Source organism: Caloenas nicobarica, chromosome Z, assembly GCF_036013445.1.
Source record: "Caloenas nicobarica isolate bCalNic1 chromosome Z, bCalNic1.hap1, whole genome shotgun sequence".
Lineage (NCBI taxonomy): Eukaryota > Metazoa > Chordata > Aves > Columbiformes > Columbidae > Caloenas > Caloenas nicobarica.
The window spans coordinates 28,195,503-28,256,450 of NC_088284.1; the positions used below are offsets into that span (position 1 = coordinate 28,195,503).

Here is a 60,948-nt window from a genome sequence, read left to right on the forward strand (position 1 = left end):
ACTGTTTTGCCCAGGTTTGCCATCACACCCATTTGCTATTGGCTATTTGAATTATTCTCAATTATCCTCTTGAATATGGGTGTATTCTGATATTTTTCTTCTTTTGGTAGGAAAAGCACGAGGTTTTTTTAGGCAGCTTTAGATACCCAAAGTTCCCAAAAAATAATGAAACTGAAAATTACTGTACCTAACAAATACTGTTTAGATATCCTTCTTCTTTCAATTACTTTCAGAAAGGACTTCACAAACATGTATCATCTTCCTTCTTTTTAAACACAGACTTGAGCATCTCCTTTTGGTTATTTAATTATCTTGGTATAATTGAATGTGAGCTAGGCACCCAAATAGAAACTCATGAAGAGAGACTGACTTAGCCTAATTTTATATGTTTATACTTCGTAAAGTTGTCAACTCCTTTTACAGACAATAGAATGCCACTCTCACTTTTCAAACATGGTTCATATAGAAACAGGAGATAAATACTCTCCTGGAAGAATAACTATTCTATAATCCGGCTTTCTAGAGAAACAAAACAAAACACAACACAACGGAACTGGCATTTAACACAGGAAGAGATGTTGATAAACAAATATCATACAGCAGATACTTGAAAACTGAGCGAAAAACTTGCAAAAATTCTAATCCCGTTTTACAGGCTTTGTTTTCCTGAAAAGCTTATCACCTCACACTACTGCTTCAAGTCTAATGAACATATGAAAATAGTAATGTCAATACATTATAGCTAGTATAAAGTACACCAGCTGTTCCAAACTAATAAAATTAATTCAAGTGCACTTGAATACCTACAAAATGATATCTATGATAAATCAGTTTGTGGATTTAAAATCTAAGAAGTAGGAGCTTACTTAAAGCCAAAACAGATCAAAAGTTCTGAGGCAGTAGAGACTTAAAAAATTGTGATCAAGAAATATAGCTAGTCATTTGAGTTAGAATAGTCTCTGTGAAAGAATGACACTGTAAAGCATCTTTTTAGAAAAGAGGAGGAAAAGGCTCTGGCATATCACACCAATAACTTAAAAAGCACAGTATATTAACATACTTCTTTTTTCACTTTAGTTCTTGTTTCCACTTCGTAAAATGAGATGAGATCATATCACCCAGATTATTGCCTAAGCTTCCTCTGATATGAAGTGAAGCAACAATCTGAAAACAGTTTCAGAAAATAACATCAGTCATCAACCATTCTCTGTAGTCAAAGTATAAGCAATTGGTATCACAAGCCTGGTAAATTAGGTGAGTTAAATGCAGTTCATACAAAATACGAATAATAAACTTTACGTATTAGCAACAATGGAAGCTATTAGTCAAAGAACATCATAGGACTAGAGCAGGAACAGAGACATGTGAACCAAGAGGTTTCCTAGATGACTGACTATGAATTTAGGAGCTAGAGCAAGCTGTGTTTGTTCATGGAAAGCAGGCAATGCAACAATCAGTAACAAAGAGTAATATTCTGCTTAATCTGTGATTAAGCAGAGACCCAGATCCCTTCCCATGAAAGGAAGTTAAATACTCTTCTTCCCTCTTTCAGGAAATGCTGAAGCAAAGCCATCACAGATGTGTGACTAGGAACCAATAGACGGGTTATGCTCAAGGTGGGGCAAGGAGTGAGGGAAAAGAGATTGCTCTGCTGGAGGCAAAAAAACTTAGCAAAGGAAAAAACAAACAACAAAAACCTGCCACAAAGCCAAACAAAGATACTCAGAAACATGGGTAGAAGTTTCTACTCGAAGATCTTGTCCAAAAACCCTAGCAGTTCTCTGACAACTAATGGCATTACACTAGAAGTTTCAGTACTAAGGAGTTAAACAGCATTGTCCAAACTTAGCAAGAAATAGCTCCTACTTACATAGGAGCTTACAGGTGGATATTTCAGATGCTCCTCTTAGATGGCAAACATTGGTCTAAGTAGACTCTAAAAGCAGCTGAAACAACATCTTATACCTTTATAGAGTTTTCCACCTAATGTGCTTTAAAAGAATGTCAACTAGTACTCCATTGAGTGAGCCTCTTCAGAAAACAGCCACTAGGCTAAGCAAAATAATGGTTTATGGTCTTTGGGGTTCAGGGGAAACAAACCCAAAAGAGCTCAGGTTATCCAGTTTTGGCCAGGTTTTAGCACAGAAGGTTAAATTCCTGAGAAAGTTTATATAAAAACTGAGGATTCTATTGACTATAGCTTAGGGATATAAAAACTGACACTTCGTCATCTAATTACTGTTTAAAGCTCAGGAAGTCTACAAAGTTTTAAAAAGTTACAACGGGAAAAAAATTCAACATGACAGCAGATGCTTATTGGCAGACAGTGAGATTATTTGTTATTGGAAATAGATTAGCTTCTATTCCCCTCTGAAAGTTAGGAACTGATGTCAGAGATCACTTATGATGGGTTTCCAGTTTCATGCAAGACTTACTTTCCAATTAGCCTTACTCATAGATTAGTGCTGTAACCAAATTATTATATATGAGTAGTCTAGTAATAGTCAAAGTTTGACTGCTCATAAGCATACACAGAATACTAAGACACATCTAAAAGGTTAAGTCATCCTTGAAGACCTAGTACAAAAGGTAAGAAGTGGCCTCATCTACTTTTAATATTAATTTTCATATTCCCTTATTATTTTAAGAAATAAAGGCTATTGACATGAAGTCCAAGTATAACCAATATGTGAAAACAGATCATGGAAACATGTACTGTTCAAAATAACATTGCCCAAGAAATATCCCAATCTATTAAGCCAACAATCTTGTAATGTACACCTTAAGGTTTATTGATTGGTTAGAAGGTTAGCAAAGGGAAAAATACTGTCAATGTTACATTACAGGATAGTCACTGTGTTGCTTACTAAAACGTCGGACAGAGATTTGTTGAGATATCAGCTGTCTGCTGCATAGACTACTCTGACATTCAATAAGGTATGAAATGCTGCTCTTTAAATCTCTAATGGTTAACATGAAATCACTACTCTAATGTCAGAAAATGCTAATGCTCTAATAGCTCAAAAGATCTGTTAAAATCAAGTATGTTATATGCACAGTCAAGTTATAGGTACAGTGGATTTCATAATGCGAAACAAATTAAAGCATTAAAGACATGCATGCTTCAATGTTGTTTTATTATTTGAATTCCATTTCCAGAGGAAATGCAAGGCTTCATTTTTTTTCCTGATAAAACACATTCTATTGTCAAGCACCCAATTTTGTACCACAATATTTAGTAAGAGCATCCAGGAAAATATTTTGAATACCAAGTTCCTTAAAAGAATGGGTCTGCACTATAAGAAGTTCATGGAATTTCAACAGTTGACTCAGCTTTAATGCATCATATGAATCAGAAAATTAAGAATGAGTTTGAACAGTTTTCCAAAATAAATCTTGCATATCAAGAACACTAAGGTATACAACAGTAAATCCAGTGTTTTGTACCTATTCAAGCATGTACAGTAAATTAATTTGTCAAGTTGTGTGAACAAAGACAGCCCGGTTTATACAGCAGATGATCATTTTCAGTGAAAAAAAATGCTATTGATTATTTACCAACAGTACATTACACACAAATACATTTAGACCTTGAAACGACGATCAAATCAAACTACCATAAGTGTACTTTATCCCCCAGGTAGATTAATCCCCTTGAGTTTGCTGTTTGTTTCTTTTGTTTTTTCTTTTTTTCTCTTTTTTAAAATTTTTTTGTTTTATTTTTAAATAACATACATAAAAAGGAAAGAATTATTTACAAAAAAATACTGCTAGAGGCTCACATTTCTACCACATCAATACTTTCCTCTTCTTTTGACCTTTTCTATAATCTCAGCAGCATCTCCAGTAGTTTTTGAGTAACTATGTGCTGCTTAGGCTCCTTCTGCATAAAATCCATTGTTGATATATGCTGATTCAGTTCGTTGACATCTTTCAAACAACTTACATCCGAAAGCTTCTTGTTCTGTGAAATGGTTGGAAAGGCTTTTTTAAGGCCCACATCAGTATAGGTGGCTTCTGTTTAGATTTTTCTGGAAATAGCACTGCTTCAGTTTCAGGGGTAGGAAATCGTACTCTATACACTTCAGGGTAAGATTTCTGAAACTAGAAAAATACATCAATTTAAATGAAGAATTAATTCAAACTCGTAATATAAAAAAACATTAAAGTGCAACCTCCACCCATGAGATAGCAAAATTATTTCTCTAATGGACTTGCTCTACTTTTGTATATTTTATATATAAAATTAAGTTATATGGGTCTCAATTCATCACAGTACTTGTTTAAAAAAGTTAGAAATCCCCAAGAGTACCTACTATTTTAAATCTCAGTATTTGTCTAGAAGACTACATGTCTAAGACTTGATAAAGCTTTTTCAGTTAATATTTAAGACTGTGGAGGAACTTTTATTTACTTGCTTGAGCTGCTTCTTCTTGTCTTTCACAGATATTTCTTTGTTCATTGCGATTTCTTCCAATAAAGCTGCCAGTGGTTCTTGAGAGCCAGTTGCCCTTTGGTATTCAAATTCGTCTGTGCTGATTTGGTGACAAAATGATGGAGGAGGAAAAGTCCCATCACTATCAGCTCCAGTATATTTTATCTGAAGAAAGAGTGATAAAGACCAGCTATGTTTTCTGCAATAAATTTGCAAAAACTGGCTTAATCAAATTGACCACCTAAAGTCATTGAGAAGATACGGAGTAAATATCCAAAATTCTGCCTCCGATCTCCTGCACTGAGTGAGTTCTAGTAAGTCAAAAAATATGACACAAAGGAAGCCTGTTTAACTCTTGGAAGAAGTTAAAAGTTATTTTCTCAGTACAAATTTAAGGAGCAAGAAGTAAAAAGCAGCTTTGAACAAAACAAAATATGGTCTCAGGAATCCAAAAAAGAGTTACTAAAAAGCTGAACAAGTAAGGATCACTCAAAAAGAAAAACAGAACATTAATGGAAGTGCTTCTTTACCATTCACAGTTTTCCTCACTAGCACATAGTTCTCCATTCTACGGAGAAGATAGTGCTGACCAAGAGGAAAACACATTTTAGAGTTCTTGTCTCTAAACCATTCAAGATCAGTTAAGTTTCATTTAAATACACAGTTATGGTTGAATATCAGCAGTTAAAATTAATTAGCTCTTCATAAGCTGGCAGAGACAGAATAAAGTCTTTAAGAAATGTCAAACTTTGGAGCAGAAAGGATAAATTTGTTCTAGAAGCACAGAGGCATAGGAGGCTTTTTTTTTTTTTTTTACAAGATACCTACTTGAACTCTCTGGAGATGTACAACATGTTCCTCTATAGAAGATTTTAAGGTGGAAGGAACACTTAAGATATCTTGATAATTGTCCATGAGAAAAGATACTAGTTTAGCAGCAAGCAGTTCATCCAGGTCCATTTCATCCTTTGAGCAGAGAATACAACGGGAAAATGCCTGAACCATCTGAGATGAAAAAAAAAAGACATCACTATTGTATACTTTCTGTTTGGAGGTGGGGAATCAGACTGTATTTAAAAAGTGATGTTTCAGAAAATGATTTTAACAGCATAATACTTACCTTACTTCCCGCAGATCAATATTAATAAAAAAGTGTACAGTGATGTTATCCAAGTGCACTGAATATGGCTCTTGCCTTATATACATAATCTAATCCTGACTTTAGACTTAGAATGGCTGAACTCCACTTTATTATCAGGACTTCACATGGCTTTTCCAGTTAAACAGGGCACAAATATTTCAGAAATTTTTAAAATAACACAGGAATTTAATAGAAGTTAAGCACCAGAGGGAAAACTTAATACCAATATTTTGAAATCAAACTGAATTTCCAGTCCAGCTCACTTCATAAAGCCCCATGCTCAAGAATTCAGTCCGTGCACCAGCCACTTTTAACATTGGAAGTACAGCTGGTAATTAAGGTTTTCTGACATTTACCACAGACTACACTGCTGAATTAAACTTAGTATAAAATATTTAGACTGTAAAGGATTCACTTATAAAACATTACAACATAATTATTTTAATCAAAGAGTGTTTACTGTTAATTAAATTATAACCTTAGCTTTCAAGAATTTAATTATTTTAATAAAATACTATTCAGAGTTAATTTAAAACTTAATTGCTGTGGAACAAATTTAGATTATTGAGTGCTACTCCAGGATTTTTATGGAATGGCTCTACAGTAAAATTTTCTGTTACCTTTCTTGCAAAAGAGTTAAAACTTATCCAAAAGAAACACATGGTTTTAGCCAGTTGAAACTGCTGAGTTATGCTTAGTAGTTTCATAACAACATGTTGTCCCGAACATCAGTGATAACGCAACAAGTATCCCTACAGAAAGAAAGCCTTGCCTACACCTCTTGCCTTACACCATACATACCAAGGTTCTGGTCCTCACTGATTCAGAAAGAGGTGGCAAATCCTTGTTAAAGCTAATTCTTGCCATCATCCTCACCAACAGCTGTAGTTTTTTCCGATTTTCGGGTGGCAGCAGGAGACAAGATATCTGAAGAGCTTCTATGGCCTTGCTGTGCTTTTGCAGCAGACCTGGTTTATACAAGACCAAGAGATTGGGCGACATCTCTCAATTATATATTTCCGTAACATTTAACATGTCTAAATCTGTCTCCCTAAATTCCTTTCCTACTCGTTCAAGACTGCCTTAGACTTCCACTCCCCCAAAAGTTTAGGAAGATATCCCTAGAACTGGACTCACTTCCCACAGGGCATTGTGTTTAAGTACTTACAAGATTTCCTTCTGATGCATTGGGAGATATTAATAACTATGATCAACAACTATAGATATTTGTAGACATGAAAAGCTACCATAAAAATTTCAGTTCATCCTTTGGTTTTTTATAACCCTCAGCTCTAAACACAAGCAAGATGTATGCACAGATGTAGCAACCACATTAAAAAGTTAAGTCTGGGGAAACAATCAGAGAATCTAAATGAAACAGGTGCTTATGCATCAATGACAGTGTATGGGAATAGAGCGGAAGAATGGCAAGGAGGTTGGTTAAATGTAAATATGCTCAAGTGACTTGCAGCTGTCTGTAGAAAAAGCACATACATTACAATAATTGTTTTACTAACCTTGTATGCTTGATGAGTAGAACCTCTGTGTTAGATAACATAGGCCTGTGAGAAACCTTATCGTTTTGCCTGAGATTCCTGCTTTGTTGTGGGAAAGAGCAAGAGGCTGTGCCTGCTTGAAGCCTTGAAATACAGGTGAGCGCAGGCAGCCCAGTGATCTTCTACCAGGGCTGAACTGCCGCAGTGCCTGCGTCCTCGCTTGTGTTACCTCTGCATGGGAGCTTAGGTGCTACTTCGGACATCCTCCAGTAGAGAGGTAACTAAAATAAAACTTGCTCTTTGCAAATGCATTCGTGGCCTCTGGCTCTTCTTGCGACATGCCTGCCTTTGTTTACACAGACAGCTATGACACCACTGACATGTCCCTCACATACATTTGCCTAAATAGCACTAGAATCAGAACAGAAGAATATCTGTTGTCCAAGAAAAAGAAGTTAAAAAAGGAGCAACATTCAGTTTGAAGCAAGACTGTCAACTAACAAAGTATAAAAATACTAAATTCCAGAGGTAAAAATGTTATTCTGAATTCCTTTTTCACCTCAACAGTTTATTAAAAGCAATGTTGCTCCCACTTAAAGAAGCTCAGAAAAAAAGTGACAGGCTACAAAGCATGCTTGCTTTTCAACTCAGTTATTATTTTCTGAAATGTAACTATAAAATGTAGTCAAATATTTTCACATTTACTGTCTTTCAATGGGCCATCTGTAGCTACAGGATAGGCGAATGTGATATAGTGTGAACCCTTTAAAAGTATACAGTTTATAATTAAACTAGTTTCTTTAAAGCATTAGATTAGTTAATGTCTGTTCTGAATTCAAGCAACGAAGGATTTCAATTTCCTTTAGATGTCATATTGTCAAACAGTCCTTACAGCTCTAATCCTTTTTAATCTAGGCATTAGTCAATCAATTTCTAAAAGCTTACGTTAGTTTTTAAGACGTTTAGGCATTTGTAAAAAAAAAAAAAAATCTGTTAAAATCCATCTGTTATGTGTGGCAGTGCTACGCAAAGAACAGAGGCCTTTAAAAATTAAAGACAAGCAATGGAAGATTTTTAGACTAATGTGATCAAAAAGACACAAGAATAAAACTGCCTTGTGATATGAAATAAATTTAAATATTTAACTCTTCCCTCTGTAAAATAGACAGAAGAGGTCCTAAAGAAATCAGTTGTGATACTATTTGGGTATGGTAAATTAATTCTAGGACGTTAATTCAAAAGAATAATTTTTTCATTATATCCCAAACTACTTACCTAACACACTAACAAAAACATCAAAAAAATGAAATGTGAGAAGAGGTTCTTTCATCTGGCCAAAATAGTCCACTATGGTTTTGAAGACATCTCTTTCAAATCCTGAGTATGTAGGCTGCTTCAAATCTGAGCAGCTGGGCCCTACCAAAAAAAAAAAAAAAAAAAAAGAAAAAAAATAATTAAAAATTAATTTGCGGCCACCAACAAGATCGCCACCTACTTTCTACTCCAGCCAAGACAAATGCAACTTCAAGCGGAAAAAAACCAAACTTCGATTCATTCTTCAAAATATAAATGAATTGTATTGATCTATTGAATTGATTTATTTCCAGTAGGTCTAGTGAAAACACGTAGATGATGAAATATATTAATAGAATAGTTAAACCTATATATATTTCATTTAAGTAAGCTGCACTAACAGGACAGCATATACTGGGCTCATCATTTTGAACTTTGTTTAAAGCAGTGATGAGGAAAAAGTATTGACTGTGAATATACATGGGATTTGATGAAGGAGTAAAGGCACAGCCAGTTCAATTGATTTTTATGAGGGTGGTTGCCTTTTTTTTTTTTCCCTTCCTGAATTTACTTACAGTTTGCTAGACATTTCATCGCTGATAATATCCAGTGAGGTAGTTCCTCTGCATGGAGGAGAAACATAAAAATTAAAAGGAGAAAAAAACTGAGAAAAATGTTAAATGTAACATAAATGCAAAGCTGAAAATTCTTCAAGAAGTTCCTCCTGTACAGCAGATCAACTGAATGCGAAGGCAGGCTATACCTTTATGTGAGATCGAGCTTGAATTACATTCACACTTTACTACCTTGAGTACTCAATATCAACCAGATACGCCTACTGCTCTTACAACTCAAGCAGCAAAATGGATCACATCACAAATACTTAACCTGCCCTGCAAAAATCAGCCAAACTAATTCAAGCTACACCTTCAGTAGTGCATTACAGCGAAGTGTTTACTTTGCGCTGAAGATGCTCAAAAGCACTCATACATCAGTTCTGTCATTTCTTCAAGGAGGAAGTTAATATCTTGAGGTGCTCCAATAGTCTTTAAAATAAACATGTATATGCTCTGGAGAAGGTTTCACTCACAAATCAAACAAGGTTCCAATCTCATATTTCACTTCTCTACAAACCTTGTAGAAAACATTGTGGCAATAATATTGTAAGTCATATATTACAGCAGCAAAGATGCTTTACTTTCTTCCTGATGTGCAACAGTTTTAAACTTGGTACTCGTCAAACACACTGACTGAAAATTCAAAATTGAGAGATTTTAAGCATCTGCCAGTGTACAATTTGAATATTTCCCAATTTTTAATACATATTTTTCTTATGTAAACACTCCTCTTCAGGCAGCTAAGTGCTGGGCTGACAAAACCCACTTGAAGTAAATAATATCTCTGTCTTTATAAATCAAAAGTTGCTGCCCTTTCACCTCCATCTTTCAACCCCGCTAAAGTAGAAATATGTCTAAGAGAGTAAATATGGAATAAACACTGATTCTTACTATTGGGATGTCAGAGGACAACAATGGCCTACTTTATAAAGGCTTTAGTATAGATGTGGTCATGCAAGTATGAAGATGCTACATGTTAGTATAGATTAGAACAAATACTTTTTAAATACTAGTAAACTACAATATAAAGTAGTTAAGTGAAAACTTCTAAAATACTCACTTGATTTGTCTTCTAAAGTGACAATCCCTTGCTTATTTACATTGTATGCATTTTGGACTATATGCTTCGAATTCACAAGTTTTGTGTCTAACACTTCATCCAGAGAATCCAAACCCAAGACCTTTTGTAACCTGCAAAAAGACAAACACATTGTTCATACACCATCTAATCTGAAAAAAGCAAACATGTAGTCTTAGGATAGCTACGATTCTGAAGAGATGTCTCGATTTCACAGAATCATAGAATATCTTAAGGTAGAAGGGACCCCTAAGGATCGAGTCCAACTCCCTGCTCCTCACAGGACTATCCAAAACTAAACCATACGACCAAGAGTGTTATCCAGACAACCCTTGAACTCTGACAGGCTTGGTGCCATGACCACCTCCCTGGGAGGCTGTTCTAGTGACTAACCACTCTCTGATTGAAGAATATTTTCCTAGTGCCCAATCTGAACTTCCCCTGACACAGCTTCATCCCGTCTCCTCGTGTCTGCTCCTGGTCACCAGATATCAGCAACCCCCCCTCCACTGCCCCACATGAGGAAGCTGTAGGCTGTGATGAGGTCACCCCTCAGCCTTCTCTTCTCTAAGCTGAGCAAACCAACTGACTTCAGCCGCTCCTCTTAAGTCTTGCCCTCCAGACATTTCTCCATCCTGGCCCTCCTCTGAACACACTCTAATAGTTTGATGTCCATCTTATATTGAGGTGCCCAAAACTGTGTGCAGCACTCAAAGTCAATACGCATGCATCACTCAGGACAATAACCTCCCTCAGCCAGTTGGCAATGCTGTGCTTGATGGACACAGTTGGCCCTTTTGGTTGTCAGGGCACACTGTTGGCTCATGTTCAACTTGCCATCAACCCAGACTCCCAGATCTCTTTGCATGGGGCTGCTCTCCAGCCTCTCTTCCCCCAGTTTGTACATATAACCAGGATTACTCCATCCCAGGTGGAGAATCCAACACTTTTGCTTAATTTCATACACTTGGTGATTACCCAGCTCTCTGGTCTGTCGAGATCTCTCCATAAGGCCTCTTTACACACAAGGGAGTCCACACCTCCTCCTAATATAGTATCATCAGCAAACTTACTTAATGCATGCTCGATTCCTGCATCCAGATAATTTATAAAAACATTAAAGAGCACTGGCCCTAAAATTGAGCCCTAGGGAATTCCACTGGTGACTGGCCACCAGCCTGGTGTAATCCCATTTATTATAACCCTTCGAACTCGACCTGTCAGCCAATTGCTCGCTCAGCACATTATGGACTTCTCTAGCTGTGTGCTGGGCATTCTGTTCAGAAGGATACTGTGAGAAACAGTATCAAAAGCTTTGCTAAAATCCAAAACCACCACATATACTGGTTTCCCTTGGTCAACTAGATGGGTGTTCTTGTAATAAAAAAAAATTAAGCTGGTTAAGCAGGACTTTCCCCTATCCCATTGGGCCCACAGATTTATGTGCATGCAGCTGGAGCAGCAAGTCTTGAACAAGGTCAGGGTCAGCTGGCAGTTTATCATCCTCCAGTCACAGACTTCCAGGACAGGTCTCTGGGGGTCCCAGTGCCGACTATGGGTGTGGAAAACAGAGGTGAAGAAGGCGTTAAACCTCCACTTTGTCTGTGTCCCTGTTTGTGAGGTGACTGACTTCTTCAAGCAGTCGACCAATGTTATCCCCGACTCTCCTTTTGTTATTAGCAATTTTAAAAGGCCTTTTTGTTTCCTTCAGAGTGCTGGGCAGCTTGAACTCTAATCGAGTTCTGGTCACACTAGTTTTCTCCCTACAGTGGTGAACAGAATCTCTGCAGTCCTCCCATGTTGCCTGTCCTTGCTTCCAATGTCCATACGCTTTCCTTTTCCACCAAAGTTCTAGAAGATTCCTACTCAGCCTACTAGCCTTCTGCCCTGCTTGCTTGACTTCCCATGCTTTGGAATTGCCTGCCCCTGCACTCTTGAGAGATGGCTCTTAAAAAATGACTAGCATTCATGGACTCCAATACCTTCAAAAGCAGATTCCCAGGGGGCCTTTACTAATTAGCTCCTTTTGCAGGCCAAAATCTGCTCTTACCATTTTCAGGGGCAGATGTTTTGCTGGCAATTTTTCTTCTATTGACAATTATTTGAAACTCAACTACTCTGCGGTCACTGTAACCAAGAAAGGCACCAATCACCACTTTTCCCAAAAGTCTCTCTCTATTTATTATACAAACAACAAATCTCTGAGGGTACCTTTCCTAGTTGGGTCCCTTAGTACCTGCACCAAAAAGTTATCTTCAACATGCTTCAGAAATGTTCTGCACCTGTGTCCACTGTATGATATTCCCAGTTGATGTCTGGGAAGTTAAAAATCACACATAAGGACAAGAGTGGTTGATCTAGAGACGGGCCTTAATCCCTCGTAGAATAATTTATTGGTGTCGTTGTTCTGGCTAGGCGGTCAATAGTAGACTCCCACAACAACATCCACTTTATTTGCTTTCGCCTTCATCCTTACCCAGAGGCTCTCAACCATGTCATTGCTGACTGTAAGCACCACACAATCCAGTCCCTCAATACAGAATCACCTCTCTGTCTTGCCTGTCCTGCGTAGCCCTCCTGAGGAGCCTATAACCATCCATCAAAGCACCCCAGTCACAGTACTCACCCCACCATGTTTCGCTTATGCCAATGGTGTCATAGCTCTGGAACCACACCAAAGCTTCTAGCTCCTCTTGTTTATTCCTCATGAGGTGCACATTAGTATAAAGGCATTCCAAAGTGCTCCAGTGCAGTCAGCACATTGTGCAGCAGCCTGAAGGAGCTCGCTAGCACACTGTCCCTCAAACATTGATGTGCTGCCCTCAGAGTTTCTCTCTAGTGATGCTGGTTTTATGCCTTTCCCTCTTCAAATCTAGTTTAAAGCTTTTTCAATGAGCCCTGCTAACTCCTCCAAAAGATTATTTTCTCTCTTTGAGACAGACGTACCCCATCTATTGCCAGCAGGCCTGGTGTCATGTAGACCAACCCATGACCAAAAACCCATGAACTCTGCCAGTGACACCAGGCTCAGAGCCAGGTATTAATCAGCTAGGTCTTCCTGTTTCTTTCCTCATCATTCCTTGCAGCTGGAAGGATAGAGGAGAACACTACTTGCCCTCCTGATCCCTTAACTAGTCATCCCAAGGCCCTGAACTGTTTCTTGATTGCCCTTGGACTTTTTATTACAACTTCATCACTGCCTACATGAAAATAAAAATCAATAATGGACAATAAAACAAAGGCCATACCAGGGGGTAGGAAATTTTCTCATCACTTCTTTAACCTGGACCGCCAGGGAGGCAGTAGACTTCTCTAAGAAGTGAGTCCAGTCTGCATATTGGGACTTCTGTTCCCTTCATGAGAGAGTCTCCTATGACAATGACTGGTCTCTTTTTCTTTATGGAAGTGGTGTTGATGCAGGGTGTGGGCTGACTTAACCTTGGTAACACCTCAGACCCAGATGAACGATCCCCATCATCATTGTTCGGTTCCACTTGCAGAGGCTCATACCTATTATGCAAGGGCATCTGGGAAGGTGGAGTAGTCATGGAGGAGATGCACCTGCTGTGCAGGGCAGGATTTGTTGCCGTTGCCTCCTGTCCCTTAAATCACCGTGTTCAGCCAGGTGGAGAGAGGATAGGGAATCCTCTGTATCATGCATCCTGTCTGCCTGACAGGTCTGTCCCAGGGAAGGCAGGGTGCAGTTCCAGTAATCTATCTCTTTCAGGCTCCCCGATACTCCTCAGTCTATTCACCTCCTGGAGCTCTGCCACTAAACAAAGGAAATGCCCTACCTGGATGCACTTCCCACAGGTGTGCTCACTACAGCTGGCCTGTACTGGTGTAAGAGTAGGACACAGCCTTCAGCCTGGCACCTGGGTGGCAGTGTTTTCCCACTGGAGCTCTATCTGGGAAGCTGCATCACTTGTAGCAGACAGAGAGTATTAGAGAGGCCACAGCTTTCTGCCAAGTGGATATCATTGCTCCCTGCTCAAGCTGGCAGACCTTCAGCACCCTTCCTCTGAGTCCTTCTGTGCAAAATGCCACACAAACTGCCACGCCACACCCTGTTTGCAGTGTCCTTGCTCACTAGAGCTCTGTAAGGACTTCATTTATGTAGCGGAGGACTTGGCTGCCATTACTCCTGGGCCTACCCAAATCTCATCAGCCACTGTCACGTAATCTGCAGGCTCCCAGTGGGTCTCTCAGCTCCCCAGAGGTTACTCCATTTCAGGAAACTCCCCTGTGCACTGCACTAAAGCACTTGGCTAAGGATCATGCCAGCACTGGAGCTGCTTACCTCAGCACCAAGTTTATTACATAGAGATAATGTGCCAGGTTTAGATATAAGTAATCACTAGTAAGGCATCAATTGTGCTGTAAAAATAGCTAATTTGTATTATTTTTTTTCCTTCTGCCTTAATAGTCTAAAGCAATGCCTTTAACTTAGCATAGGATATTCCTTTTGGAAGTAGTAAAGAATATCTGAATATCAAAGCCTTCTGCACTCAATTAGCTATTCCATTTCTTATCTCAGATGAAGTAGTGTACTTGTCATCAAAAGGTTTCATGGTATTGTGCTTCTTCAGAAGTGCATCTATTTCACAGCAACAAGAAAGAGAAAGACTCAGGAAAAAAGTGAGAACAAGAGAAAGCCCACACAAAAAAAGGACTTATGTAACACAACAGCTAAAAGAAAAGTCAAAAGGTATTAAGCACAATAAAGGTTCTTTGCAAATCTTATTTGCTGAATTCGTTAGCCAAATAACAAGTGCTGTAGTTAGTTAAGCCACTATGGCTTTGACGGCAGTGATGAAAGGCGAGTGGGTGAAATTACAAGCAATACCAGAGAAGACTATTACCTATTACACAGTTTTGCTCTGACAGCAAATGGCTCGCAATCATACTCACTGTGACAAAGTCATGGATTTCCATATCTCTTCTATATTTGTTTGTGTTAGCTCTCTGCGGAACACAAGTTTGCATGCCGGTGTTTCCCCTATAGCTATACTGTGTCGCTTGTACCACATCTCAGAGTTCTGAAATCAGAAAAAACACTCCTCATTAACTGGTGACTTTTCAAGTATTAAACAGTGTAATAGCTTTATAATAAAGGATGGTCCCTGTTACAAGTATTTAAAATATCCCTAAATTCTAGTAAAGTCTCCAGGATACAAGTGAGTGTTCAGGTTTCATAGATGTGGAGCATCTCTTCTCAGTCACGTGACTTGTCCAAAGCTGAAAAATTATGTGTTGTCAGAATAGCCACTAAAATTCAGGAGTCAATGGCCTCTAGTCTTATGTTGAGATCCTTGCCATGATTAAAATCAGTTCAGCCCACTTGTTTTCAACTACCACTCTAAGATTAAACAAATTTTGTGGAAAAAATATTGAAGAATTATTAGATGAGATATCAAAGACTGATATTTATCCTTGTTGAGCATATATTGACCATAACTAAACTTTGTTCATTAGCAGTTTCTATACATGAAGAAAGTAAAAGCAAAGAGCTACAGCTGAAGACACCCATCGTATCTAGTCTACCATCATAACAGAATAAAGTAAAACAGAGAATGCAAGAGATGACTATATTTTACTCAGCCTTCATATCCAAGCTTGATGCTTGAAGATTATCATCAACATACTGACAGTTGGACATAAAATACAGTTTGTATCAGCAATATATTTTCAAGGCAAAACACCTAATCATTCCCAGTTCTTTGATACACATCACAGAGTAGTCCTAAAGCACATTAACGGTATACCTTGGGATCATAATCAAACCACAAAATACACTCCAGGAATGCCTTCAGTTACTCCAAGCACTAATCATCTTGTCATTCCATGACACTAGGCTAGAGCTAGTTCGAAACAAATAGCACCTGCTGAAATTACTATCTGGTCTTCCACATCAGTATTTTGCAACCCAGACACATGCCCATCAACCCCCACACAGCCAATAAGTGCTCTGATGAATGCTGGAGCTATTTAAGGCGTCACCACTCTCCACTACCTGTCTACTTTGCCCTTTCAGTGGAAGCTATACCTTTCTATAAAAGCACCAGCAGAAAGAAGCTTATGCATTTGCCTCAGTTACTTCAACTTACAGTCCACTGTATTAACCCAAACTGCCAATCAAAGAGATTTTGAGCTATGCCAGACTGTATGCTGTCACATCTGAGTCACATGTATAAAGGCAGTCTTGCTAATTCTTATCAGGCCAGCATACTTGGATGGATATTTAAAGCAGACAGTTGGAGGCTGAGACGTGTTAAAACTGCAGCAGATACTTGCTCGGTAACTAAAATACTCTATTCTCTTTACTTGTCTTTGGCACTATCTTTTCTTTATTCCTTCTTAATCTTCTGCCTGCTATTGAAGTTCTGAGGACTATGCTTTTTTCTCTTCAGAAGCCTGCTGTACCTGAAAGGTAAACTCAATCTGCACATGAGTAATTGAATTTCAAATAGAGAATAAGCATTCATTCAGGATTTCTAAATGTCCACCAAAATGGTAGGAGCTACTTTTCCAAACAGACTATTGATCACGAAAAAGTCCAAAGCTAATGTCCCAAACTGAAGAGCATTAATAAAAAGGCCAAAATTATCACAAGAGTCCCAAGAGTCCACAAAATATGAGAACATTCACATACAAGATACGTTGAATGAAGGGTGTAGAACACACAGAACTCCAGAAGCCTAGGCTTTAAGATGTCTAGGTGCCAAGAACAGACACAATTTTGGTTTACTAATAAAAGCAACAGTTTTTTCAACAATTTTACAAGGGCTGGATCAATCCAGTTAAGTATGAGGCAGGATAATTCTCCAAGCTCACAAAGGGTAACAATGAAACCAGGACCACTTCTCCTTAGCTACAATATATATGGAAAAAGGAAATGAAATCACCAACTACCTCAAAGCAGCTAGGAAGGAGTAATACTGTATGTAATCTGCTAAATGAAGTGTCCGAATAAGAGTTACAGTGTAAATGACAGTAAAGTAACTAATTTGTCTTGTAGTATAATACATGCTTTACTAGTATTTGAGCAAACTGGAATGCAAGCATACTGTCAAATACTGTCAAATACAGCTGTGCTGAACTTAAGGATGCTCAGGACATTGCGATCTATAGCAGAAAGAACACTCAGAGCCAAAACCCCCAGCAAATCATTAAGAACAACTTTTCTTCACATACATTTAAAATAAAACTATTTTGCATTTAATTCTATAACTATTTTGTGCCACAAAGTGATCATTAGCCCAGTCTTGCTTTCCAAATGTGCTTACGTCCAGGGAAGAGAAAACTGAATGCCTTACCATTGTGACTGATTTCACTGGGATGTGCTCTTGGGAAGTGCCAGCCTTCGGTTCATTCCAGTCTGGAAATTTAATAACTTCCCTTCCACATGAAGGTTTCTTTGGATATGGCTTCAGCGGTGAAGAAGGAGGAAATCTACAATTAGAGAAGATTTATAAAGCCTCTGAACTCCACCCAGTTCCATATTTACCAATGCAAAACTGTAGTAAGCCTTCACATGCAAAAATACAAATGCCTTGAACATCCACAGTACAACCTGGTTGCCTGGGGATCAGTGTTAAGTGACACATAAAACATCCGAAGGTGTCTTGCTTGGCATTCATCTGCTGCTTTGGAGCAGTTCAGGTCCATTGTACCTCCCATGACACAGCTGAGTTTTGAGTGGACATCTGATATCCCAGAGCACCTCAAAGAGCACCAGCTGGCTATGCTTAGACAAATGACTCAGGTCTTCACTAGAAGACATTGATTCTGCTGAAAAAGCTGTAGATGATTTTGCCCACAATGAGTACACTGCTAGCATACATGTCCTAAAGCCACATGACATGCCATAAAGCTACATGACTAAGCCACATGACTAACGCTTGGATTTAATTCGTGTGCATTGCAAGCGTCCACATAAAATTTTGTCCACATTACAATGTTGTCCCATGTTCACAAGCGTTCTGTGTGAAGATCCTATCCTGTAGTTCTTTTCTAGAGTCTTTTTCCAGCTGGTTGTGCAGGAAATCCATTCACTTTTCAAGGCATTTCAAGAAGCACCTTGAATAAATTAGCAGAAATAAACCCTAAGCTAGCCCTTGAAGAATGGTTCTATGAAAACAAGAAAAACAAACTATCCCAGATCACATTCAGCTCAGTCACATCTCCAACTTGACCTGAATTAAATTACTGCCAAACCTAGGTCAAAGCATGTACCAAGGGATTAACGGCAGCACATCAGAAGGACAAATCAGTTTAAAGGCAACATATCATCAGACAGGCCCAGATCAGATCTTGTTTACCTGCACTCGTAGGTTTTAGATGCTGAGATTCCTTATGCTTCAAGAAATTACTTCAGCCTCCCTCACTCTTTTAATCAGAATGTGAAAGACTGTCATGTTTGTGACCTTGCAACGATAGCATGCATTTATATCATACCAGAAAGATTCTCATGCTCAAGAAGTCCTCAAGTTTTCTGTAGGATGTAACCCTATCCACTCAAGGCAGTTCCAACATTTAATTATTTTTTTAAATTAGTTTTGTATCACAGTTTTGTTAGTTCAGTAGTTACACTGCACTGGTTAAACATGTTATGGTTTTGACCATGCACAGTGAGCCCATTTGGTATATTCCACAACACTCAACAGAATCTCTGCAATACGAGGAGATGTCGCTTCCTTTGGACAAACCCTGGGGAGAAGCAATAAGCACCTTGCACCAATCCTGAAAAACTTACTCTGTGTTTTAAAAGTAACCCAGATTACATTGTAGATTTTCAGTTGTTGAGTGTTCTCAACTATTTTTCAGTTATTTGTTATTTCTTAGACTTTAATATTATAACATCTGCAGCCTTTTTTCCTTTGCTTTACAGTATTCTCAACAGTTCATTGTTTCCCCTCCAGTTCTTCACAATTCTTAGCTTTATGTCATTTGCTGCCCTGATTCTCAACCAACCAGTAAATGAATGAGTTCTCACAAGCAGAAAAAGGAGGTACGTTCCTTTTTTCAGGTAGCACTACAGCAAGATTTAGATAGACACAAGTTTTTGGATGAACAAGAAAAAGCCTCTGATTTTATTACTAACAAAACGTTACCTAAAGCTAGCAACTGAGGAGTGTTTCAAGGCTAACATGTTGACATTAGCATGGTTTACAGCCAGCAACACTAGTTTTAGGAGTTTATACAAGGAGGAAATAGAAATACCTGTTTGTGTGCAGGTCAATGGACAGAGAAACAGGTCAACTCACACTGGCGTCAATGGTATAACAAGTACCACAGCTGAATTATTGGAAGTTTATTAGCAATGCAAGCATATTAACGCTTTTGCTTTCAATGCAATTCCTTAGATTCCAAAAAATGTAAAGCCTGACAGCTTCCAAAACCGTAACTTCTCGTTTATTATTGTAGACTACACTGAGCTAGTAGGTCAGGCCATACAGACAAATAGTTTTTGCTGTTTTCAGAAACCACACTAGTTCTCACCTTCACATTTAATACTTGCCCAGTACTCACAGGCAAAGCAACATTCGGCAACACCTCTTTTGCACACTCTGTGGAGTGAATAAGAGCAGACAACTACACTTGCACGCAAAGTTAAAGAATGACACAACTGTGCAACACAGTGTATGGTTACAGTAAATAAACACAGGAATTTATAGAAAGGTATGATGCACATCAAGGTTTCCAGAGTAAGCACTGTCAGCGGAATTAAAAGTGGCTTTTATTGCTACCAGTTTCAACTTACTGAGAAACGTATTTATGCTGTAACATTAGCGAAGTCCACCAGAGGGAGCCGCGAGGACATTAAATAAATGAATAAAGGCAGGCTGGAAAACTATGTTTCGCTCCATGAATAGCTGAAAAGCTTGATTTAATACTAAAGGCTAAACACAAAACCATGAGTAGCATAGGCAGTTTATTTATGCACCAAGCCCAGTGGGAAAAAGCTGGCTCCAATTCAAGTTGTGTGAAAGTTATATGCAGTTTTAGTAAAAAAACTGTTCAATTAGTAACTTAGTTATCTTTTGAATGGAAGGTGGAGGAAGAAGAACGTCATTAGGATAGCTATAACAAAAGACCTCTCCTGTTCAGTGGCAGACCATTAGGCAAAGCATGTAGAAAATGAAAAACACAGAAATATTTCACCCAACCAACTTCCACAGTCTGCAGCTCAGGAAAAGTCATAGCTGAAAATACAAAGGAGAAAAGGATAAAATAATTTGAATGTGTCACCATGTCAATGCAAAACAAACACAAACACAACAAACCCAAACCAAAGAAATATAGCATAATACCAGTGGTTACCAAAATTTTGACAAAGAAGCAATGTCCAGAAAGGAGACAAAGTACTTAACACCTATGGCACCACCGGAAAAAAAAAACGGTGCAGGTAGCGGTGTCCTGAGAATAGACAGAGCAGGACTGGGCTAGGAACATATTAAACCAGTAACACACGTATAACCATGTGCTGTACCAACAACTAATTGCTTTTCTAGCTCTGTTTAAACAAGTTAAAAGCCCACTCCATGCTACTCCTTCACATTTAACCTTCTCCAAGCCAAAGTCAAGACGCAAGGTCCTTTGCAGTTCTTGTCTTCCGTGCCTGTTTTCTAACATGAACTACTGGATGATTAGGTAAACTAACACAATATCTTACTGTTCTATAGAAGTCATTAGCAGATGGCCAGAGAAGAATTTAAGAACAGGACAAGCATACGTGATACTTCTTCAGCACCTTTTCTCAGTCCCCAGTCATGTTCAGCTCACAGACAGTATATATTGCTTTGAGATACTTAGCAACGGACTATCTTGGGTGAGCTTCTCAAAAGATCTTCAGATACAAGTCCTTTGATACACTGGGTCCTTCAAATTTGAGTCCCAAATTCTAAAATTTAACATTTTCCTTGATTGTTACATGGAATTTCCCTTTATGGAGCAAAATTTGGAGAGACCATTGTTTTTTTTATCCCCGCCTCCCCCCGCCCCGTTTATTTAAAATTTCTTTCATTAAAGCTGATTAAAACTGGTTTGAATTCTATACATGCAAAACATATTTTGTAAATATATATATAAAATATACATAACTTATTTGGCTGGGAAGCTGTAGCATTCAGTGTTGTTTCCTTCAGAAGGCAGGCTAAAAATCAGCTACCACTTTTACAGAAAGTTGAATCAGTGCTAATTAATATATTACTGGAATTAAATACAAATCCGATCCAATCTGACTGTAAACCAATTGAACTTCAGTGGAATAAGTTTAACATAAACCACGGTTCTTTTGTAAGAACCTGTCTTGACTCAAGTGTGTTTACGACAACGTAAAAGGATTACATCATACATATCTCTCACTTTTAAATTATTCCAAGCTAATAAATTAAATTAGGAGAGTAATAAACAATGGCACTTACAGCATGGGTGTACAGACTAGACAGAAAAAACACTAAGGCAGACTCTACAAACAAAGTAGTTAAGATCATAGAGCAAAATGAAAAATTGACTTTATCCACATCAAGTGCAAATTCAGTATTGCATACATTTTCCCAAGAAAATATTAAGAAATCATTAGGAAAACAAAACACCACATAAAATTTAAGTATATAATCATAGATATAGTAAGTAGAAACACAGCATTATTGTTGACCTGTTTTCCCTATCACTGTGCATTATTTTCCTTTGTTAACAAGCCAACAGTTGAGAGGCTAAACAGGGATAAGTAAGCAAGCCTCCTTGAGAATGAGTGAATAAAACACTGTCTCTTCTAAGACCATTTCAATCTCCAAACCAAAGAGTGTAGGAAAAGTTCGTATCATTAATGGCTTTCAATCTCAGAAGGTCTTCCTCTTCTCTAAGAAGGATTAGAAACAGCATCCAAAATAGTCAGGGCACTGGGGGAGAGGGAAGACAACTGGAGATGGATGCTCAGTGGCATCCTCACTTCCTTCACTGTCTTCTTGATATGCACTCTTCCAACACTGACAAACCTGATGTCTACCAATAGCAAACAGAATTCACCACTTTGTAAAAGATGCAAAAGCTTCTATTAGTATTCATAGAATGTAATAAAGTAAAAGTGCCCTTCAAAAATATTTAAATACAAACAAGAAAAACAAAAAATCCCAACACGCACACACAAAAAGACCAAGACAAATATTAAATCATGACAGTTGCCTATCACTAAAGAATATGCAATCTTTAGAAGGAAATAAAGGAAGACACATTAACACCTTTTCAAAGGTATTCTACAAAAACATTTGTAAGAACAAGATACAAGAGTTGTTACTCCCTGTTTCCAAAAAACCAGAATTTTTCAGTCACCGTATAGAGGTTTACCTATATAAATGGCCATCATCTTGAAAGTCTTCTTTGCCCCATCTTCCTTTAATATCTTCAATAACATGATTTTTCAGGAATTTTTTAAGCAGCTTAACCGTTTGATTGCGAGTTACTTCTGGGCCAAAGTTTTGATTAGAGCCAAGCAGTTCATGTAAACAGTCCACTGCCTCTGATGCTTTGAAGCAACGCTCGTAGCTTTTGAAGCGACAACGATGCTTCCGTAAAGGCATCTCGGCACGAAAAAGTTCTATTATCTCGTTCCACTGGGGAAGAAGAACAAAGCAAACCGTTAAGGAAGCTCTCCTCCCAGAAGCATTGTAGTTGTACAAAGCGAGATCTAAATGCATCCAGATCTGAATGCAGACCGACGTTTTTGGTTTGTTTTGGTTTTTTTAATCGCTGAAACCTAAAATTACCATTTAAACAGTTGAGATCCGAGAGCAAACACCAGATTTAGGAAGCTGAAAGATCTAGAGTCCCATACCGCCTACGGCTCTACGGATACAGCTTTAACCTCGCCCTGGCTTTTAACTTGACAAAACGTTGGACTAAAGCTCCACGGTACCGAGTTCTGCCGTCGCTCCAGTCACCTGGGGGGCACAGGTCCAGCCGCCCCGCACAGACTCAGCGTGGGGAGCACCAACAGTCGGGCGGCAGCTGGGGATCGTCCCACCGGGTCCCGACGGTGGGCCGGCTGCCCGGGGCAGGCCCAGGGCCCGCCCGGGTTGCCGGCGCTTGGCCCTCAGGTCGCAGAGATCCGGACAGCGGGGTAGGCCCAGGCGGCCAGACTGCCCCGAGGCAGCCGGCCCGTACCCAGGAGACCCTACAAGTCGCTGTCGGGCACAGAGGCCGCAGCCGGTCGAGGTAAGGCTACACAAGGGACAAAGGCAGAGACGGGGCACCCCAGCCCCGTGGGGCACTCACCAGCCGGGTGGCGCGGTAGGGCCCGGGGCCGACGAGCCGCGGCTCCATGGACGCAGCCGGGCCTCCCCGTCTCCACGGAAACCAGCAGCCGCCCGCGCCGCGCCCGCCGACCGTTTGAATCCGAGCCCGAGAGGTGCCGCCTTCGCCTATTGGGTGGCAGCGGCGGCACGTGACGGGCCTGCACCGCCCTTGATTGGCGGTGAAACCGCGGTGGCCCGCCCCCTCCCCCGCCCTCCCGCCCGCGGCGGGCAGCGCGGAGGGGCGGGGTCCTATCGCCGCCGTCGCCCGGCCCCTGTGCCCCCCGCCGCAGCCCCGCGCCGGCCCCCTGCCCTGCCACAGGCTCCGGGGCCGCTGCCCCGCGGCGGTGCCGCTGACAGGCTTCCGCGCGTGCTCACGCTCCTCAGCCGGAGGGCGGGAAACAACGCCGCGGGCTGGCGGGCGGGGCACCGGCGGAGAAACTCGACTGCCCCCGGGCAGGCGGAGGGGGAACGGCTCCCTCGGGGCAGCCTACGCGGAAAAGAGCTTTGGAAAAAAAACCCGCTGGGCAGGAGACGCCGGAGGGAGCGGGAAAGGGCAGTTACGAGGCCCCCAGGCTCCCTGGCACGTTTTGGGTTCCCAGGACAGACACGACTTAGCTTGTAAAACCAACATTAACTACGTGTCGTTGTTTGTGCTTCCTCAATCGGTAAGTGGGCCCAGGCTGAGGTCTGGAAAACAATCAAACCCTGATCGATGAAGTACTGTTTGGTGAGATGCCCCCTGGATACAGAGAACACAGCCTTTTCATTAATATACCACGAAAAAGAACAAACAAAGTAAACCACGATTTTCAAGATGCAATTTCCTAGGAGGAGTAGCTGACAATACTGGCGTTTCTCCTCCATTAAATCTAAGGAATACAAAATTTCAACCCACTTCCCCTCATTACCAGTAGACATTCACTATAATATTAATGATTTTGCTGACTGTTGCACTCCTCTTTTCTGTTATATCTCAAACATATAACACACATCAGCATGTAAGATGCACAATTTTTAGGTAAGAAAAAATATGTGACTGTGCAGATCACATTGCGATTCTCACAGGCTGCAACACAGCAGGGTTTAATAACATTTTGCACTGGTGTCCATTAGCGTAGTTACACTATATGCAGCCTCTTCGGATACATCCATACAACTCACTGAAACAATGCATTCTCTTTTCCCAAATGCTTCATAATTTAGAGAAACTAAACCAGTGTGCAAGAAATCATGTGGCAGGAATCTGAAATGATGCTTGCTGACACCCACTGAATGATTAGCATCTCTCATTTCTGCTCCTGCTTGTTAGTGCTTAGCCTCCACGAACTGACTCTGGAGGCAGTTGGCTACTGTACAACTGCTGGACTTCAAAGGCTTTCCTGGCTCCTTTCTGTTCAGCACCTGTCCCTATGCAGAGCTGCTTATTTTTGACAACATACACTCTCAGCTTCTACTGAAGCCCAAGGGAGTTTGAAGAATCAGTTTGCAGATCTAGGTCCCAAACCAACAAACAAGTGTCTGGCTCCTCACACGCAGCTGCAGGATGCGTTCCTCCAGGCATTTTTACAGCACAGAGAAGGGGGATAACTGCAAAATCAGAGACCAGAACTAGGACCTCCCCACCCCGGCACAGGAGTCACCTGCAAGATTAGAGAGAAATGCCTGCTTCCCTCCAGAAGAAGCAGAGGGTAGTATCCTATAGCTTACACTACAGATGAGCTGTCACAGCCTTCCCCCACCAAAGCCCTGCATTTCTCAAACATGTTTGAACCTTCAGGCTCAACAAGGCCTAACTGAAGCAAATTGTCCCACTTTTCTTAATCAGTTCTTAGTTAATAAGTTATTATATAAAAAATAGGCACCACTCAAGCTTTAAAAATAAATCAGTGGAAAATCATGTCTAGCTGTTTGAAGAAACAGCTAGAGGTCTCTGTCCTTAGGAGATGACCCCCTACTTTGGAAGCGAAGGGCATACATATGGGCTGGAGGCTGGCAGGATTTGAGACTTAAGAGTCAGTGATTGCATTTCCTACTGAAAACGTGTGTGGCTCCTGATCAGCACCCTGGCTGTATTGGACTCTGTGCTAAAGCACCTCTCTGTGTGCACTGCCAGGGAGCCAAAACTCAGCAAGGAGGATTCCAGGATCAAGCATCTAAAATTTATGGGTCGCGATATACATCTCAAGCTGTCCAAATCCTTTCTGGGATTCAATTTCTATCTGCAATGACAGCTGATAGGCTATAGAGACTAAATAGTGGAAAGATATTTTAATTTGTTTTATAAAGAAGATTTGTATGTAAACTCATAAGAAATCATTTGCAACTCATGTCCAAGACAAAATTTAAATTCTTTCAGCATTAACAATGCACCGTAAATGTCAGTATTCCCATAAAAGTATTCAGGTAACCAAATCTACTTTCTTGGAATTGTAAAACAGGGAGGCAAATAAAAAACAGCCCCAAAGTTCGGGGTATTTGAAAAATCCCACAGATAGAACAAGCACAAAGCAGATATTGCAAGTTTCTTTTCTGTTAGTAGTGAATATAATAAAAACCAGTACTTTTAAAGGTACCATTAAGTTAAACACCTTTAACTCCTTATTTACACATCTGTTGCATGCACCAATTCCTTAATAAACTCATACAGTACAAATGCAACTTGCATACAAATAGCTAGGTCCTTTGACTTTGATACATGTGTGACCCTAACAATCTGCCAAACCATGGAAAACAACATACTGGTTACTTCTACATGGACCGGAGACATGTCTGGTCACCACTGCCTGGCCCACCCTTGGCAGCTCAGAGAATGGCACGTATCTTTTTGCCTAGTTCTGGACAAGGTAACTGGTGCTATTAATGGAGGAACTTTAACCTCGAGTTCTTAAAAAGAAGCAATAATAATCATGAAAAAAAAAAAAACCAAAAACAACAGAAAATCTTTCTAGGCATGTATTTCAATAGATAATGGAAATGGAAGAAAACAGAGCACAGTACAATCATGCTAGGTGACACTTAGGCTTCAATCAAAAAATTTTTTTTAAACTTATTTGAGGACTACAGTTTTGGCTACTGAATTACAACATTTTTTCCCACTAAACAGCCTAGGCTACCAATATCAAAACATATCCATAGATTCATTGAATAATAAGTAATTAGGTTACTTTGGTGAACAAATCAGTAAGGTGTTCTGATCATTACACTACAAGACAGTTTGTATAATCCCCAAATTAGAATAATGTTCAAGTGAGTAGAATATGAAATGAATTATCTTAGTAAAAGACAGTATATCCAAAAAAACTATGATCTTCAAATGAAACACCATACCTTGACAGATTAACATACATTCCTTTAAGTAATATAGTTTGTAAACACATGTAATAATGTTTATGTATTAACTATATTAATAATAAGCTTTAGATTCTATAAACAGTACTTATTGAAGATTCACTCTTTTAATAAAACGCAGCTGGCAGTCTCAATGCCTGTAACATTTACGGTGAAGTAATTATATCCCCTCAGTGTTCAAAGTACTCAGTACTTGTCATACACATTTTGATTTTCACAATGAATATCTTTGTTTTCACACATCTTCTAGATAGAGATCATCTATCCGTTCATTTCTTATAGGATAAAGATGAACAAGTTGTTGAAAAAAACATCTTTTTACCTTTTTTTTTTTTTTTTTTTTTTTTTAAAGTCAGAGATCCATGCTCCTCCTCCCAGCCCCAAATTCTGAATCCCAAATAACTTAGAGTAAAAATACAAATTCTGTTTTGGAAGAAAACATACAAAATATACATTGTGTATTGTATGCACCTAAACAGCTTGATTGTCCAGTAGTGCAAGTTTCAACTTTGACATATACACTTTATTGTGTTTAGAGACAAGAGTTTGTTTCACTGATCTTTGCTGACCCCATTTCTTGCCACCTTTGGTAGTCTTTTCCCCTTCGTGTAAGCATGGTACCAGAAGTGGAGAAACAAGACTAAAAACATAGCGCCATATAGCCAAATAATAAACATGAAAATTGGATACTGGTACGGACAGTCATCCATTATGTAGATTTGTCCTATATGGGCTGTAATAATAATAAACTGGACCTGGAGGAAAGAGGGGAAGAAAAGAAATACTTTTAAAATAAATTACAAACTTACTACAGAAGTTTAAAAAGATTCAGCATAACTTGCATACAGAAAAACAGAATGCATGTTTGGGGGCAGGCTTTTTCAAATGACAAAGAAGGACCTTTAGAGCCCCTCTCCCAAAATGTTACTCCACTGAAAAAAAGATTCACAGAGTAAAGAAAGAGGAAGCCCTGGAACAAACTAAATTACAAGCAGCACTGAGAAACCCATACTAGGAGAATGGGAGTCTGCCTTGGCCAGTTCAGAGAAGAAAGAACAGTGTTTGACCTGTGACACATGGGAGGCTTCTTCAGAAAAATTACAGAGAGAAACAAAAAACACGACTGGTGAACATGAATTCCCACTTTCCTCGCACACTAGCATGTGACACAAAAAGGTCTGTATGTCCCAAAAAAACCCAATTTAATGGAGGATTTAAAAAAAAAAATCCACATGAACTACAAGTTAATAATCCACTGGTAGGGCCACCAAGACAAAGAGACTTTAAGTTATAAATATTCAAGGTAAATTGTTCAGAGTTACACGTGGCTACATGGACTACTCCATAAACACATACAAATGTGTTAGCCACAATCATCTTTCTGAGAAGTGTTTACATCAAACAGAAAATTACTCACAAGTTGTATAGTTGTCATGTATTTTTTCCACCACAAATATTTATGATATGCTGGTCCCAAAGAACATATTCCATAATAAGTGTACATGATAACATGGACAATACAGTTCAGCAAAGCATGAAATGTTCCTAAACCACCTGTAGGAAAAACAAAACATAGAATTATTTCATCAGGTATTTTAAAAAGTCACCTCAGGTCCTACTAGTTTGCTTTGAGTTGGGGTAGAAAAAAAACGTACCACAAAACCTACAGACTTTGATTAACCCCTCAAGGTACTTAACCTGAATTGCGTTGACAGCAGTTCTGAGGGATTGTATCAGTTTTCTTTCTCAGAAAAGGCTTATCTAAGCATTTCCCAAACACCAACAAAACCTAGCTGATCTAATTATCTGTAAAAGATTTCACTCTAATTTTTTGTTCTTTGGGTTCCTTTTGTTATTATTTTTTATTAAAACACATACATGATGGACACACAGAGAGTTCAGTAGAAACAGTGTTCCTCCTGTTTTACTCCTCGTTTCTAGACATCATGATGAACTTGGCAAAGCTCTGGAGGATTAGTAATAATTCTCTTCCTAGCACAGATTTCCAGATTCCCAGAGAAAGAATCATGGTTTTCAATAGTAAGTTTCTGGAATCATTACCTAAGTGAGGGTTTCCCAAATCTATTGTCCATCTCAAAACCAGACTTAGAGTGAAAAGGAAATTTAAGGCAAAGTAGCCCCATGACAAACTCATGACTGAAACTGGTAGGATAAGAAAATTTCACAAAGCAAGTAAGAAAACACTTCCTTTTTCATTGGATCAACTACGGAGTTAGATGATCCTGGTGAAGTAACTTTATTTTAACAAACACAAGAAATTATAGTTTAAAATGATGCAAGAAGTGTCAGCAAAGTCTTTTTAAGAGAAATATGAACATGAAAATACTGAGCATCAGGAAGAACACAAGATGACATAAAAGCAGACATTTAATGAGAGAAAAAGCCAATTTTCCATTAAAATCATTAAATTTAAAAATAAAACTTATTTTGTGATTTTAGTAGCTCACAGTAATCTTCCAGCTTGATAGATGATAACTCCAGCTGTGATTGCAAACTTTCTTTGAAACTTAGCTATTTGTACTTTTAAAAATAATTTGTGTGTTCTTACAGTTCAAATGTACATACTTTTTTTGGCTTGCGCAGTGAATATTCAAAAGAAAAAATAAATAGTTAAAGCAGAGAAAAAAGAAAAACAACCTAATCAATGTACAAAAATATGCTCCAAAAATCGACACCATACATAAGCACAATTTTACAACCACCTGTCTATATCAGATCAGAGAAAAATCAGAATGTTTATCCAATCCCATCTTTTTTTACAAACGGGTTGAAAACTTGATTAATACTACTGTTTAGAAGGACAAACAGTGATGAAACTGAATACAAGATAATCAACAGCAGGACTGATATTCTTGGAAAAAATATTAAGTTATCAAACAGAACAATATTTGGAAATGTTAGTATAAAGATAAGCAGTAGAGTTGCAGGAATAAACACAGCTCTGCATTAATATGAGGGTCTATTATTAGCAGAGGACAAAACAGTTCTTGCACGCTGCTGAAAGTATTTGTCAAATTATCATATGGGAAATTCGACTCCAATGAAAAATCAGAAGCCTGTAGCCGGTATACTGATCCGATGTCCAGATAAAATGCAGGAAGTTAATCATCTATAAATGGAAACTTTTCAAGGTTGAAGAAGAGGGACTGTTACTTGCTATTGTTTTTGTTTTTCTTTTTTTTTTTCCCCCAAATCTATAAGCACACTGAACTGTATGCTCAGAAAACTATTTACAATTCCATCATTAACTTAAAATACCAGTTACTCAGCAATATTTCCCAAAGACACGAGCAAGACAGCAGCTTCCTAATAAGAGAAACAAATACAACAGAGGTATATCCTTTTATACACTAGGAAAATCTGCACACTGGACATGTTCAAAAGATCCCATCTACAAATCTTCTGGACTGCTTCCAGGTCTTATTTTTGTATTCACAAACCAGACACTAACAGGTCAGATTTAATAAGCAATTCGTGATCAGTTTTCTGGGAGAAAGAAACGTCAGAGAACATGAATGAAGAAACATGTACAAAACAAATCTATATCTTAGTAGAAACACTTAAAAAAACCCTACACCCTCCTAGAGGTGGACTACTAAATGACTGTGCATTTTTCCACTCTGTGCTTATCAGGCTATTCTCACAGCAAGCTATATTTGTTAGTGGTGCACACTAATAATATAACATAGGAAGATGCATGCATAGACACGCAGAGCAAGAAAGGAGAAAGTGAAAGTAAGCTAGAAGTAGACCAAGACTTTCAATTCAGTACAATTCAAGTAAGTTTCTGTAATAAGTAATGTCCAGAAAATATTTCTGTAGTTTTGGAAAGCCAAAATATTAGATGTAAATAACCCCCCCTTATGCTACCTAAAGCCCATAAAAATAACTGCAACAAAGCCTGAATAATTTCTTAAACAGGCAAAAACCAAATGAGAACATAGTCCTCCCCTCCAACTCAGTTCTTACATTTTGGGAGTCAAATGGCTTTGAAGTAGTTTCAACAGTTATCTGCCTTGTACATCTCCCCTTAGCACTTCTGAATTTGCAGTCACCTCTCTTTTTTTATGTAATAATGCTCTTTGCTTTCTACAGTGTTCCCCTCTGCACCCTTCTCCTCCCACACTCTGAGAAACCAACACTATGCAAAATGCTATCAAATAGGAAAAACAAATACTCCCCACCCATATAAATAATTATGGTGATCTCAGGTGTTCCATGAAATACTGCAGGCATCTAAACTTATAAACATTTACGTTTGCAAGATTTTTAATTCTGTTCTTTAAATATTTTTGTCTAGTATAGTTAACTTTTACTACCAGAAGATATGTACAACTTAAACTCTCTCTCCACTACCTGGAGCAAATTTGACTCCAAACCACCAGGTCCATGGCATGATGGAATGATGAAAGACATGCAGGAATGTAACTTGGTTGTTTTTCTTACGCAGCACAAAAAATATCTGAAACAGATTTTTAATGAACAGAATGTTACAGGCGATAATAAAGCCCAACATACTTATAGAAAACTGTATGCATCAGTGCTGGTTGCTCACTGCTATACGTTTAAAAATCCTTCACAGTTACAGTCTTAGAAGAAAGGAAACTGGGGCTCTGGATATGCAAACCAGTTTTCAAAAAAAAAAAAAAAAATTAAACCAGTATGTAAAATCCACCTGTGGAATCTGAAAAGCCAGGGCAAGCTGTGAAAGCAAATGAAAACATGTCCAATGTTGAGCCATCACCTGTGTGTGCAACGGACGGTGTAAGAAGGACTTGCTTGGACGGAGAAGTATCAAGAAGCATCAGATTTTAAGTCCTCTGCACTACTAAAGCAAGGTCATTTGAAAAAATTAACTGAAGGACTAGCAACAGATAAAGACAGTAGAAAATATTAAGTTATAGAAATAGCGCATTATTATGAACACTCAGCTACCCTTGCAAAAAGGCAAAATTTGACAGAATATATGTATGTATTCTTAATTGATATTGACAGGCCACATCTTAAAGGACAGACATCGAGAGAAGAGTTAAGGGAAGACAGAGCAAGAAAACTGTGTAAGGAGAAGTCAGATCATGCAAAGGGTAGTATCAGATGGTAAGCTAAGGAACACGGAAGAAAATAAGCCTGGTGTGCCCAGGAAAACATTTGGAAACAGCTGACTTAAGTACAGCTAAGAAATTACTTTTGCAATAAAACCAAAAGCCTGCTGAGAAACAGGTACCTGACTAGGTAAATTCAAACGAAACAAATTTTAAAAAAAATAATTTTTCAGGCCCAGGACTAACTAAAAAGGAACAGTCTAACCCGTGCATAGTAAAGGTAAATAGAGGACTAAACTTGTCAGGCTTTTCCAGCTTTAGCATTCCTGGCCCTTCCATTACCATTCCATTTGTCTCAATAATTAAGATATTCCAGTGTTGAATCATGAGTATTTGCAGATCAAACTTAGATGGCTAATTTTGCTGGCAGGGTATAGAACATCCTAACTGCTCATGAGTGAGCTCCTGAATCACCACTGTTATGTCCTATACAACCAGGCAAACAAAATCACAGATGATTCCACAACGCAGAAGCTGATTTGAGAACAGCTAAACCAACCCTACCAGATGTCAGTCTCAGGAAGAGGGGAATCATAGAATGTCATGTTGGAAGGGACCACAAGGATCACCTGGTCCAACTTTTCTTGGCACAAGCACAGTCTAGACAAGCTGGCCCAGCACCCTGTCCAGCTGAATCTTAAAGTGTCCAATGTTGGGGAACCCACCACTTCCCAGGGGAGATTATTCTAATGGCTGATTGTCCTCATTGTGTCCAATTGGAATCTCCCCAGGAGGAACTCGTACTCATTGCCCCTCAGGTAGATCCCAGCCCAACCTTACATTTGTCCTTGCTGAACTTCATAAGGTTCTTTTTAGCCCACTCTTCCAGCCTATTGAGGTCATCCTGCAGGGTGACTCTGTCTTCTGAAGTGTCCACTTCCCCACTCAGTTTGGTGTCATCGGCAAACAATCCCTTATGAAGATGTTGAACAGTGTTGGGCCCAATATCGATCCCTGGGGACCCCACTCGTGACAGGTTGCCAGTTTGAAGGAAGGTGGCTGTTGATGGTGAGCAAGGTCTACATTCTGATTCAATGCAGTGCTGCTCAGACTTCCTTTGAAAAAGGTTAGAGTGCCATAATGATATCAAACACATCTATAGGCACAACACCCAAGGCATACACAGGAATTTAGAGTAGGTAGGTATGATGATTAATACTTTATTCAGGACTGCTGAAGAAAATATTCTGAATATGGAAGACAAAATCTGAAGATGATGTGGAAAAAAAATTGAGCATGATCAACATTTTTTTATCTGTGGTGTTGAGACAAGCATTGCCATAGCACAACAGATTGGTGTATTCAGCTGTTAAACAGACAAGTTATGAGGGCCTCCTAAATTTTTAAAGGTGTGCTCCCCCATTAACATTTTTTCTGATAATCAAGGAATGACAGCGTAATGGGATAATACGATGAGAAGAGATAATAAGGGTAAGCACCTTGACGGTATTCCAATAACTGAAGATTGGAGGGCTAAATAAAAAGCAATTTATGCCCCCAGCAGCACTTGTTCTTCTACTGTGAAAAATAAATACTACTACTTCATTTATTAGACTACAAATACTCACAGTGTCCAATAATTCAATGAACTTGGAAAAGTAGTAAAGCCAACAAGTTCGCACCATCTGGAAGAGTAAAAACCAGAAATTGTTAGATCATAATAGTCATAAATAAAACTAAGCAGCTGCAGGAAAAATAAGTAACTATATAAAGGAAGTAAGTGGCATCACAGGGCTGACAGAAATATTTAAATGTGTGGTTTGTTTGGTTTTTCTTTAAAAACACAAAACACTTTTTAATCCCAAAGGAATTTTAAAACCAAGAAGAACAAGCCAACAAATATGTTGCTTCTTTCTTTCTCCCAATCAGCCAATACCTCCAGTTAACTCACATGCTCTACATTATGCAAGAGGAAATTTCCATTTAGTGCATTCCACTCTACAGTGGTGCATTTGGTTGTTCAAAAAGCACTTCTAAAAATAAAGTCAGTGTAGCAGAACAATTCAGCTTTGTGTCTGTCAACTTACTCTTAGAGCTGTAGGTGACCTCGAGTAGTCAACGATATCACATCGAAATGAGTACTCTGTGGCCCAGCCTGACATAAGAAACTGGAGCAAAGAAAAGGGAAAGGGCAAAGATTTACTTTATGCCTTTTGAAAAATTCATTATTTTGAATTGCTTTCATAATTACTAAGCAGGAGAGGAAAACAATATTTAAAACTTGTTGAATCAGCAACCTTGTCATTCATTACCTCTGTGTGGGCCAGCTACCATAAAATCCTTTGCCATTGCAGATTAATGATTTTTTAATTCCATGACCACACCTTTAAACAAGAGTTTTCTTCCTATACCCATTATTTCACCACTAGTAACCAAAGAGCTGCATCTCAAAACCAATGTTAAAAAAAACCCAACTTACCGTGTAAATCAGACCACAAAAAACAACCAAACATTTTGAAATTTTTTGAAAATTGCTATCACAGCCAACCATCTTAATACTGAAAAGAAACCAGCACAGCATCTTAATACTGAAAGAAAACCATCACAAGAGAAAAAAATGGCTTAATGTCATTAAAGACAAGGAATGCATCAATATGCACTGTAGTTTTAGTATCATAATTTCTGAAGTTTTGCTTGGTTAAACTGCGTGATTCAATTAGTCTTTCACTGATAAGAATGACGAGAAGCTAGGGTTTTACAAATGAGAGCACACGCATGACCAAAGGACTGTATGTAACACATATAATTTAATTTTTTCTCTTGGAATATATTAAAGCTCAGACAAGAGCAACATTGTTAACAGTTGGCTCATTCCCCTGCCAGCCACTAGGACTACCATATCTTATATCTGTTTATAAAGTGCTTCTCATCCATTGATCATCATCATCCACTCATGCACGACAGGAGGTTCAGCTCTCTTAACAGATGGAGGGTTTTAGTCCGTTTAACTTCCTAAACAAATCAGTTGCTTAAATAAAATAAGATTTGAAACTCCACCAAGAAAGCACAATACCAAAGCACCCACCAAATGGCTCGGTTCCAAAGAGGGAAAGAATCAGCTTTTCGCTGAGCACCAGACAATAGCAGAAATTCAATCTGTTGCACTCTCTCCATGCATTCTTTCATGAAATGGAGACATAGAAACCCTGACAGCACATTTATTGAATTCTGTGTTAGTGTAAGACACTAACAGAAGTTTAATTTTTTGTTTGTTTGTTTCTGAGGGTTATAACCAAAACCAAACTTGTCACAAAATCACAAAGGCAAGTTTGGTGATTTTTTCAAAACAAAGTCTGAACAGCAATTGCGTGTGTCTTGCCCACCGCTTTCCACATAACAGTCATGACACAAAGTAGCTGCTGCTGCACTGCCTTTGGAGCGCTGTTAAAAGACATGTCAAGCAGTTCAATTAAGTCATGATGAAATTTATGCAGTTCAGCTAACAGAAAGGTAGCCTGCCAGTTTGGCACAGTAATTTGGTAACTTTTCATTACTAGTTTGCCAAACCTGAAATAGCCACATTGCCATATTTAACACAGAATCAGTACTAGCGTTGTGATGCTTCACCAAGCAAATGTATAAGGCTATTGTTCACACTATGATATTGTTAAATAGCTACACTTTAAAAAACAATCAAACAAAACCAATGAGCCAACAAACAAACAAACAAAGAAATAAACTAAAAAACTCAACATACACATTAAGGTTTAAGGTTGTAACTGAAGCTTCTACATAGCCTATACCATTCATGGCTAAGGATTTTTGGGTCATTCAACCGTAACACTAAACAGCTCATCAGGCTTTCCAGTCTTTAAGTCTAGCTTTTGCTTGAGCTATGAAGAACAGCTAAATCTCAACATTCCTTTTGAGAGAAAGGGAGGATGGGGATGGGGGAGGAAAATCAATGCTAAAGACTTCCATGTTTGGGTTTTTTTGTGGTTTCTGGTGGTTGTTGTTTTGGGTCTTTTTTTCTTTTGGTTGGTTGGGTTCCACCCGCCCTCACTCTTAATTTTAAAAAAAAAAAAAAAAAAAAAAAAAAGGAAATCCCCAAATTAGATTTTGTTAACTTCTATCATTTAAAAGGCAGATCTAACTGAAGATTATTCCATAGTAAACATACTTTTTACGGAGTTTGAAACATCAGTGTTGACCATCGTGTAGCAGGACAGAAACAATTACAACAGACTAAGAAAAATATGTAGTCTGCTTTAGCTGCTACAACTCAGGGAAACTGAAAAAGTTATGAGAATTTTTAATTTTGTAAATTATAGACAATGACACATAAAATATTTTACAATCTAAGTATGACTTACTCCTTTTTTCAAGTATCAGTGCAATTAGTTTAGCATACTGCTTGGAGGAATATAATTACAACAATCAGAATAATAGTTTTTTGAGAATTGCAAGGTGGGAATTGTATGAATAAGTTTATTAAAAGTTAGTATGAGGATAGTTAGACACACTAAATACTTAAATACATTACAAATAAAAGTAGTACTTACTTCGTAAGTCATATATAAAGAGAGGGCTACCACACTAAAATTATAAAATGCCATTATCTGCCTGAGTTCAAAAGGTTTTTTATTTTCCATGAGTTTGGGTCCCAAGGAAGTGACAAAATAAATGTAGGTTCCAATGATAAAGGTTGTTGGGAAAGGTGAAGACATGAGTGGCCAGCCTTCCAGTCTTGGATCTAGATGAGGGGAGAGGAAAAAAAAAAAAAAAAAATCAGATCATTTCAGTACTGACTAAATCTTAAAACAGTTATAGAAAGGTACTTAATTCTTAATGGTTTAGGTTTTGCTGTCACTGATCATGTTTCAGAGTCTGTTCACCTCGAATCCATACCAACTAGGTAACAAGATTTAGCACCTGTACGATTCAATGCTTCTTTGCTCATCAATTCTTCACATGCAATGAAGAGGAGACATAGAATCATAAGTGATCAAATTTTCAGTCCAGAGCTCTCATTCATGGAAAGTCTGAATTCTCACACACGAACGGAGCTCAAAGGGCAGCAGAGGAAGGCAATGCACAAGCAGATCAGTGAGGCTGCATTTCCTGCTGAGACTTCATTTTTCTGGAAAAGCATGAACCTTATTTCACAAGTTCAAGTCACTAACAGGGAGTAGCCCCACTCTTCAACATCCTTAAGCTTTATAAGCAGTACGACATTAGACATAGTAAACATGTGGATTTTAAGGTTAGAACACCTTCTATCCCATCAGTTGGTATTCATAGCTTAGTACTTGAGGCTTGTGGCTATTCAGTCCAGACATGTCACCACTTTCACAGCACCATAAAAAACACACTTTCGTATTACAAGCCTCTAAACAGCAAAAGTGTTGCAAGTTCCTCTCCAGTTATCCCAGACAGAAGTACTGCAGAGTCCTTCCCCTACGCAGGCCATGCTCCCTCTCCCTGCAGTTGAGGCTGGCAGGCACTCCATCTGAGCTTCACCCCCATTCCACTGCACCCTTCCATGGTTCCCTGCCAAGTCACAGCTCACCAAAGACTCCCATATTTCTCCATAAGCATTTACATGAACTTCATGTATGTTTTTAATATATATTTTTTAGTTTTTAGAAACTGACTTTTGGAAAATTCATTTCTGAATGATCCTGACCTTAACTATTGACTCAGTAAACTGCTGCTTTCATGGTTTGCTGCTGTATTTTCAGGGTGAAGTTACACCACTGCAATTTTTGTTAAGTGTTTAATTCATGACTGTATGTCTTAAGTCAGTGATTTTCGACCCACAGCATTCAAGCAACCCATGAGACCTTTTGATGTTGTTAACAGCCACTGGGGGGTTTTAAAACAGATTGAGGAGGAAAGCACATTATAACACTGCTCACAGCCTATAATGTGCCCACTGCTGCTACGCGCAGATGAACACGGACTGTGAAGCACAGCACTAGGCATCTGTGTTGCACTCCAAGAGAACCACCAGCTCTTCACAGCTGACTGCTTTTTCTGTATCCACCCCTTGCACTGCTACTACCAAAACTTTCACATTGGTCTTCCCACCTTGATCTCAGGAAACCATGTCCAGCCACTAACAGCATGCTATGAGGTACCAAATACAAGCTCTGGTAGGCAGAGAGACGAGGAACTCAGATTCTGAAGTCATGGACAAGGCAGCAGAAATGCTCCATCGTCCATCTCCATTCTCAATCCACTTCACCCTGTAAGTCATACTGATAAAACTCCCTGCTCACTTGCATGCTGTGGTTCTACAGAATGACAGAAATAGTTCTCAGCTGTACTGGAAAATATAAATTAGTAATTTTATTGATCAAACCTTAACTGCTTCTCAAGTTTTCCCCAGGAATCAGCTAATGCCCACCACTATGGGCCTAGCACAGTGAGGAACACTCAGGGATGCCACTGTGACAGATGGGTCTTAACCCCAAACGAGATCTTGTCTATCGTTTTTTGGAAAGCATGCAGAACTACAGAACAGAAACATTAAAGCAAAATCTTTTTAATATCCTCATACCAGCTGCAACAAGAGACTAACATTCCTTTTCAAAACAGAACAATGAGAGAGTTCATCATTGAGGATTGATTTCAAGATACTATAACTTATCAGGATTTTTATTTCTTTTACTTCACAAAAGCAAAATACAGTAACATCACACATCTAGCTCAGTTAAGTGAGTAAATACGATGTTTCGTAATTTAAAAAATTAATTTTAAAAAAAGAGTTAAAGCCTTATGCTCAGCAGCACAGGAAAAGTGGAAACTATATATTCAGGCAAGCCAGAAACTCCTACAGAAGAATCACTGTCTGAACTTTATTTAGTCTGAGGTTATACCCATAAACTAGCTGAGTTTTGCTTTTTTCTGTTTTAAAACACAAGAAACTACTCTGTTCTTTATAGTTAAAAACATCAACGGGTAATCTGGCAAGTCTTAGAAACGTTTAAAGAAAAACAAAGATACTCTTAGAATCGCTACACATTGCTATTCAAAATTATTGGAAGTTAATAAGTTTTAGATTTAAATGACTCACCGGCATCTTTAATCCATTCATCATACAGTAGTACAGCCTTTGATGTCAGATTGCTAAAGGCCATTTTCACTTGATTAAGATTTTATGATGGTGCCTGCAGGAAAACAAACCAAAACAGAAATGTGGATTTTGGTAATTAATAAAATAAAGGTCAGTGAAGTGTTTTAGAAAAGATTTTCAGGGAACAGAGTGGAAAAAATATAAAGGGCTAACAGAGCCCCATATGTGAAATACAGATCAGGGAGCATTAGCTGACCACATCGTACTATGCTTGGGGCTAACTTATAGCGAGCTGTTATGCACAACAATATGATTTTGTAATCTCTACATGCAAAACAAGGTGCTTCCATGCCATAAAGTGTTATCTCAAGAAACCATGCTGTGGTTAACCGTTACAGTTAAGGGCAAAATATAAATAAAGAGCAGCTGCTTAAATTCATTTTTATTACCATCTCCATTTAAAGTTCAAGTCACTGATATGTGAAGAAGTTCAGCTTTGCAACACTTACTATAGAAAATTGTGATTTTCTGATGTTGGTGGGAAGGAGGAAAGGTGCCAATATGTCTTCATATTCCTTTTAAATATAATCATTAGCTATGTTATAATTAGCATGCAAATCATGCTGATGAGTCAACTGTTTCAACACTGGGATCATGAAGTGTTGTAGTACCACCAGTAATACCATCAATTCACAAAAATTATCCAGCACATCCAGTTTGTGTGCAGTACCACCTACATATGTAAAACCTTTCAAAGAAGTATGCTTATATGAATACTGATTTTTGGTCCAAAATCAAGCACTCATCAGCCCTTTCCTTGCCTAATTCCTCCTAGAAAATGCTTTTTAAAAATCCCAAACATTTGAAGGGCGTCTCTCCTATGCCCACTCACTGTGCCATACAATTTCTCTGCATCCCTCTGCGCAGTCTTCACTCTGTATTCACCTTTGTTTGTCCAGCCTGCAGCACACCTTGAAAACCAGCTCCTCTCCTCTGGTTGCCCTTCTGCATCTCCTCCACGCTCAGCTAGCTGCAGTTTTGAGAGCCAGTTCTGCCCTCATGATGGTAATGCACCTCCCTCTCCAGATCTCCCCACTGTCATCTTCTTATTTGTCCTCACCCTAACATTCCTGTAAAATAACTTCACCCTTATCCCCGCTTCTACCATTATGTCCTGTTCGCTGCCATTTCACAGTTTTTAGACACCTCAAAGTACAGTACACTCACCCTTCATCACAAGATGCAACACAGACAAGTCTGCCTTCATTAGAGTTCATCTGATCTACCTCTTCCCAATTCTCATTTTGCACTTCTGTCCTGTGTGTGTGAACATCTGAAACCACCATGCATTTAGTGTTCAGGAAATATTCCCTCTGCAAGTCACTTTAAAGTTCATATTTTCCAGAAATACTATCCTCCAACACCAGCATTTCCCAACTCAATGTCACTGCCTTTAGGCTGATCATTTTCTTATGGCTTGTGTTCATACTATAACGTTGGCTACAAAGCTCTATATTTATAAAGGTACTGGCAAAATCAGGAGAAGCATCATCTTCCTTTTCTAATGGAAACTTGAGTGGCCCTCTTCGTTTTGGCACTAGCAATCACATGAGAAAAAATATTTTATGGTTACAGACAAATTATAAATATCCCTGCCATCTTGCTCCATAAGCCAAACTATGGATGATATCAAACATACATTAACTCAATCTTGTCTTGAACACCAGCTACTTCAGACTGCCTGACTACAACACCCAGACAACTCAGCTGTAAGTAACTCATGCTGGGGAGAAGTGTTAAAAATCTGTATTTTTAAAATAATTATTTTATTAAAATAGTTAGATTTATTACAATAAGTCATCCTTAAAATCCAGTATTCTTCCTATTTCAGTCTCATGATAAAAGTCTCAGAGACAAGGCAATGCAAACAGAAGGTAACTTGTCCAGCAGTTATAATGATATTCTGCCAAAGCATACAGACACTTTATGCACAGTATGGCTCAATATTTCAGTAAATATATTCACTGAATACAAATAATCACATTATGTTTAATGAGTCGCTCAGTAAGATTACCAATATCACTGCCAGTTAGTTTTCCTGTTCTTATCTGACGAGGATATTACTGGAACTCAGACTGACTAGCTCAACATGCTGACCGAAACTTAAGTTAAATAAGTAATCTGCTGCTTCAAAACATGCTCTCAAAAACCCAGAAAATTCTGTGTGGATGTGGGCTCAAAATGAATTGCCATTTATTATGGACTTAGGGGTGTTGACTGACTTTTCCTCCCTCTTAGAGTGCAAACCTCTCATCCTGACAACTGCAACCTCACAAATAGATAGTTTGCTACATTTACCCATTTGTCTTGTTGACATCACTTCAATTTTGCGTTAGGAGTTAGACAAACATGCTGTCAGTGTTTAAACTGCAACTCTTATGCCTCCTAGGCATTGGGACCAAAAGCGAGCCTTTTATCTGGAACCAGGCTATTTCCAATAGATTGCTTCTGCTTGTAGTAAAAAGGCAGAAGATGTGAAAACAGTTGATCCTCACGTTTCCCAGCCCCTGCTGTACTGATGGAGAGGCATTTGTCCCACCTCTCCTGACCTCAACACTCGCAGCCCTTCTCCCTGTAAAACATTACACAAGAGCTAAGACAGCAGAGGCTCTTATCCTTCAAAGTTTCTTTTCTGTTTATAACCAAGCAAGAAAGATACAATTTCACAGCAGTTGCTAAACTTATTCTGAAAACTTTTGCAATTTAGTTACTATCCTTGAGAGAAGGATGTACCAGCCAGGGAGCAGCCACAGCCTCACCACACAGACATATTGACTGATCAATTACTCTAAATCTGAAAGTAAGTAAAGTACAATAAGTTAAAATTAATTATTTTGATAGTAAGAGTAATGTCTGCAAGAAGGACAATGCTGTTCAGAACTCTTCTACTGTTAAAACTTATTTAAAAATCAACTTTCATATATAACACTAACTTTACTTTCAATGTCCTTTAAAATTCTACTTATTTTCTTAACCAGATACCTAGTTCTGTCAGTCCATTTCTGTGAACAATTTTTTGCATTAAACATGTTTTCAGGATTTTTTGTTTGTTAACTAGCTACAAGTAGGGTTAATGGCAGCATGGAAGGTACTTTGTCTTATCCTGTTAGCCTTCCTTCGCACACTAATTCATGTTCGAGGCTTGCTTCTTTTTTTTTAAATAGAAGAGTAAAAAAATCCCACATACAAGAAAACAACTAGTACTCCAGAAAAAAAAAAAAAAACACACAACACCAAAAAAACTCCACAAAAAAAAAAAACAAGAAAAAACCACAAACAAAACAAAACCAAAAACCAACCAACGAACACACACGCATTTTTGAAAGACTGCTTTTTTACAGTACAACCATATTGTTAAGAAGTAATCTGGTAATACTTTGACCATAATACAATCTCCCATAACATCTGGCAGTTCTGAAGTCTACAGAGCTTATCCTCTAAATATGAGACTGGAAATATTTGGCCTGAAAGGACAAAGACTTGGGGGTAGAGAAGGCCATTTGTTACCTACACAGCTTTAGTTCTTCATGATGTAAACTCATGTGCACATTATGCATTTGTATAGCCACAGTTCAGTCAGAAAAAAATACATTTAGTTTACATACCTGCTAATGTACTTACAGAATCAGCACATAAGCACTTTTATTTCCAATGTTAAACTTTCTGCTTGTATCAAAATTAAAATATGCAACTAAAATGCAGTAACAATATGGAGTTAGATTGTCTAGATTGTAGTAAACTCTCTCAAAATTAGGGAACTTACACTTGCAGACTGATTTTCAAAATTAGATTATTTTAATAACATATTGGAAGCAATTTACATAACTTTAAAAAATGCAGTCATAGACGTTCAGTCTGCCCAGCTTGAAGAGTTCCTAAAGAATGCAGAGGCAGCCCTCTCAAGCACATGCATTTGGAATACAAGCACTGAAATAATCTCAAAAACATATGGAAGGTACTCAGCTCTCAGAAAGAAATAAGTGCTTTTTTTTCTTCTTTTTATTTAAAAATGTCAATGGAAGTAATACTATGCACAGGTTGAAGTCAGCTGTACTAATATAATTTCTGAAGGTATCTTTAAACAGATGTGTCTTCATTATAAAAATGGGGTGTAGGTGAGGCAACAGAGGGGAAGGGCTGTGTTAAAAGAGCAAAGTCATTTGCTGGCCTCTGGTCGCCAGCAGCTCGGCAAAGAGCTGAAAGAGCCGAGAAGCCACAGCTGAGTTAAGGCATACAGCTTGGCAGAACCATTTTCAAGTCAGACCATTACCCTTACTGGAGAGGCAAGGGTAGATGATAAGATCGTTTACACTAGCCAAAAATGCCACAAATACCACAGCAAGCCATATGAGAACGCCTCATTATGACAAGTATAGGTAATAAGTTGTTGGAAGTGCTCAAGTTGGGCTAGCACACAAAACTATTAGTGATTCTTGTAATGGGAATTACTGGTATGCCTCAAACATTCCTTATTTTTAAATGAGAACAAGAAGTTTCTCACATTCCTTTGCTTAACCCACATGGAAGATACTTGCCATTCTTGATGCTCATTTATTCCCCCTACATAGTTTTTAAATATTTAAACAGATAAAGATTTCCTTTTAAATAGTAATTTTTACAAGTGTTTTATGTTGATGGCTACTGAACAAAAGAAGCAAACAAAATGACTTGACAGAAAACCAAGCAAAATGAAACAATCTAATGTAAGCTCTGTCACTGCAGAAAACAAATTCTAAAACTCAGTGGGAACTTAGAACACTTAAAATTAAGAATGTGCATTGGACAGCAAAGGTAGTTATTACAAAGGACAGACAAGCTACTTTTACAGGAATCTGTTAGCGAAAGACTGGAAAATTTGGCAATACAGTACAAACTTCAATGGGATAATTTCCACCCAAGGCAGATCCCAAAAGCAAAAGATCTGGAGCATCACCCTCCAGCCCAGCAAGCAGGTAATGACAGGAAGACTCTCCACCCTGCAGAGCCCACTGGAAGATGGGGAGAGCCTCCAGAAAGCATTGACCCATGCAAGTCTGATTTCAAAATGACAGCTTAAGAAATTACAGTAATACTGGTTTACATATTCAGGTACAATTATGAAACTTTCATGTTTCAGAATCACTTGGTATACTGTTGTTAATCCTGTTCTTGAAGTAGAGAAGTTAATTAAATCAAGATGTTTCACAGATGGTATCTTAAGCTTTACCTGGGAAACACCAGCTCTGCCTTTCCTATTTCCCAAGGCTGTGTGCTTACATAATTTGCAGTTATTTTAACTACATTACTCCTTAATGTCACATTTCAAACAAATACAAACTGCCTATTACATTATATGGATTATTCATCTATATTCAGCAACAAAGTTTTAAACTTTAGCCAGGTGTCGACTGCTGTTACAGATTTCCCTGTGAGGAGTTTCCATCACCTTCCCCATTCTTTATGCTTTCTTTCAACTACCCAACCCATTTTTGGAAAGATTCATCTCACAGGCAAGCTGGTTACATCCTACTTAGCATTAGGTGGCCTTTTCTTTTTTGATATTGCTTGTAAACGCTGTTCTTGTCAGATGACAGTTCTGCCCAAGTGAGACAGAAGGCAGGTAAGGCAACTCTGTGCAACTTTGAGAAACTTCCAAGTTTTGAGAGATGAGTTAGGTTAGTCCTTACCTTGACTGAATTTCAAACTTTGGCTTTGAAGCCAGCCCATTTAAAAACACAAATCCTAACTCCTTGGAGTGAGTCAACAATCTCTGCATGTACTTTCTAGAGTAGACATGGGGGAGAGAATAGCAAATTTCAAAATAAATACAAATTCCTTTGTTAAAAAAGTAGACATGCTAAAAACAGATGAAAGAGGTTTAGAAACTATATAAGAATGTCTGCTTGTAAAATTCTCCATTGGCAGGATTCAACAAGAGATCTAATATTTATGCTGTGTAGTCACCCTTACCGAATTACTTACACGGTACATTTTTATTTAATGCTTTGCTTTTTAAACCAGCATCAAATCTTTTGGTCACCTATGTGAATAAAGTAGTCTGTAAGCAGCAGAACTAGTGAAAACACATTTCATTTCAATCATACTTCAGATTGGTTTTCTGCCACACCAGTGGATTTCCCATTCTGATGGGAAAGACCAATTTTTATTTCCTTCCATACCTGCCTATATATTGTTAAAAGAACTGATACTGCCTATAAATTGTTAGAAGAAGTGATACTGCAGACTTCACAGCAAGGAACTGTTGCAGGGGTACAGCCCCGTTTTGTGCTCAGTTCCCAGCTGGAATCACATGGGCATTCTCCTGGTCCATGTACAGTGACCCAGCCACTGGCGACAGCTGAATGGGGAAGCACCAGTGCGCAGTCCCACAGTGTCACTGCCGATGGGTCTGGTCCTCAGGAAGCTGCAGAGTAAGTCACAGCAGCTCACTGACCCAACCAAAAGCTTAATCTTTCAAGAAAAAAGTTCTTTTTCAGTCAACTCGGACCTGAAAGGCTGAATGGGCTCATCCAAAGGAAACATTGAGACGTACGATGCCACAGGCAGGGAGAAAAGTGGGAGCAGCAGCCCTGTCATGGATCCCTTTAAGCTGATAGTGAAATCATGTAGGGAGGACACAGGATCATCATGTCTAGTCCTGCATAATCATAGATGATCCTGTACTAAACCTGTAGTCAAGAAGTTCACACACTGCACCTCAGCAAGTCATCACTTAGTCCATCACAAGCTACAAGGGGCACTCTACAAAATGAGAACTGAAGCCACGAAAATTACATCGTGCTACAGTAAGGTGGAAAAAGATCTGGCATCGCCACTATCTTAAATGGATCATCTGCCGCTGCAGTGACAAATGTGACAGTGATCCTAGGGACTAATGTCCAGCATCACATAGAAAGACACATCAAGTTCAAACAGTCCCTGCAATCATAGCCTGGAAGGAAGTTTCTTTACAAGGCTGAACCCAATTATCAGTTTAACTTGCATATGAGAAAGATTTCTGGGTAGGCCCCTGAAAAGATTCCCAGTTTCAGTTGGGAAGTGAACACCATGGTCATCAGTGTATCTTCCTCAGTTTTCTCTCTCCATATTGCCCATGTTTCAGAGAAAGTAAAAAACATAAGCAGGGGGAAAAGCTCCTAGAATTTTAACTTATCAGTGCTTCCCTGCCTTCACCAAAAACCCTCTACTCGAGAATTTGCATGACAGCCATCCTGCAGTCAGCTAGCCTCACCTGCCCACTCCTCTGCTGCGATGAGTGGCTCTTGCACCCAGCTTAAGAATGGAAGTTCTTCTTGTTGGTCCCTCAGTGCATGACTTGCACTTGGCTCCTTTAAGCTTCATTCTGGTTCAGCCAGCTCACAAGTCACCTAGCCCTGCCTACATGGTGAGTCCTGTGGCATGTATCGCATGGCAACTTTCACCTGGAAGTCAAAATAAGGTTCACTTATGATGTAATTATTTTTATTGATGCAACTTCATTTCCATTAGATAATGGTATGTCAGCAGCCTTATCAAAAACCTTTGGCAAACTATTAATTAATATTCGGGCTATATCTGACTCAGGATAATCACCTTACCCAAAGGCCTTAAGAGATTCTCCTTTTTCCTTCTTGCTTATTATGTAACTAGAAAACTTCCTGCAGTATTTCAGTTTTTCTTTCAAGACCAGATCAACTAAGCTTAGGGTCACTTTAAACAGGCTTTCACAAAACATAAACTAGGGGCTAGACAGCAGTAACACAATCCAGTATTTTCAGCCACACTACACAGTTAATGCTAACTCATATACCCTGTGCTCCCCACTCATTCCTCTACATGTTGACATGCTGGGCTTTTACCTATTCTGGTTTTTTTTTCCTCTACAGCAGGGACAGTTCTGATAAATACATGTAAGAATTATTTACAGCTGTGGTGTTTCTAAAGTGCATACATATTTCTTAGTAACAAGCAAACCAGAATATAAAACTGTGTGCTGAACTAGAGGGGTAAGGAGTGGTATTTACCTGCACTGAAGAGAAAGCACAGTCTGAGTTTTTTAAACTACATAGGAAGTATATTATTTTTAAGACACAATTACAGGTGAGGTCTAAAAAGGCAGAGGGAGTGCAACTGCTAACTAAATGCTTTTAATGAAAGAGATCAAAGATGTCTGATGGCATCAAAAGCTTGCATTTTGTAGGACTAAAAATGAATGGGCTTTGTGGACACATCCACAAAATGGGACTAATGACATTTAACTTCTTCTCATCGTGGTGATGAAGATTCCTTGAGTGCACACCATAGTTATTTGAATGCTTTGGTAAGAGTCTTCACCTTTCTACTAGATACCTCTTTTAAGGTGAAGCACATGGAATACAGATAAGAGCATCCTCATATCAGTTATCAATACCTTCCCAATATACTTGACAAAGGGCAGGCCAGCAAAGAAGACTCAGTGAAGCAGACTCAGCTAACATTGCCAAGACTGGTTATCAGTCTAAAGCTCTCCCTCCTTGTCCTCTGTGATACCATTACCTGAAGTCTGTATCATTCTTGAACCTCCAAGTAGGATGTCTTACAACTGACTCCAGTTAGGAGTACTATTTCTTGTATTTACCTGCCTGATTAAAGTTACTCATGTCAAAATATGAAAAGGTACATGAGTAAGACTGTCCCTTCCCTTCAGCAGCAAGCTGAGTCACTGAGTTGTGCCCATCATATCATCTATCCTCATTAACACTTAAGAGTAAATGCATATGAGTTAATTGCACATGAGAATCTCATACATCCAGTTAATTCCAACAGAAGCAGCTTGCTACCAAGGAGTGCTAAACAACTTAGTCTGTGTTTACCTATCACTTAAATAGTCACAGTGGGGAACACTGCATGCAAGCTAAACAAAAGAGAAATGCAGAGCTAGACTTCGGTTTCCAGATAAGGCTCCTTAAAACAAATGCGAATAAGATTTGTTACACAGATAACATATAACATCTTGTTAATCTAGCCAATACTAATGGGAAAAAAAAAAAAGGCAGACAAGCCTTCTTATTTCCAAAGACATGTTGTAACTAAGTAATCAATGGCAATGTACTGGTAGCTATTCAGCACTAGAGAAAAATAAGTATAGAAAAACTAGACCATAAATTTCCTCCTGTGGTAGACAAAGATGGGGAGATGGTGGTGTCTCTTGTAACACAGAAATACAGCAGAAAGAAGTTTCATAGGAAGGTGAGCCAAAAAATATAAATAATTACCTTAAGAACACAATATTCACCTTAAGAGAGAAGAGCTGGGCAAATAAAGTGAAAAATATTCCTCATAACCAAAGGAAGAAGTATTTTTCTACAGTCATATCTAGCCTATAGCATACAGTCTGCTACCGCCACTGCAGGTGCTGTGGCAAAATGACAGTGTGAAGTCAATGTCATTTTATGGAATTTTTATTGCACCAGCTGTAATCTTGCTGGGTTCAGAATATTAGTAAGTAGTAACACTGATAACACCCATGCGGAGTTACAACATATTATTTTGTTCAGTCTTTCATGGAGCAATTTACAAAAACTGAACTGCTCCCACACCACTCTCTCACGCTGACGTGGGCTGATTTCCTTTACCATTGTTTCCCACCACCTTGTACTTGCTCAACCTACCCACCCTCTGGGTCGTAGCAGCAAAATAATGCATTCCTTCTGCTCCGATTCTGCTGGTGTTGCATTAGGCAGGCATAAATTTTAAAGGCAGCTGACCTAGAACTGACACCCTCCCCCCACTCCTTTTTTTTTAAGCTACCATACAGCATAGTGGGCATGCTGTTGAGCACTGTAAATATTAGCAATTGCGTCGACCCTAGGAGGTTCTTTCAAAAGCAAGCTAGAACCAGTTGTGTCTGGCACCGTCTGCAAGGACCCACGCAGTGCAACCGTCAACACTGGGGAAGTGCGACACAGGCAGTGGCTGCACAGCGAAAGGCGATGGCAGAGCTTTATTTAGGGTGACAAAAGCCATTTTAAAGGAAATCTGTGCTAAGCCTGTTTTTAAACTGAAGTCTCAGAACACTCCCCCTACCCAAGGAAGTGTGTTGATGGTACCATAAAAATTGCGGCTGCTCCCAAGTTCAGCCTTGGCACACCAAGTGCTGTTGTGAATGTGCTTTTTGGAGTGCTCCAGGAAGCTACTACACTGCCACATCCTAAATATTTCCAGCTCAGAGCTGATAATTTGTACAGCTGCAGCTGGAGGTTCCAAATCACTGAGGGATATGCAATGAGATATAAAGGCCTTGCATTTTTGTTTGGTTTGATGTTGTTTAAATCAGCATTCTTCAGCATGATAAAAGGCCTAGTTTATCACTACAAAATATACTCGTGATGATTACTGTCAGGCAACCCACAAAGGTACGTTATACTGTTGTTTGGAGACTCAGGACTCTCAATGAGAACAACTAAACAGAGCAGTAAGAATATGAACGAATTTCTAATTTTTCTGGACGCTCCTGTTTTTTCTCCTGCATTCCAAAGAGAATCTCCACTTAAAGGGGTAAAAAAAAAAAAAAAAAAAAAAAGAGAGATAATTAGTTTATACTTGACCAGAGTTACTGCAGACGTGAAATACAGCTTCAGAAATGGAGGTGAGGTGGAAAAGCCAGATGTTTTCCAGTAAGTGCCTATTGTACTCTGTACTCAAGGGAGGAATCACAGACGAACGGAGAACAAACGGCAAAGAAATATCTGAACATTAGGGACAGTTGGAGGAAATGATCCTGCAGACTCATCCTGTAGTCAAAGCCACTGTCAGGGTTGCATTGTGCTTGTACCTTGAGTCCAGGGATGGCTATATGGAAATTAGTATATTGTGAAACCCTGTTTGATTCTGTTTGAAATTTGAGTACGTTGTTTGCACTACTTCTTCTGTCAATAACTTTCCACAGCACCTCTCCCTTTTGAGGTGACCGTACCCCTTGAAGGGTGATCCAGTTCGACAGAGGTTGGGCACACAGTGTGAACACAAAAAAGGGAGCAACTTTGCTTTGACTCAGTTCTAAGGGCAGTTCCAGAAATGCTCTTTTCCACTTACTGTGCAGGTACCCTTCTAAAGACTAAAGAAATGTTGGACTTCCAAAGGGTTCCTGTGAAAGTCCTGGGGGTCAGGACTCAAACAGTATGGAACAGGAACATTCATAGCTGCCTACAAGCATTAGAGAGAGGAAACATCCAGTCAAGGTGTCTCAGAGCAGTCAAAGTCCTATGAAGGCAAAAGAAAAAGGTTGCTCCAAGGGCAAAGCAATGCTGTGTGGGACAGTATTCAGCTAACAACCCAATCCCAAGAGCTTACATGAAAACAAAACTCTCCATCACCTAGAAACATTAACTGGCTTGATTAGCAAAAGTCTTACAACATTTTTTTAAATGAGATCTTGTTATAAAAATCCAGCTTTAAAAATACATCAGTTCTTTGTTCAATTTCCAAGCAATCAACATGAAGGAATTCACATAACACAAAATGCAAAGTAGAGGCTGATATTAAGGGCAAAATATATTAATAGCATTACACAGCTGTGAAGGTTTACTTCTGCTCCAGATCTAGTTAGCTAGACTTTAGTTCCTCTGTTAAGAGGAATTTTTTAATATCTTCATTATTTTGCACTTTGAGGAAGCTCAAGAACAGTGTACAAAGCAGCATTAAGCAGCCTGTGAGTTTGTAACAATAGAGCTTTTTAAAATCAGCTTAAAACACCAAATAATAACTTCACAGAAGAACAGAATGAAACCTCACATTAATGCACAGGTTTAATCACAGGTATATTGTAAGGATTTTCTGTCAGTATTTTCCACTACTACAGCAGAATGTAGCTTTTACCATCCTTCCAAGCATTCAGAGACCACCCAGGATGACAAGACACTGTTGGAGTTTAAAATAGATCGGCTCAGCCAGACAGTGTGTAGAGATGCACAGTTATATGTGGCCAAGTCAACTGCACTTATTTTTTTTTCCTCTTTCTAATCCTGAAAGATTGCCAAATACAAATAGCTCAAAAAAAAAAGTATCCCATCAACAAAGTGCATTAGGCAGTGGATGTGCCATATCAGAATAACACAGGATACAATAATACTTCCAGCACGGATGCTTGGCAGGCAGCAGAATACTCAGCCTAATACTAATGTTCCTGTAAAACACCAGTATACAAGAAATAGACAAGTGTCTAATAGTCTACTCAGTATGCAATGGCAATAAAGAGAAGAAAACTGGACTGTTGCCAGTACAAAGAAAGATTAGGCTTATATATAACTATGCATTTAAGTTATCAAAAAAAAGTCTTAGATAGTATTTTTACATACAGGTTTCAGTGCTTTGCAGAAGAGGTCAGTGTGTATGGTTCCCTTTTTGTATGGGGCACTCAAACAGAGAAAACCAAACACCTTTTCCATCAGTTAGGGCAGCAAAGCTGTGAACAAAACCAAAGTGCTGGGTGCCAGTTCAATATTCCAGTTACCATGCAAAACTACCAGGCCACACACCACTGTCCAAACCTAAAGCAACTCTACAGCCCTCATCGCCCAAGCAGGCTTCCAAAGCACAGTGAGTGGTTTCTCTCCACTCTTCTTCTACCTCACATAAAGATTATTTTATGGTTCACACTCAAACCAAGGAGTTTCCTTTCACCTGCATTCACTATCATATAGCTGCAGGTTCATTCAGCTGATGATATCCAAAAAGCTTGATGCTTTCCCACTGACTGGAATGGAAGACTGGGCCTCTTCCCACTGTTGTTGTCTCAACAAGTGAGTCAAGGTCATATAATTCCACCATCTGTAAAAGCAGCTCCCTTGCTTATCACAAAAGTCTGCCTAGATTCAATTAAGTTTTGTCTGATGCTCCAGCAGCTTGGAAGAAAGTAACCAATGTCATGCAATCACACTTCCACAAATATATGTGTAAAGTCTCTACAAGATAAAAGCAAGAACACCAAATTGCACAATTTCCACAGTTCCAGAGGCAATTTTCTGTCCCATACTTTTAAACGTAGTCCAAATGCGGTATCTAAGCTGTTCAGTTTTGAAATACAGTAGCAGCCTCATTTCAACAGATTGGGAAAATCCCCAGATCAAACCAGAACCCTGCACAGTCCAGTCCCTGCTCAGGAACTTTATTTCTGCAACTTCCAGATAAGCTTTCCTAATTGATCAACTTCAGTTTATGAGAAATAGTTTCAGGATAAACTGAAGTTCATCTGGGGGATTTTTCACCCAATAACATTTCAAATACTCATTAAAGGACTTGCCGAAGGGGGACACAGAGAGCTCTAACAGCTCCTACGTTTTGCACTCCCTCCTCCCAACATCCTCCCTTCTCCAAAATGTAAGAGTCATATTCGTAGTTAGAAGTTAAAATGAGTGGACTTCCTGAACACTAGAGCTACATGTAAAGTTATTTACGGCCCTGCCTTACAGTTTATCACTTCTTAGTGTAAAAATGAACTCAAGCAGACTCCGCTTTAACAACCTATCTTGGTACAGAACAAAAGGTGCTAGAGAAACAATGTTGTCAGCACATAAGTAATAACGCAAGCAATTGAAGGAATTAGTATCTGTAACAAGCTTTCTGAGGAATACAGCTCACATGTAGTTTTCGTGAAAGGATTAGCTTCAAGGTTGACAGTGAACACTGACCTTACTCCATTACCCTCTTGGCTTTTGTACACAGTGTCTTCTACAGATCTGCATCAAAATGCATTACCACAATTTCATTAAGCTTGTCAGATCCATTCTGTACAGTTAAAGTTTCAAAAGCAAATCTTTATTTCGGTACTGAAAAGGAAAGCCACAGAACTCCAACTACAAAAGTTATTAAAGAACGTGTTTAATCCAGATATTTCCAGCTGTACTTCTAAACAAACAAAAAAGGGATTGTACTGGATTCTGTAAATGCAAATACTGTAAAATACACTGAAGTATTCACTTGCAATATAACTGAATCAAAGTAATTTTCACCTGTACAGGAGAAGGCAACATTACCAGCTATTACTTCCCTGAACAGACTATAGACATTTCCATGCTGCCTACCTCCATCTATTTGTAATGCCACGTGGTAAAAAAATACTGAATATTTACTTAATCGAGTGAGCACAGCATAAATGAGCACATCTGGCCAATAACCCTGATACTCTTGGTGCCACTAAAAACAATACAAAAAACATTTTACCAAAAAGAAAAAAAAAAAAAAATTGGCTTTAAAGTCTATACAAAAAAAAATCAGATACATTTGACAAATACTGTATTTCAAAATTCAACTAAAAGAGAAACACTTCTTCCCTCCCTCAAAAAGATCTTTTCTCCTCCACCACCACCACCACCATTTCTAAACCAAGGAGTTTCTCCTTCCCAGTCACCTTGCACTCTGCTAAGGTACACATGAAAAAAAAATCAGCTTCAGCTATTGGTAATGATTTCCACACACTTTACTTTTTAATGGAACAGGTAAAACACAATTTAAAAAAAGAAGAAAATAATCTACTTATCACTTCAAATAACTTTCCCAAAAAAAAGGGCATGGTACCAATGTGAACCATACCAGCACTCTGAAAGTACACAGAGAAGCATTGAATCAGGTTTTTGTGACTTTGTTTTAAGCCATTTCAGGATTGATGATACAATGCAAATTATTTCCAAATCAACAAACTGATCTTTGTGTTTCAGACTCCAGCAAGAGTTGTCCCCTTCTTTTGTTAGAAAACAAAGAATAAAAGGAATAGAGTTATTCTTAGTAAGCTATGTTTTTATCTCAGACATATCCATAAACTCAGCATGCCATCACTGTGATAAGGGCATTGATGCCTGTAGAAACTTAACAACTTTTGCACTGTACATACTTACTCTTCCTTTGTACAGGTTTTTACAGTGCACCGTGCAAAGTTACAGTCATATTCACACACATCTAGTGAGGTACTGCTTTAAAAAAAAAAAAAAAAAGACTTTGAATAGAGGCTCCAGGCACGGAGCCCAGTGTGCAAGGCACCATATCAACATAAAAGATAATCCAAACTACAAAGAATTCACAAAACAATTAAACACACGCAGGCAGCATGTAGGAATTCATAAAGCTGATACAAGCAGCTTCTCAAGCAGAACAAGTCCGACTGTTTACAGGGTAAGTTTGCAATTCTAAGAGCACTTTTAAGGGTAGCAATGTCAATTTATTCAAGCCCTCCCCCCATTACTCATACCTGCTCCCATGTCACCCTTGACTCGTGCTGGTTCTGGCTGCATAATAAAATGCAGTGGGAAACAGATCCGGGGTGGGGGAGCCAGCCTTACAGAAAAGGAAAGGGTATTTTTAACCCAGACCAGTTCTTCGGTGCTTCACCAAAGGTTATACCAGCACAACAGAAAGGTGACACAAGGACAAAAGCACTCAAGATAAAAGAAATGCTGGTGAAACTACACCACCAGCCTAAGTCGGTGTCAGGAGTGGAGATCAAAGTCAGTGTTCACTGCTTTTAATGTGACAAGCAATAGAGCCCTGACACAGTTAAGAGGGGCAATCTGAATACCATTGCTCCTGGCAAATAAGATGATTCATAGAGTTTATTGACACCTATATTTGTTCTCCTCATGACATCTGTGCTACTCTGCAGGGGGAACCCAGAGCTTGCTTTGGGCTGCATAGGCTTTACAAGTAGTTCTTAAGAGATGAGTTTTTTGTGCTAGCTCAGGATTTCCAAGTTAAAAGTGCTACTGAAATTCAGTTCCATAGATTCTCATCCAGAACCAAGATAACAACCAAGACACTTTTACACCTGTGGTGTTCTAAACTGTGTATTCTTCTTACATTACTCAATTTATGAACTACTTATAGGTCTTCTGTAGTCAACAACTTCAGTAATAAAATGTTCTGTGTAACCATCATAAGCAGACAGAACATAAATAGCAAAATACATGCAGAAAAAAAAATCAAAAGTCAAGATATACATCAGACATATGGAAAGCATTTTATTATGTGAATTTAATTAAAAAAAAAAAAAAACAACACAAAAAAACCCCTAAAGCATCACCTATTCAACATCTCCAGTTCAATGGTCAGCATTAAACATTGAAACAAAAGACAGACACCTGAGTTGCTCTAGTGTCTCCCATCAGTGTAAGCTCACACATTTCATTTCAGCTGAAATAATTTTTTACTTTTTGGATTTCAAATAAGTATCAGAAGGACAGAAAAAATCTTAACTGCTACATCACTTGCAACTTTGCGAAACTTCTTGTAATGTATGTGACAACAAGCTACAGAAAATAAAACTATTGCACGACTCTCTGGCTTTCATTTTCTTCCTTTTTAAAGGAACTATGTTAGAAAAAGTACAATCAAGCCTGCAAAGTGAATAATTTATTTTGTTAATGCTATGTTTTTGTTCTAATAATTTGATATTTTCAAGGAGTAAAAGGTTTACTTTCCACCATTTAGGCTGTGTTTACCCTCTAGTTGCAGCACTGGGCCTGGATACTGCACGGAGGCCCCTGGACAAGCACACAGGACCTGATCCCGAGCACTGCCCAACAATTCAGAGTAACTACCCAGCGTCTAAATAACATGTAAAGTAACTTTAAGTGAGAATAAACATCCTAAAATTAAACCTAAAACAACCATGAAACTGTTGTGAAATGCTTTACATCTATCTTATGGCAACAGATACTCCTAATGTTGAAATAGCTTCTGTTTGAGTTTCCCAGTACTTAGCTCCCTCTCTTTCCATCTCAGGGGCAGCTTGCAAGCACAGACCAGCTTCCTCCTAAATACTCTGAAGCATCCACAAATTGCAATAGAGAAAAACATAATCAAATCTGTGAGTTCTCAAACTTAATATGTACTTGAGCAATGGGGAAACTGATAAAAACACTGCATCTGTGTGTGTGTCACCTGCTGTGACCTTGGGAAAGAAAACCAGAACAGTGAAGAGCTGAAGTGAAGGACAGAAGAGGAGTGAGAGGAATGGAATACTTCTTCCTTTTCAGCTACACAGGCTTTGGGAAGTAGCTTAAAGCTTCGGACAACCACTAGCATGAAGTCAATGAGTATTGGGCTATAAAATTGTTTTTATAAAGTGATGCTGTGCCACTGAAGATGACACCACCTCATCTATTCATCCTTGCCTATGCACCACAGCTGTACTACCCATATCTTACAAATGGTCATTAATCCACTGCAGGCAAAGCAAATCAGATTAGTTTAACACATAGTTGGGAACCAAACTATCTCATTTTGGCTGAGGCAGATCAGGGACCTCACACCAGCCTTCACCAGGAGAATTACAGGGCGGTGGCCTTTGACAGCCATGCTGAGGCAGAGAGGCATCGGGGCGGGACATGTGCCACCTGAAGTCTGCAAAGTTAGACCCAGCATACGACAAACATGATTTTACAGACAGCTAACGAAGATCCAGGAAGGGATCCTGGCTCCCATCTCCTGCACCTGAACACAACACAAAGCTGATGTCCTCCCACTTCTGTCTCAGCATGCACACCTCCAGTGCCCATCGCACTGCTCACTCCTCCGCCTCGCTCTGCATCTGCCCACAGCTCCAGAAATTTGTATGTTAAGCCACCGGACCAGGGCAGGACAGAGGAAGAGTTAAGATAAGCATTAAACCAGAAGCACTGGGAAGAAGTAGATTCAAGAGGAAGAGCAGGAGCCCAAGGCAGGGGAAAAAAAAAATGTTTCCTGGTTTATTGCACTGAAGTGAAACAAAGCCAGGAAGGGCACAAAGCAGCAAGGAGAGCACACACAGCAAAGGTTGTCTAGTCATGTCAAGATACAAAAATGTACCCGATTAGCTCTTTTACTGGTATGTAATTAGTTGATAGGTATTTCATGGTACTCGGCAAGCTTCATAACTAGGTAAATCCTATTTGGCATGTATTACTCAACTAATGCTGTGGCACTTTTCCCAACACATTCCATGAATATTGTTTCCTGTACCATAACCTGCCTCACTCTACCAGTAAATAAATACTATTTAATAGAAATTTGATTGACACATTATAATGAAATACCATAAAGTTGAGTTATTCCCCACACTTGCAACAGAGGTGCTGCCTGGGAAGAGTTTAAGCCTATGTTTGGCTAAGTTTTCATATCCTAAGTCTTTGTATTTTTTCTTCAAATGTACAAGTTCAAGTGAAGCATTTTCAGAGTACACCCACACTGCCTAATGCAGTGTCAATACACAATGATAACACCTTTACTACCCAAGGCAGCTCCAAGGCAGCCTGCATGCTTCCTGGGCAGCACCCCAGATGCTGAGCAGCAGAATAAGTCAGGCAGCACGCTGTTCCCAGGCTGCTCATGATAACCAGAAAAACTTGTTCGAACTTCTCCTACATGGCAATGTTCAGTACAGACGGGTCTGGAAAGGACCCGGTTACAATGGCGTATGGAAAAGGGTATCTATACACAGCTGCAAGGTTTCTGGTTTGTCCGAACACCTTTTGTTAACTCATTTTGATTTCCTACACAAGCAAGCAAAGAAATCAGTGGTTTGCAGCCTCACTACGCCTTTTCAAGTATCACTCAATTATATCCTAGTGGCAGCGACACCCAGAACCCAACCAAAGTATAAACGTACTTAAAACATATTTAGAAATTGTCAACATACTTACTGTGCTCAAACAACATACACAACATCAATGGTTGCAAAAGGCAAGTCCAAGAGACCGGCACAATGTAGCCTCATCAGCCACACACACGGGCACCCACCTGCTTCCTCAGCTCAAGGTCTTGCTGCTGCTGTCAGTCCTTAGGGATGGACCTGCCTTGCACAGCAGCAGAGGAGACCTGTCTCCGAGGAGGAGGAAGACAGCAAGCCAGACAGCCACTCTACTTCTAACTTGCTAGACAACCCCTGACTAGAAATCATCACTCCAGCCCTACATTTTAACATAATCATCTTAAGCGTATGGGCCATGTGCTGGCTGCCTCCAGTCTTCGCCCCTGCAGAGAAAGAAGCCTCCATTTCATTTCTTGATGCCTGGGACCACGCTTCTCTCTGGGGCGAGTTTGGGGGAAAGGCATTTTTCAAAAATGAAATCCATGTTGCAGCCTCCTGTGCAAGTTGGAGGCCATCCCCATGCCTCATCCTTGCTGCGAATTGTTCTTCAAGACAGGAAGATGAGGTCAGCATGTGGGGGCCATAGCCAGAAGGTTGGGGGGGACAGGCACTGCAGGGTGCTTGGGGGAACATGTGGTGTGGGGTACAGCCTGAAAGCCTGGGGGCCAGGCAGCGTAGGCTGTGAGGTACAGAAGGGTACCGTGGGGCACAGCCTGAGGGTTTGGGGATAAGGCACAGCAGAGTGCTGACAGGGACCGGAGCTGCGGGTGCAGCCAGCGGACGGAGTGGGAAGAGGCACGGCGGGGCACGGCCGCGGGTTTGCGGGAGAGGCATTGGGGGTGCAAGCGCAACCAGGGAGCTTTGGGGGGACGCGGGCAGGAAGCGCCCCGGGGCCCATCCCCATCCCGCCCAGCCGCTCCGTGCAAGAACGCCGGACGCGCCCCTTCTCCGCACCACCCGCAGCCCGCGGCGGCGGAGGCCAGCGGGCGGCAGGCGGGGACCCGTCGAGCCCCCGGTACCTCCCCCGCCCCGCGCTCCGAAGTTTCCCACTCCTGCCGGGACCACTCACACAGCAACGGCGCGGCTCCACCTGCGCTCGCAGCCGCCGGGCAGAAACTGCGCGGCCGGCGGGGGAGCGCGCAGGCGGGGGCGGCGCGTCCCGCCCCGCTCCGCCCCGCTCCGCCCCGCTCCCGCGGCCCCGCCTCCCGCCGCGCTCGCACCCGCGCCCGCCCCGGAGGCCCTGAGTCACCGGCCCGGCCCGGCCCGGCCGCTCTCGCCGCCTCCCGAGGGGCGGAGACGGGGGCCGGGCGCCCTTCGATGAGCGGCGCCCGAGGGCGGGCGAGCGGTCGGCGGCGGGAGGCGGCCCTGGCGCCCCGCTGGCTGCCCCGTCTACCGCGGCCGGGCTCTCCGGGGTACCGAGGCGAGGAACAGGGGAAAGAGAACCGGTTTTCGGCCTGTGGCGATATCCACCGCGGCGGTGTCCGGGGGTTTCTCCAAGCGCCCCGAGGTTTCTCTCTCGCCAGCGCTTTCTGCCGGCACGGAGAAGTGCGAATTGCTGCGCGGCTTCTTGACGCTGTGGCAACTCGGAGTGACTCAAGGCGACACTAGGAAGATGTAATAATTCAGTGTTTAAAAACCAAAGCACAACCGATCGGCTTTAGCTCACTGCATTAGGGCGCGCTCCCACCCCAAAAAGATTGCAGCACTCTTCTCTTAGAAGCTATTTAGGATGAAGGTAACGCTCCCCAATGACTCCCATCTAGAGAAGTACGGAGCACAAAGAACGGTGATAGGCAATTCCTAGCGTGTAAATTGGTGCTCCGTTTTAGTTTGTCACTTTAGTTCACAGAAAGCCATAAATTACAGCCTTTTGAGATGGTTAGCATGGAGATGACAGCTTGAGTCAAAAGACAGAACGAAGTTGAGAGCAGGGAGAGGATATGAAGGCAAATGGAAGAAAAGAGGCAAGGTCCTTTTACGATGTGCAGAAAAACAGAAGATGGAGGGACCGTGAGCTGATGCTATTAAATGAATATATAGTCAATGTGTAAATGCAGAAGGGGCCTCTGAGTTGGAAGACAGTGAGAAACTCAAGCCAGAAGTTTGAGATCACAAGAGACCGAATCAGCATAGAAAGCTTGTTACAAGTGTGGGAATATTCCAAGATGCTGGAAAACAGGTGGTGGGATGGGGGTGGAGAAGCATAGCTTGTAAGAGGGATCCTGCAGGAACTCCACATCACCAAGTGGCTGATTAGGCTGGAGATGAGGAGGAGGACCTTGAGCTTTTGGATTTGCTTCATGCTCCTGTTGGAATTGTTAAAATTATGACAGGTGAAGAAATTCTGGGGCCTTTGAAAGTGCCTCTTAATAAGATCACCGGGTTTGGCCAAAAGTGGTATGTAGAAATATAATAATGCATTGAGCAATACTGTATGCCTCACCTAGGAGGGGGAAATCACAAAATCAAATTAAAACACCCTACGACCCCACCCCCTTAATTTTCAGAAGCTGGACCCTTTTCTCTGAGTTCTTAATTCAAAACCATTGTTATAAGACATTAGCCAAGAAAAACTACAAATAGACCTTAGAAACCAGCATATCCCTGCTCAGACAGAGCCCTTGGGAGCCTTAAAAATAATGTCTTGACTCGTCCAGAGGGATGTGCCTATGTGGCTCAGCAAGCAACTAATATTCCTCATGTGTTGTAATATCTGTTTTGCCATGCCTGATAGGGCTGCTTTGGCTGATACAAAAGGGGACACTGTGGTGCATAACAATAAAAAGTAAGTAGGTCATCTGTAGACCTCAAAATACAAGGGTGTTCTCATTAATGGAAAAAATAACAACAATTACAAGATGCAAGGTAGCACATTTCACGCCAACAGTGTTAGCAAGAGCTTCTATTTCTCTCTTTGGAGTCCCATAAAGAGAGTAAGTGGCTTTGGCTTCCATGCATTTCGGGAGCAAAGGTAATTTGAACCATCAAGCAAGCCTGTGAGGGCTGGGAGAGCACAGAAAATGGTTGACCTGCTCATGGCAGGTAAATGATTAACATGCAGCAGAGGAAAGGCAGCATGAAGGAGACAGCTGTAACCTGCACACACAAAGAAAGCAGAATCAGAAGCATTTAAATTGTAAAAGAGGGAGTTAGCAGCAAACTGGTTTTCTCAGAGCTTAGCACGCGAAAGCTGCACATGAGATTTCCTGTAAAATTAAGTAATCTTTCAAGTTGTCGACATTCATTATCCAAGAACAGGGCAAGGGGAGAACGAATGTAGACAATGGAGACAGCTTTCCAGATTTTACAAGATGCTGAAGACTTAACTCGTGGTCTACACTGACTGAAGAACTGTGCTTGCCATGACTACTGCTAACCAACGCTTTTCCTTATTTTGTTGCCTTACTAGAATCCAAATAGCTCAGATGCTATTCTTCTACTGACTAAAGCATGTTTAGGCTGTCGTTCTG

General features: G+C 39.8%; 2 protein-coding genes across 3 annotated transcripts; both read right to left on the reverse strand.

Moving 5' to 3' along the window:
* Nucleotides 1-3,942: 3,942 nt before the first annotated feature.
* DEPDC1B (DEP domain containing 1B) lies at nucleotides 3,943-23,383 on the reverse strand. 2 transcript variants are annotated; one of them, XM_065657405.1, is made up of 11 exons: nucleotides 23,336-23,383; nucleotides 22,409-22,674; nucleotides 17,377-17,512; nucleotides 14,972-15,099; nucleotides 10,043-10,173; nucleotides 8,941-8,988; nucleotides 8,348-8,488; nucleotides 6,378-6,544; nucleotides 5,264-5,440; nucleotides 4,415-4,600; nucleotides 3,943-4,104 (listed from the first exon to the last, which is right to left on the reverse strand). In XM_065657405.1, exons 1-11 carry the CDS (start codon nucleotides 23,381-23,383, stop codon nucleotides 3,943-3,945), a joined length of 1,590 nt encoding a protein of 529 aa, XP_065513477.1. The 2 variants fall into 2 exon arrangements, with proteins under 2 accessions (XP_065513477.1, XP_065513478.1); XM_065657406.1 differs by lacking the exon at nucleotides 4,415-4,600.
* A 2,910-nt stretch (nucleotides 23,384-26,293) lies between these two features.
* On the reverse strand, nucleotides 26,294-58,699 carry ELOVL7 (ELOVL fatty acid elongase 7). The gene is made up of 8 exons (XM_065656488.1): nucleotides 58,548-58,699; nucleotides 38,845-38,938; nucleotides 36,329-36,519; nucleotides 33,854-33,934; nucleotides 33,395-33,451; nucleotides 31,081-31,186; nucleotides 28,121-28,257; nucleotides 26,294-27,458 (listed from the first exon to the last, which is right to left on the reverse strand). Exons 2-8 carry the CDS (start codon nucleotides 38,906-38,908, stop codon nucleotides 27,255-27,257), a joined length of 840 nt encoding a protein of 279 aa, XP_065512560.1. The 5' UTR covers nucleotides 38,909-38,938; nucleotides 58,548-58,699; the 3' UTR covers nucleotides 26,294-27,254.
* Nucleotides 58,700-60,948: the final 2,249 nt, after the last annotated feature.

Excerpts from the sequence above, each read along its gene's own strand:
- DEPDC1B (XM_065657405.1), bottom strand. The coding sequence starts at position 23,383 with ATGGAGCCGCGGCTCGTCGGCCCCGGGCCCTACCGCGCCACCCGGCTG. Across the intron at positions 17,513-22,408 it reads GATGATGGCCATTTATATAG|ATTTCCTCCTTCTTCACCGC; the intron begins GTAAACCTCTAT and ends CTCTAATTGTAG. Across the intron at positions 6,545-8,347 it reads TGTTTTTGTTAGTGTGTTAG|GTCTGCTGCAAAAGCACAGC; the intron begins GTAAGTAGTTTG and ends TGTATAAACCAG.
- ELOVL7 (XM_065656488.1), bottom strand. The coding sequence starts at position 38,908 with ATGGCCTTTAGCAATCTGACATCAAAGGCTGTACTACTGTATGATGAA. Across the intron at positions 33,935-36,328 it reads CTTTATATATGACTTACGAA|TTTCTTATGTCAGGCTGGGC; the intron begins GTAAGTACTACT and ends TCTTTGCTCCAG. Across the intron at positions 33,452-33,853 it reads GGTCACCTACAGCTCTAAGA|ATGGTGCGAACTTGTTGGCT; the intron begins GTAAGTTGACAG and ends TTACTCTTCCAG.